Raw genomic sequence first — 72,089 nt, forward strand, 5'->3', positions numbered from 1 at the left:
TGCTACCCTATATATATATAGGGGAAGGTTCAAATGAAAACCACTAGTTATTGTGAAAACTCGAACACTAATTAAAGAAGCCAAAAAAACATACCAATTTTTTTTTTTTTTTTGCATACCAATTTTCGCAGGTTTTTTTATATAAAAAAAAATTTGTAGTGCACATGTGTAACACTACACATTTGTATAATTTTTTTTTGAAATTTTTTTTATATATAAAAACCTGCGATTTTTATAAAATTGGTGTGTTTTTTAGGTTTTTTTTTAGTTAGTTTTCGAGTTTTCACAATAAAAGTGGTTTTCATTTGAACCAATCCCCTATATATATATATATATATGGTAAGGTTCATGCGAGAACCACCTTTATTGCGAGAACCAATGTGAACACAACCTAAAATAGCTAAAAAAACCTACCCCCCCCCCCTAAAAAAATCTAACCCCCCCCCCCCACAAAAAAAAAATTAAAAATAACCTAACCCCCTCCCCCCTACCAAAGCTAAAATGCTAAAAACTAAACCCCCAAAAACCTAAACAAAATCTAAAAAAATCAAAAAAACACACAAAAATTTTTTAATATTTTTTACATTAAAATCGCTACTTTTAGTAGCCAATTTTTTTAAGATTTCTTTTTTTTGCTACTAAAAGTAGCGATTTTTTATAGAAATGTTCAAAAAAATTGTTTGTTTTTTTAGGTATTTTTGGTTGTGTTCACATTGGTTCTCGCGGTTCTCCCAATAAAGGGTGGTTCCTAACGGATCCTTCTCCTATATATATAGGATTAGGTTCAAGAGTGAACACTAGTGTAGTTTGCGAACTGAGTGAACTAATCCTGGCCATACACGTGTGTAGATCAATGGCCAAGAGTTGTTCACTCAGTTCGCAAATACACTAGTGTTCACTCTAGAACCCCACCCTAAATATATATATATATAAATATATATATATATATATATATATATATATATATATATATATATATATATATATATATATATATATATGGGACCGCTAAATGAAAACCACCCTCAGTTGTAAGAACAGAGAGAACCACTTTTCAACCATTAGATTTTCAAAATGGATGGATGAGATTAAAAGTAATTAAAACTAATATTAAATATTTTTTGTCTTATTATGTCTTTAATATTTTAATCCAAAAGGTTAGTTTAGTAATATACTCATTTTTGTCTTTTTGTTTTTATTGTTTTTTATTACTTTTTTGGCATTATTATATTACTTGTTTTTTTAAATAGAATTTTTAATTAAAAATCATTTTAAATTTAGATTTTTTAACCAAACAAATTTTTTTTTTGCGCGTCGGTTTTTGCACACCGTTTTTACGCCCGACTTTTTATGCCCGTTTTTTACGTCCCGTTTTTTTACGCGGCGTTTTTATGCCCTGTATTCACGCCCCTTGTTTAGGCACCGTTTTTTAAGATTCATTTTTATGCAACGTTTTTTTACACTCCGTTTTTGCGTGCCGTTTTTACACTCAGTTTTTTACGCGCCGATTTTTCACGCCCGGTGTTACGCGCCGTTTTTTACACCCCATTTTAATGCGCCGTTTTTACGCCCCCTATTTACCACCGTTTTATCACCCGGTTTTTTACGAGCCGTTTTTTACGCCGAGTTTTTACGAGCTTTTTTTTTATGCGCCGTTTTTTACGCCCTGTTTTTTTCCGCGCCATATTTACGCGCCGTTTTTTTACACACACATTTTTAGAAAATTTTTACGGTTTTAAACTTTTTTTTTACAAAAAAAAAAACTCTTTTACAAATTTTTTTTTACAAAAACTTTTTAACAAAGAACAAAAATTTATAGGAAAACTTTTTTACGGTTTTAAACTTTTTTTTTTACAAAAAACTTTTTTTACACACACATTTTTTAACTTTTTTACGTTTTTTTACGAAAACATTTTTTACAGTTTTAAATTTTTTTACAAAAACTTTTTTACCAAAAATCTTTTACGAATATTTTTTTTATAAATTTTTTTTTAAAAAAGAGACTTTAAAGAGGAGAGAGATGAATTGATTGTTTTGATTAAAAATAGACTTTAAAGAGGAAAGAGGGATGATTTTATGGTTTTGAAGAGAGAGAAATTGAAATGACTTTAAAAAGTGACTTTAAAGAGGAGAGAGAGATGATTTGATGATTTTGATTAAATGACTATATTACCCTTTTGGTTGTCATTATCTGATTGTTGGAGAGTGGTTCTCGCAACTGGGGGTGGTTTTCATTTTAGCGGCCCCATATATATATATATATATATATATATATATATATATATATATATATATATATATATATATATATATATATATATATATATATATATATATATATAGGGGATGGTTCAAATGAAAACCACTTTTATTGTGAAAACTCGAAAACTAACTAAAAAAACCTAAAAAACATACAAATTTTTTTTTATAATTTTTTTAGAAAAATCGCTACTTTTTATATATGGAAAAAAAATTCAAAAAAAAAAAAATTTGTTTGTACTGCACATGTGCACTAATACGGAAAGCCTAAACCACTTAACCCACCCCCCACCGACACCCCCCAAAAACCTGAACCCCCCACCCCCCCCCCCCAAAAAAAAAAAAAAAAAACCTAAATTCACCCTCCCACCAAAAGCCTAACCCCCCCCCCCAAACCTAAACCCCCCCCACCCTCCCGAAAACCTAAAACTAAACTCTAAACATAAACCCGAAAAAAACCTAACCCCCCACCCCCCAAAAACCTAAACCCCCTCCCCCCCACACCCAAAAACCTAATCCTAATCCTAAACCTCCAAAAAAACTAACCATAAAAGCTAAACTAGACTCAAAAAGCTAATTTTAAGCATGTAATGCACATCGTAGTACATGTTATATTGCACATGTGCACTACTATAATAATAGTATTGAAAACAAGACGACACCATGAATCTTTTTTTATGTTATAAAAAATATGCTCGAATATACTTGAATGAAAGATAAGAAAATCTGTGATCTTATGGTGCCATTTTGTTTTAAAATGATAACGTATGGAGAAATGGGAAATGTTTGAAAAGTTATATATTTTTTGTTCCAATTTTACCCTTCCTTCATTAAAAGTCTTCCCCCCTCCTTTTTAGTGGGTTTTAGTTAGTTTTTTAGTTTTCACAATAACTAGTGGTTTTCATTTGAACCTTCCCCTATATATATATACTAGGATTTTGACCCGCCGCGCGTTGCGGCGGCGTCGAAAGTTAAAGTAACTCGTATTTATACTGTATATTTGACCCGACTCTTTACTTAAAAAAATTACATCGCCATCGAATGAAAACGTATTATATTTGACCCGACTTGCTTTCAAATACAGTTTACGAACGTACACAAAATAAGTATATATATATGGCTTGCTCGTTGCAGTGTAAAGTTGTAACAATATTTTAGACAACCATGTAAAATCGTAAAAGTAATTTAGACATTAATATGGTTAGAAATAGATAAAAAAGTATACTAATGTGTGACGCTATGATCTAAAGTCGTAAAAACAATTCAAATAAAATGAGACGTTAAGTTATTAAGTAGAAAAAAGTTGGCAGATTAAAGCTATCAATTACCAAAAGTTAAAAGTGAATGCTTAAGTTACCTAGTTTGAAAGTGTGAATTGAAAGAACTAAAAGTATCGGGGTTAAAAAGTAAAAATTTAGGGATTAGAATTGTAATATATGAAAATGTAGGAACTAAAAGTAAGTGTGTATTTTTTGTAAAAGTTGAGGACTTAAAGACAAAGGCCCTCCACCGACCTTTGTCATTAACATTATACATAGATAAAAAAAAAGTATAATAATTTGTCCACCTTGCGGTGTAAAGTCGTAAAAGTAATTTAAACAAAAGGAGGTCTCAAGTTATTAAGTAGAAGAAAGTTAAGAAGGTTAAAGTTGTCAATTACTGAAAATTAAAAGTGAATATACAACTTACTTAAAGAAAATGATTAATAGTGTTTCATAATAAAAAAAATTAAGAGCGTAAAATGGAAAAAGTTAAAAGTGTAGAAGTCAAAACTTTAATATATATATCATGTGTTCTTTTTGAAGTAGACATATGTAGTAATTAATTGATAGTTGAATTCAAATAAAAGTCGTACAACTTTAAATTAAAGAAAATTAATGTAGAAGTCAAAAAGTCAAAAACTTGATGCTTAAAAGAGAAATGTCACCACCGACCTTTCTCTTTAATATATATATAATATATATATGGGGACCGCTAGAATGAGAACCACCTCGAGTTGTAAGAACCGTGAGAACCACACCGTACGGGGCGAGATGGACCAATTTTTTTTTTCAAAAACGTAGATGCATGTATTATAAACACATTCGTAAAAAAAATTTTAAAAAAATGCCGTGCGTGTAGTTTTTTACACCACAAGTTTGTGGTTTACGAGTTCCGTAAATTTACGAAACTCGTAAACCACAAACTTGTGGTGTAAAAAACTACACGCATGGCATTTTTTTTAAAATTTTTTTTTACGCATGTGTTTATAATACATGCATCTACGTTTTTGAAAAAAAAAATTGGTCCACCTTGCCCCGGATCAAGTAGTTCTCGCGGTTCTTACAACTCGAGGTGGTTCTCATTCTAGCAGCCCCATATATATATATATATATATATATATATATATATATATATATATATATATATATATATATATATATATATATATATATATATAGTGTTGGGCTATATAGAAAACCCTAAAAATTTAAGAAACCCGGGAAACTCAAAGCTCCCGACTTTTTTTTTTTTTTTTTGAAAAAAAATAACACATGTAATATACATGTTTTTAAGAGTTTTGTGCCAAAAAAATCAAAAAAGCACCGAAGGGTTTTTTTTTTAAAAAAAAAAACAAATTTCAGCAACTTTCAGCATTTTTTGTCTAACACATGTTAGTCACCGAAGTTTCTGGAACTTGTTTATATTTTTTTTTAAAAGTACTCGGCGCTTTTTTTTTGGCCCAAAACTCTTAAAAACATGTATATTACATGTGTTATTTTTTTCAAAAAAAAAAGTCGGGAGCTTTGAGTTTCCTAAAATTTTTAGGGTTTTTTTGTCTAGCATTAGTCTATATATATATAGGGTAAGGATAGTGTAAAAAGTGCTCAAAGTGTGAGAAGTGTATTATAACACTATATATAATACTATATAACACCATATAAACACTGTATAACAATATGTAACACCATATAATACCATATAACACTATGTAACATTATATATCATTATATAACACTATACATCTATCATAGACATGCTATTAGACAACCTATAGTGTTATATTTGTTATATAATGATATATAGTGTTACACAGTGTTATATGGTATTATACGGTGTTACATATTCTTATACGGTGTTTATATGGTGTTATATAGTATTATATATAGTGTTATAATACACTTCTCACACTTTGAGCACTTTTTACAGGATCCTCTACTTATATATATATTTTAAATTACATATCAATTAAAAGATAATAAAATTCTCTTTAATTTGGTGTAGTTTTTCTAAAAAAAATATTATAGTATAAAAAATTATATTTGTTTAAAAATCGTAAGTAAAAGGCTAGGCTCAGCCTCTACCACTTACCCTAGCCTCTACATCTACTCCCTAGTCGTTTTAGAGGTAACGTCTAGACTAAAACTCAACCCCAAACTTAACCTCAAGGCGTAAGGAGTGGGGGGCGGCAAACATATTTCACTGATCGGCAATGGGCGGCAAACCAATGCCAGCCCATTTGCCGCATGCATGTTTAACGAAATGGGAGTGAAATCGGTGAGGCAACACCGATGCGGGGAAGGGAGGAAGGGAGAGACAAGGGGGTGTGGGGTGGGGTCTATTCCAATCTCAACCAATCACATCTTTTTCCTTTTTTTTTATTTAAAAAGTTTACCACTTCACCAAATGTTTAAACTATTGCCAACACTTTTCAACAAAGTTTAAACACTTTTAACTGATTGACATGGCGCGCTCTGATTGGTCGATTTTTTGGTTTGCCACTTCAAAGTGTTTAACCACTCCTTACACCCTCAACCAGAGGACCAGAGCCTACCTAGCCACACATGTTGAATTTTTATTGTGTGCAACTGTGGGTCTCCCAAATAAGGAAATGGCTACACCTAGCCATTTCCTCCACTTATCAACTTTAAATCACTCTCATTTTTAGGTGCTACCATGTTTATTTTTGCTTTTTACATTGGTCAATGTTAATTCTATCATCTGTATAACTTAAATCCAATATATCTAAACCTAAAATAGGCCCAACCCCATCGGTTAATAAGCAGTAATTAATGTTTTATATTTTTAAAATTGGTTTTGATAATGACATTGAGGTTGAACGTAGTGGGGCGCGAAGTGGGGCTATAGCGCCCACATACCGCCGCCCACACCACCCCCCTGGGCGCTATGCTAAAAAAAAACAAATGGCGTGATATTTTTCGCGGCGCGAGAAGGTGTTTATTTCTTCTGCATTTTCCACTTTGGTCCCTGCATTTTACACTTTGGTCCCTGCATTAAAACACTTTGGTCCCTGCATTTTACACTTTGGTCCCTGCATTTTACACTTTGGTTATGAAGAGGTAGGGGCTTTATGACTACGGGCTCTAGTGACATAACGCCCCATAAAGCCCCTGTGTGATGTGGCACGACACGTGTCGCATAACGCCCACAAAAAGGCTTTATGACTACATATGGCCTGATGGGCGTATAATTTTTACAGACAAATGGTGAAGATGGCGTTGTGATGACGGTGGATGGTGGATTTGCAACCCACCTAGTAGCAAAGTTAATTTGCAAATTTTGAGCCTCACTAACTTCAATTTCAATTATTTTGAAACATGTTACTTTTAAATTGATTTTGTTTTCTTTGTCATCACGTTTTGTATTACTTTGTTATTTGCATGTTCTTGATGGTAATGTTGATTGTAGGGATGGTTGGTTAATAGAGGGGCGGATCTAGACTACTTTTGTGGGTTCTCAGGAACCCATTCAGTTTATAAAAACTAGAAAAAATTAGTGAGAATCTCGTATGATTTTGAAAAAAAATAGTGAGAATTATTGAGAATCTATCAAAAGAAACACAGTGAAAAAAATTCTTAGATCCGTCACTAGATTAATAAATGAAGATGGACTAGAAGAAGACAGTGAAAAAAATGAGTGAAACAAAATTATTATTATTTATATAATAATAAACAAACCCAATAAATAGTGTTTTTACTATTATTGTCTACATATTAATAAACATTACCTATATATTAATAAACAAAATCAATGAATGGTGTTTTTATTGTTATAATAACTAAAAAAACCGAAAGAAAAACAATCAAAAAAGTTGTATGGTAATGATGTTGTTCGTATGAAACTCATGGTCAGAGATGAGCAAATGGTACTGGGTACGGGTACCGAATTTTCCGAAACGAAAGATCTTAAGTACTAATTCGGTACCGACTTTTGGCGTTCCTGGTACCGGTTCGCTACCGGTTTTTATCTTCATATACCAGTACCGTAACCGGTATTTTCGGTACCAGTACCGATTCAGTATCGGTTGGCACCAAGCTCATCCGTACCACTGAAACTAAAAAAAAAAGAAATCATTAATAGTTGAAGAAAATAAAAAAAATTGTGCGATACCATTGTTGTTCATACGGTACCCGTGATCAGAGATGAGCAATTGGTACCGGATAGCATTTATCCCAACCCGTGATAAAAAATCATTAAAGTTAAGAAAAATAGTAAAGAAAATAATTGTATACTATTGTATACTATACTATTAATAGAGAAAGTGAATGAATAGTAATTGTATTTGTTTTAAAGGGTTTTTTATGTGTTATTTAGTGGTTTTTACATGTTATATATATATATATATATATATATATATATATATAGGGTAGGGTTCATGCAAGAACCACCCTTATTGCGAGAACCGCGAGAACCAATGTGAACAGGGGGCAATTTTGTAAATACATAACAAAAATTAAATTAGCTATCACTTCTCCTCTTACTGGACTTCAAACAACAATTAAATCCTCTTTTTTATTCAGTTCACGTCCGACACTCCAAAAATCTACCAACTTCATCATCCCAGTTCATATCCAACACACCAGAATCTCCAAAATTCGCCATATCAATCTTACCATTCATCGTGTAATCGGAATTAGGGCATTAAGAACATAATAATCGATCATATATTCGTCATCTGCTCAAAATTAGGGAAATAAGAGCATAATCATCGAAGACTCTGTCACAATTAGGAAGAATCTGAAGAACAAACGTCCAATTGACAGATTATTCAGCGTCGCTACACCGTTTCGTAAATTTGTAAGTTTATACTCTTTGTTTTGCAGTTTTTATATGATAACATGACGCTTAATCGTCGATATAGATTTTTATATGTTAATATGACGCTTAAATCATCGTTTCATATCCGCACTAGTGAAAATTGGTGATATATATGATTGTTGAGGGATTAGGGGTGACTGTTGTAATAGAACTATATGTAATGTGGTTTTTATGTGTTTTTTCGCATGTAGTTTTGTTACTGATTAATGTTAGATATGATTGGTGGTAATACGAAATTTGATTTGGTAAGGGTTAGGGTTTTTTTATTGAAGCAAACTTGTGGGTCATCCGTGTTAATGCACATGTGCATAGTTATGCACATATGTATATTTTGCCAGATTAGGTTAATAAGGTCAATCATGTTGATGCAAATGATTATAATTATGCATATGTGCATAATCTGTCAGGATAGGTTAATAAGGTCATTCATGTTGATGCACGTGTGCATAGTTATGCCATGCACATGTACATAGTTTGCGAGAATTTGTCAACTTGCATGTTTATATGTTAACATGACGCTTAATGGTCGATTCAGATCTTTTATATGTGAATATGAGGCTTAAATCTTAGTTTCATATATGCATTAGTGAAAATGGTGTTATGTATATAATTTTTGAGGGATTAGGGGCGACTGTTGTGATATCACGATCTGTAATGTGGTATTTATGTGTTTTTTTGTATATAGTTTTGTTATTGATTAATGTTAAATATGATTGGTGGTAATACGGAATTCAATTTGTTAAGGGTTAGGGTTTTTTATTGAATCAAACCTGTAGATAAGGTCAGTCATGTTAATGCACATGTGCATAGTTGTTCACATATGCATATTTTGCCATATTAGTTTAACAAGGTCAGACATATTGATGAAAATGCGTATAATTATGCACATGTGCATAATTTGATAGAATAGGTTAATAAGGTCAATTATGCACAAAACTCGTGTCCCATATATATTTAGAATGGAACAAGATAAATGATGCCTGGTGGCGAACTGGTACAATCAAGATAATAGAAACTTAATGGGGGTTTGGAATTGGTCGAGAAGCCCAAGCTCGGCTGAAGAATTACTGGAATGGCACGAGTTGATCGGGCTCCTCGATAATGTCACTTTTTCCGATGGCAAAGATGGTTGGGAATGGTTAGGAGGTAATGACTCTGATTTTTCGATCAAGACTGTCAAGAACTTCCTGTATAGCGGCTCCGATTTCAGCAACAGGCATGTTGTGAAATAGTCAAAATGGGTCCCCAAAAATGAAATATTTTTTGTTTGGAGGGCGGTTTTAGATCGTATTCCCACGCTGACTGCACTCCGGGATTGAAATTGTTGGGGCAGAGATGTGAAATGTTGTCTGTGTGAAGATGGCGATGAAACAGCTGAACACCTTCTTTGTTCGTGCAGGGTAGCGTCGACTGTCTGTTATCACATCAGTCAGTGGTGCAAGGTGAGTCCTTGTATTCTGTTTTCGGCTAAAGATATCGTAATTGCCTATGAGTTTTGCAATCTGGATAGAGAAGTGAAAGAAGATTTACATGGCATTATGTTCATGACAAGTTGGTTTATATGGTTAGCCAGGAACAATAAAAGGTTCTCGGAGACTCAAGTTAAACCCATAGAGATTATCCGTAATATTAAGTCCGTCGGTTTTTTATGGTATAAGAATCGGTCTAAAAATAGGTCCGTGAGTTGGGAAAAATGGTGTAGTTTCGATATAAGGTAGCTGCTAGTTTTCGGTCTTTAGGTTCTTGTGTTGAGTTGTTGTTTTTCGTTTTGCTGTAGTGGTTGGTTCGGCTGCCTCTGTTTTGGAGGTTGGCTTCTGTGAATAACATTTACATTAAAAAAAACTTATGCACATGTGCGTAGTTTGTCATAATAGTTTTGTTACTAATTAATGTTAAATATGATTGGTAGTATTACGAAATTTGATTTGGTATGGGTTAAGTTTTTTTTATTGAAACAAACCTGTTGATAAGGTCAGTCATGTTAATGCACATGTGCATAATTATGCACATATGCATATTTTGTCAGATTAAGTTAATATGAATGTATTACGACTTATGCACATGTGCATTATTACCTTAAAACATAAACATTGTACATATTGTATGCAATATGTTTACTTCACATGTGCATACATGAAATAATTGATGTAATATATGTAATGTATGCAAGAAAAAATTATTCGAAACTGCTCATGGATTGACAACAAGGACGTATTTGATTAATAGGTTGACGGATGAAAAATCCTAGGGAAAATGATGGACGAAGAGGCATTGAAACAGGAGGAGTGTTGGAAGATAGTTATGAAATGCAAAGAAGATCAGAAGGTGTGAGGTTGTGAAATATTGCGAATGTTATGTAGGTAGTTTGTGGATATGCAATTTATAAAGACAATTTCTTTTTTGTTTTCTTGATGTCTTTTGATTGTAATATGTGGGTAGTTTTTACGATAACAGTTGATATAAGAAGTTTGACGTATATGATGTTTTATATGGTGGTTGATGGGTTAAAACTCTATTTGATTGTTCAGGTATATTGGTATGTTTGTTAATATTTGATGTATTATGTTGTTTGGTATGGAAAATGTTGGTATTGCACATGTGCAAAGTTTGATATAGCGTATCATATTACGTATGTGGTACCCTATTACGTATGGGGTACCACATTGCATATGATGATGTATATGTAAAGGAAAACGGATTACATGTAGTTAAGATTATGTATTCACAATGTATGCACATGTGCATTGGTCAAAACAATAACAATATGTAGTGAAACATTAAACATGTATGCACATGTGCATTGTTTGAAACAATTACCATGTGGGGTGAAACAGTAAACATGTATACACATGTGCATTTTTTAAAACAGTAACTATGTTGGTAATATATGTTAGGTGGTCAATAATGAAATTACATACGCTTATGTATAATAAGTAATTGATATCAAAGTATCATGATCACAAAACTATGAATACGTATACAGACAGTGCAAAATGATTATAAACAAAATGAATAATGCTTAGAAACTGTTTGTAATTATATATAGGATAATCAAGAATCGTTGACTGTTTTATGACGTCTGGATGAATGTCTACACGTCTAGATGAATGTCTACGAGGTTGCTCAGGTTCATATATATATATATATATATATATATATATATATATATGTAGGGTCTTTAGCATCATCATCAACATCTTCATCAGTATCATTGGAATCAACGTCATCCTAACTGTTAATTGTACTTTTTATAATAGGGATGTATTCAGCATCAACAACGGGTATCCAATATGGTGTGCCATTAGGTGTAGAAGTCGTAATTGTTCCTGTATAAATAAAAAGAAAAACATATAAGATTGTGATTAATATGGTATATGGTATATGGTGTGATTAATATGGTATATGGTATATGGTGTGTATACGCACAATGTATAAATGTTTAACAATTGTTTTTGGTGATGAGTATGGGGTGTTGGTAATGTGATGCACATGTGCATAATTATGTACTGATGGTTAACAATTTATTTGTGATGATTATGGATTGTTGGCACATGTGCATGTTCATGTTAATGATGGTTAACAGTTTACGGATGACGAGTATGGGTGTTATCAACATGATGCACATGTGCATGATCGTGACGAGTATGGGTGTTATCAACATAATGCACATGTGCATGATCGTTATATTGATCAAGCAGATAAACAAAAAAAAAGAACAATTTATATAAACAATGATACAGGAATATAGAGTAACCAAGCAAATGTTAAATAAACAATGATATAGTAACATAGAGTAGTAAAGCATGTAAAAACTAGAAAAACAAACAATGAACAATGATAAATAAACACTGTTATAGGAACATAAAGTTATCAAGCATGTAAAAACTATTTAGGTATACCACCTTTAGTCTCGGATCGTATAAATTGTAATTGTTGGTATAAATTGCAATTGTTGTTGGTCCAGATTTGTGGGTGATGTAGCAGTCGATGTTGAAGTATTGTCATCGGAAATTGAATATTTAACGGAAATTGAGTATTCAACGGAAATTGAGTGTTCGGCTACAACGACATTTTTTGATGTAGACATTACAACGACATTTTTCGATGTAGACATAGATTCAATAGTATGGATATCAAAAATAGGTATTTTTATAAGCTGAAGTTGACCTAACTTTGTTAATGTCATTATCAAATTGACGAGGAGGGTATATATGTGATGAATCAGAGGATGCCATCTGTATTACAAAGGGGTTACAAGTGAATTTATGTTTATTTGTATATGGATGACAAAAAACAATATAATCGGACAAAAAAAGGATGTAATTTGTTGTGATTACCAGATAAATGATGTATTCAACTGAGTAATCGTATAAGTCAAAACACGTAATGAGGATGTGTTCAACAGGTTCTTGCTCGTATCCGCAACCCGGGCACAAGGTGTTGCTGATCTGAATTCCCCTTTTTTCCAGATCCGTCTTTGTCGGTAACCTGCCTTCGACGCCTTTCCATGCTAACATATTGGCTTTAGGTGTAGCCCAGTCGTTCCAGGTCATTACAAAGCCACTTGACGGGTCCCCGCTTGTGACACACAAATACTCTCTAACGGTTTTAACATTGAAAGTCGGCTTATTTTTCCGAGTGCCAACCCCACCCATATTGACCCGTCTTCATTCTGGTGTCTCTCAGCAACGCTAAAAGCTACATAAACTCCACCAATGCCTCCCTGGTTGTCGGATTGTTCTTCTATTGCCAATCCCATACAGTCACCTCCCCTATTTTTTTTAGTTGTCCGCCACACAGGCCCCTTTGTTTGCTGCCATCCTGTACATAATTGGATAGTCATCCATAAGGCACTTGTTCAGAATCCATACACCAACGACATAATCTAATTTTCAACATAATGCACATGTGCATATATTTTAATACAATATCATTTACAATCAACATAATGCACATGTGCATATAATTTAATACATCATTTACAGTAGTAAATATAGTGCACATGTGCATATAATTTAATACAACATCATTTACAGTAAATATAATACACATGTGCATATCATTTAATATAATATTATTTACAAAGTATATACATCATTTACAATCAACATAATACCTTTGGTCACAAATCGAATGAACTGCAACTCTTGATGTTTTGTATTTGTAGATGTATTGTTACGGTTAACTGTATTATCAGCAGATGGACCAACAATGTCACCAACAATGTCAGCATCAGATGTATGAGGGATGTATGAGGAGGATTATCAGAGAATGTATGAGGAGGAACATCAGATGTGTGAGAATCGACACTTGATGAATCAGAGGATGCCGTGTAGATATGAGGAGGATTATCAGAGAATGTATGAGGAGGAACATCAGATGTGTGAGAATCGACACTTGATGAATCAGAGGATGCCATGTAGAGGGTGTAAATGGTGGGTTGTTGTTGTGAATGCCGCTGGAAACACTGTGACCGGATGCCGCCGCCGTGAACTCCGGTGAGTTACGTGAACGCCGTCGGCCACCGTCGTCGATGTATACAAAGTTCTGATCTGATATGAAACCCTAACTGTGGATCTGATGAATGAAACCCAAACTGTGGATCAGAACTGAGTTGTGAAACAGAGGGGGCGTGTTTTTATAATAAATATCACATAATTACAATTTTGCCATGTGTTCACACTGGTTCTCACGGTTCTCGCAATAAAGGGTGGTTCTTAACGGATCTTTCTCCTATATATATATATATATATATATATATATATATATATCTTATATATATATATCTTATATGACTTGCGTTGGTTTTTTATCGATGTAAATCACGTGTCAGTATTACAGTAAAGAGTGTAGGTGGTGTAACAAAACAAGCTGACACCGACCAAATTCTCGATGTGTTGGTCTATTTTTGATCATATCATGATTTTTTTTCTATTAGTTGCTATAACAAGTGTCAGTATCGTAGTTAAACAAACTGATACCCACTCACCGCGCAACACGAGAATTTCCGACGCAACGCGCGGATTTCATAGTACTAGTTTTTATTAAAAAATATGGTTGATTGTAAATTTTGACCATTATTGTAGTTTGTAATTTGTTATTAAAAAATTGGCTGATTGTGAACTTTGACCACCGTCGTATAAATATGTCACAAACCCACGGGTCTAAACAGTAGTTAGATATAAATAATACGAGTAAATTACGTTTTTGGCCCCTGTGGTTATATCACTTTTACTATATTAGCCCAAAATAAGAATTTTTAACATATCTACCCTCATGGTCTCTATAACTAACCATTTTGGCCCCTAAGTCTAGAGATAAAGGGGGCCAAAATGGTTAGTTATAGAGACCATGTGGGCCAAAATGGTTAGACTTAGGGACTAAAATGGTTAGTTATAGAGACCATGAAGGCAAATATGCTAAAGATTCTTATTTTGGGCTAATATAGTAAAAGTGATATAACCACAGGGGCTAAAAACGTAATTTACTCTAAATAATACACTATAGGTTTTAATTTTATATTTTCAAAGTCATAAGTTATACTTTCAAACCATAGAATAATATTTTTCAAAATCATGAATTATAGAAATACTGTGATTTTATAACAAATCAGTTTTTTTTTTTCAAAAACGTCAACTCAATTTGTTTTGAGTGATGGAGCCTTTTAGAGCACCCCAACAAACCTGATAAAGCGGACGAGGACCCGATGGAGGGCTGGTGACTAGGCGGTCCGGAGGAGAGGAGGCCCGCTCAAGCGGACTGTTGTTTTGTGGGTCTTGGCCTGATTTTTTGAACGGTAACTTTATAAAAAAAATTCAAAACTTTTTTAAATTTCAAAGTTTAAAGCGTTGTTTTTATATAAAAAATAGGGTAAATCACACTTTTTGTCCTTTATGTTTATACCAGATTGCAATTGATGACATTTAACTTTAATAATTACAGTATAGTCCTTTATTTGGAAAACTCGTTACACATTTCATCCTTTAACACTAACCAGGTTAAATTTATCAATTAACTATATTCACTTAAGAGTATTCTGGTCATTTCACGCTTTTATTTAAAATGTAAACTGTTTTTAATAAATAAAACCAATAATAATTACATATATACATCATCTTACTCAATTCCCTAACTCTCCGCCACCACCATATGAAAATATCAAAATTCAAACATTCAAAACCTACACCAAATTAACAAAATCCACTTCAACTTTAAAAACCTACACCAAATTAACACCAACCTCAAATATTCAAACATTCAAACTTTCACTCTTAACTATTCACTCCCGGTCCATCTTCTATTTTACACCAAAATTATATACTCAACCTTTTATTCTCATCTCAAACTCTCAAATGGATGACAAAAGAAGCTTTCAGGGTTCGGTTTAAACCTGAACCAATCAACCAACACCCCACTCAACCAAGGCTTCGAGTCACGAAATCAACCCGAATCTATGCCATCCCAAAACCAACAATTCGGGGTCATGAATTAAACCGGTTTCTTTCATCCACAACTCCAAAACTTCGAGTTCAGTGCCTCCACCCGGTGCCATGCCGATACCTAGAACTGGTTACCCGATCTATGGGTTTAGTCCACAAATGGAGACGGGTGTCAACCATAACGTTCAACCGGCGCCCGTGTTCAACTCTCCGGACACTCGTCCGATACATCTACACCAACTCCATCTTCAACCCAAAAAAATAAAGGGAAAAAATTAGTCGGTGAACATTGATTATATGCATAGGTTTCCTAGGATGTTGTGCACCATTGATTATATGCAGTGACAGTTGTATCCCATGATTTTTGGATTTAGCATATGTCTTTTCTGGAGTTGCCGGTTCAAACAATAACATCTCAGTCAGTCATCTGTATTCAATGAAATAATAACGTAATTCTCCAATCAATCCAATTTTTTCCTTCAACCCGCTCTCAAATGTCAACAGCGAAAATTCTATGTATCCAACTCTTTAAATTATAACACATCTCCTTCCTCGTCCAACACGACAAAACATGTTCATACTCTTCAGAAAACATCTCTTCTCCTTCTCTCTTATTATCATATGCTTAACCAATATTACCACCTTAGCTCAACCACCACCTTTCTTCCACCACATATGTGAGAACAAAGCTAACTACACCATAAACAGCCCATACCAAAGAAATCTCGACACCGCACTCTCCGCCCTCCCCACCACCAACTCCGGCTTCGGCTACTTCAACTTCACTACCGGCCAACTCAACGACAGAGTCATCTCGTTCGCTCTGTGTCGTGGTGATCTCGAACCCGCTTTGTGCACAAACTGTGTTAATGACTCCATCATTAAGTTACGAGAACTATGCCCAAACCAAACAGAAGCCATAGGATATTACAACAAATGCTTTTTGAAATATTCCAATGAGACTAGAAATACTAATGAGGTGGCTTTGCCTAACCTGCAAAATACGAGTAATGTGGATCGGTTCAATGCGGCTCTTAGGGAGTTGATGGACAGGTTGAGAGGTGAGGCGGCTGCTGGCGGTCCGCTACTGAAGTTTGCCACGGGGAACATAACCGGGCCAAATTTTTCAACGATCTATGGCCTTATGCAGTGTACTCCTGACTTACCGGAGCAAGCGTGTAGTGATTGTTTGGAGGCTGCAGTTAATCGGATCCCAAATACTAATCTTTATGGGAAAGATGGTGGGAGAATTCTCCAATCTACGTGCAATTTTAGGTATGAGATATATCAATTTTTCAATCAGACTACTCAGAGCATCTCCCCACCATCTAGGTCAATACCACAATCACCACCAGATTATGTATGGTGATTTCAATTCGAAGATGATATTGCGTTAGATATTGGTAGTTGTTTTAAGGCTATGATAGTGTTTAATAATAGGTAACTAAATTATTGTCAATCAGGTTTATTAACATCCAAAACGAGTATAAAAGTATGATTTAAAAAACTAAATTGAACTTTTTAATTAATTTCTAGAAGACATAGGACCATTAGCTATTAAAAAATAATCTATCATGGTACGGTACTAAGATGTCTTCTCTTTTATTTTAGATCAGGTGTAGTGTTCAAATCAAGTATACACTAGTTAGTGGATGTTTGTTTGTCGTTAAAAATATAATCATTGTAGGTCCGTTTGCGGATCGCCAGACAACTACGAGATCTTGTTTATAATACCGTAACGAGTGCGGAATCCACGTTACGATACAAACCGAGCGAGAGAGTGAACAAGATGTAAAGATATCAACGATTAACAATTACGTGTATTGATTTCGACAAAGTTTCGGTACAATATTCGACAAATACAAGGCTCACCGGAACTTTCTCTCTCTACACTCTCTCTCTATCTTATCCGGGCTAACTCTTTCTGTCTCAGCTTGCAGTATATATAGTATCAGTAACACAGCAATCGACGAAACAAGTTGGTCGACGAAACGTAAATGCAGTCGACGAGACAAGATCATGGTCGACGAAACAGGTTTGTTTCGTCGACTCTAGTTCTGTTTCGTTGATATGGGCTTTGGCCCAAAATTGTTGAAGCCCATGCTGCGTTCTGATTGGCCCAAGTGAAGATTCTGACCCATGAAGGAAGCTGATTGGCCCAAAGTTTCATGCATGAATACGTACAGAGTTCAACAAAAAACCAATTCCTAAGGTTAGTCCAACTTGTGACATCATCATGATGATGTGTAAACGGGATTGGTTCGCGGCGCTTCGTGCTTCGCATGTCGAACTCTGGGGCGCACGACGGAGGAATGTCGTGACGTCGGGCTTGAGCCGAACCTAAACGAGTCGAACCGAACCGAGTTGAAGCGAACCGAGTCGCGACCACATAATATGTATCAACAAACTCCCCCTTGGACGCTACTCGTGAGGTTCATCTTCCATGTCTTCCATGTTGGAGGATCTTCAAAGTCTTCACGTGCCGTAAGTAGAAAGTGTATCAACAAACTCCCCTTTTCATATAGGAAGTGTGTTAACAAACTCCCCCTTAAGATAAGCTCTTCTTTGAGTTATGCTCGTGAATCTGTTGATCTTCAACTCTTTAGATCCGTGTGGTGTTGATGATGGTCAGCGGCAACTCGATCATCTTTATCTTTTGAGTGCCTTCACGTCGTGTCTTTATTCCGAAGCTTGTCATCAACTATGTTCTCCTTGCCTTTAGCATCTGCACATGCAAGAAATCTAAACGCGTAATGAGAACAACTGCTTGGAATATAGTTAACATAACAAACGACACACGTATGACCATATTTCAATCAACTACCGTCCGATAGTTTGAAAGTTTAATAAATTTATCAATTTCAGTTTCTAACTTTCAAAAACTTGCAAATTTCAACCGTTTATGAAGATTTAGTCACTTTGGTTTTCGTTCAGGTTTCAGGTAACGAAGACTCGAGCTCCAACATCGTACGATCGAAAATAAGATAGAAATAAAATCTTTTGGCTTTTAGAAAGTTTATATTAAAACACACCTAAAATCTTTTTGGAATTTTTGAATATTTCGAATATAAATACTGAAAGCAGTAAATAAATATATACAAAGATTCTTTTTGTGAGTTTCGAGGGTAAGAGAATCATATCAGTGTATGGTCACGCCAAAACGCTCCTGTTGTTCAATTAGTTAATATTAAGATAAGCATCCTATAATGATTATCGGTATAGTTGTCCACATAAGCTCAACTTATCAGATGTAATCATGGCGAGGGGATACGTTAAGGTATGATTTATACTTACCGACCGGTGTTCATCCACATCACGACACATTCCTGTATCAAGGTATGCACGAGGGTTCATCTTACCGGTGAGTATACCGATTATCATCTGTTTGACCGTATATGATGTGAGATTCTCACTTATTTTGATTTGAAAACAAGCCCTATATGATAGAATCACTTATTGATGAGGAACTTGATTTTCGATGCATGAGGGCACAGGAGCAAGTCGGTGAACAGGTCAGTACTTTCGTACAGCAGAGAGACGAACTTGACTCCCGGATAAATGTGATATATTATCACTTATTTGTTTGGACATGTGATTGTTGATCACTTATTGAGGTCGAATGCAATATGTACACGTATGTATGATATCATGGAAGATCTAGACTTGCGTCCCCGTTATTTTTCGGTAAAAGATACAACCATGATACCCAGATGATAAGCAGCATAAAGACCGAATATCTCAGAACCTCGGCAATCTCTCAAACGAAATTTCGGTACTAAGACCATATGCCAATGAATGGTTCCCACCTGGTCTTCAGTCGATTTAGGATTTATATCACCCTGCACACTTTAAAATGATTGTGAGCCTACCGATACATCTTATATAGAGCTGCTTATCGTTTTTCAGTTTAGGTTTAAAGAGGTTTGGATAGACCACTGATGTACTATCATTTTCTCTTTTGCTCATCAGGAAACTCATTTTTGTTTTTCTATTGTTTTTGTGTTTTTATATTTTTCGATGTTTTTGGATTTTCAAATTTGGATTTACTCCCCCTAAAATCAACAAACTATGACAAATTAAGAAAACACAAACAAATATTTACAAAAATGATTTTCCGATGTCGGATTAACTCATGTTTTACCTCAATGCCGTTTACCAAAATTAAGTTAATCAGAAATGATTTATCGAATTTTGGAAAAATCAGTTGGCACGTCGGTAAGCGGTGCGGACCATGACAACATTGACGAGTTTCATAGTGAACCAATCACGTGTGAGGTGATATTTAAGTTCAACGTGTCAGGCCAAAGAGTGCTGTACGAGATGATATAATTCATAAAGCAGCTTAAATATCGACAAGCATAGGAGAGATTAGAAATTCAAAACCGTATCCTGCAACTGTTTCATGCATTGCAAGGAATCTGAGCGCTCTCCCAACTGGATATCCATCCGGTGTGGATTTCAAGGTCGATTTTTGTAGCTACTGAGAAATCTCTTCACAGCAACAAGATAAAAAACCTCCAGGTCCGGCTGGTCTTCCATATTGCACCAGCGAAGATCTTTGTCTTTCTCTTTCAGAAGTAGTGTGCGGTTGTTCAATCCACGCCAAGGCATCCGCACACTGGTTGGTTTGTTCAACAAACACATTTTCTTCAATCACACCGCGAAGAAATGTACACTGCACGTTCATCTTGTTGATTTTGAACTTCAGACGTGCTGCAGGTGCGTACATTTCATTGGAATCTTTCCTGAGGACCCGATCAAAAACCATAACAACCAAATTTTTGGCACATTTTTCATCTGGTCTAATTTTGCAACTTCATTCAACCACATTCTTTCACCAACATATTCTTCTTCTTTTTCTTTTTCCCTTCCTCTCCATCAAAGGCAACAATATTCTCCTAGACGTAACAATATTTTGGAGCCTTATGTCGCCAATCTTGTGCATGGACGCTCCACTATCAACAATCCTAAGACTATCAATAGTTTCTCCTGGAACATCCTGCACACTCATTCAGAGATTAGTTGGAGAGAGGGACGCAAGCCTTCACAGACTTGGGTCGTCCGTCATCATCGAGAATTGTGACATCTATTTCCCGATGATTCGGAATTGCTGTAGCTCCCCCTGAAACAGTTACCGATTTTGGTTTCCAAATCTGTTTTTGTTTTTCATGTTTAACTTCTAACTTAACAGACTGTGTTTGGATAACCTCTGGTTTCAAAGCCTTTTCAACTTCTTTTCTTTGTTTCTTTTTCTGTTTCTTTTCTCGTTGTTTAACAAGACGAGGGTCCTGTTTTGGTGAAACAAATCTTTTATGGTAATTGTTACCATGGGGGGCATCAACCTTTGCCTTTCCTTTCGTGAGATATGGACAATTTCTAACAATGTGCCCATACTCACCACATTCAAAGCATGATCTCCGCTCAACAAGCCTCGGAGTATCATAATTGTAAGAGCTTGATGATGAACTTCGTGATCTTGAGGTACTTGGTCCTACATCACAACCGTTTGTTTGTTGTGTATAGTTGTTTTGACTGTTTCTTTTCAAAATTTTACTTTGTTTAACAAAATCCGTGTTGGATTTGTTTTCGAAAGTTTCAATTTTATCAGTCCCTCTGGATTTCACGAAGTTTATCTTCCGAACCTTTTTCTTGTTTTGGCTCTCTTTGCCTTTTCCATTTCCTTGGGCAGCATGATTTTGCTTTCGTTGATTGTTTTGTTTTTGCAATTTTTGATTTCCATATTTCTTTCTAACTTCGGATTTTGGGATAGGAGCACACTGAGTTACTACAACTCCTGGGCTCGACTTTCCCAAAAACTTACTGGTAGAATCTTCGAAAACTTTATCAATCAAAGATTGATTGACATTGTTGATTGGAAAATCATTGTCTGAGTATATTTTATCAGATCCAATCAACGTGTAAAGCAAGTTCACGCTTTCACAGCTTCCAGATGAGGATTCAACAGACTTTGCTGTAGCAGTCACAAACGGTTTTGCAGGTGGATCACAAAGAATGTAATTTTCGAGAGGTATGTCTTCTTCTTCGAGGGCTGAGTTAGTATCATCGGATTCGTCATCTGAAGAATCAACATCCTCTACAATGACTGGAGGATCCTGACTCTGTTCAGCAGAAGACACACTTGTATCTGCTGATACATCCGAGTCTGATGATACTTCCGGTTTGTATCCAAGTCCGGTCGCAAATTCCTTAATTGTAACACCTCGAATTTTTGCGTCCAATAATGTGTTAACACGTGTCATTTGATTACACGTGGCATTTATATTAAATAAAGGACAAATTTTGACAAACCTTGAAAGTATATAAATTCGAGGGTTATAAATGTCAAACAAGGGTAAATATACTGTATTGTAACCCTAAATAATGCTTGAACCTTCAAACGAATAAATTATAGATCGTACAGAAGCGAAACGTGAAAGAAAGTGAGAGATCACAAGCTACAGGGGTTAACTGTGTCAACATGTTTAATTATACCTCTGAGTGACCCTTTAACGTTCCCAAGGCTTTGTAACGGTATTATACACTCACTAAAATATAATATATAAATTTCGCGAAGTTTCGTTATGAAACGAGGAAGTTACGATCGAATTCGTAGGAGAAGGGTTAAAAGCGTCAATAATGAAAGTGAAGGCTTTCTGAATAAATTAATAAACTAACCGGGGACTTAACAACGCGGGTAAATAACACGAGGTCCTTAGTTGTAATTAACCAAGGGCCAAACCGCAAAGTTACCCCTTCAAACCCGAAAGGACAGGTAAATCATTACGAAAGATTTCGTTATTAATTACCAGGATTTCGTAATCATTACAAAAGATTTTAAAAACCTGAAAAACAGACCTCTCGCGACCCGCGTGAAGGTTAGGCTTAAGTTGAGGCGGGCCGCGAGCCCCCTAAGATACGCGTCTGATAGTTGAAACTCAGGCGACCCGCATTAAACATGCATGGAACTTCCATGCGGGCCGCGTGGGACGCCCAGATGCAGAATACTTGTAACTACATGCCTTTTGGAGCTTTTGAACGACCAACACCCAATCAATGAAGCATGGGCGCCCCCTACTCGACCCATATCACTTAGGGGCACCTGCCCATCATCCATACTCAGTGTAGCATGTGTTGTAATGATCCTAGAGCCCAAATTTCACTATAAATAGCCACATTATGCTCATAACATTCACACAACACAAAACACACTCATCTGATCATTTCCAAGAGCTCTCAAACATTCCTCTGGGTTCTAAGTCTTCCCTCAAGCTTCTGTAAGTGATCTAACCCTTTGTGGTTTCACATTTCCATAGTTATAGCTTATAAACTCAACCGTCGTAACTAACGGTTGTTATAACGATAACTCACAAATGATTCAGTCTTATGACGAATCAAAAGTGGTTTTGAGTTGGTATTTATGTGGGTAATAAACCTCTAAAAGGGTTCCCCCTGATCACCACTCTAACTATGTCAAATATCGAGTCAAACGCGCACTTAAAAAGTCAACAGAAAGCTATTTTAGCGATTTATGCATAATCTGTAATGTATATACTAAGAAACCTGTTTTGACACTCATAAAATATGATATTAAGTATATAAACTTGTTTGCGCTCGTTTGAATCGATCATTTGCTATATTGAACCGGTTCGGAGCCGAATGTCGCAAAAGTTTGACTTTTGCATTGACTTCAGTTCTGACCTGTTTTAGTGAGGTATAGACATACCTTAGGACTCTCTTAGGACCAGGTTACATAATGGTATAAACCTCTGTGATCGGTTCATGAGTTATCCGAGTCTTTTACGCATTTCCGTTAATCGCCTAAAAGTTGACCGTAACGCCATTTTGAAAATAAAACGAGTATTTCGGACACGTGAACGGACCAGAACCTTGCTTATTAAATTATAAGCATGTCCTTAAAGTTTCACGTCAATCCGAGGTCTAGAATGAGAGGTATGCTAAATGGCGCATTTAAAGTAAACTTTAGTAATTAACGGCGCAATTAGCATAACGACCATCTAAACCAAGATTTCGTCACCAAAACTTTTACCCACTGTATTAAAATAATATTTTGGGAATTTTAAAGATTTTTAATAATTTTTACCTCGCTCATAACCTGCGGTTATGGCTACGGTTCGGTAAATACCGAATATGCCCTTTTCGGCCAAAACATGAGTTCTACAAGGTCTTTTGACCCGATTCCAGTTGCTACTGATTTTAAATAATAAATAAAGTATTTTAAGCTTTATAAACTATTCGGGAAACCCAGATTTCCTGTAGAACTCGAAAAGCCCTTTAAAAGCCTTTAAAATGACCGAAAAGCCCCTACGGGGCATAATATTAACTTAAACTCGTTACGGGCATCACGGAAGGTATCCTACTGATACCACAACCTCTTTAAGGCATATTGACTTAGGAAATAAGCGTACGACTCTCATGGTTAACCGTTTCGCCTATTGCGCGCACGGTTCGGCTTATGAAACTAGTTTTCATAAATTAGCCGATACGGGTCAAATTATATTATTTGGACCCCAAAATCCAGAGTGTGAACCATAAACCCATATAAAACAAGTCTCTGAACTTGTTGGGTCAGAATCGCACTCCATTCTCGGTTTTCGCCTTTTCACGCGATTAAACCATATTCACATATCGGAACCAACCGGTCTAGGCTACGGCCATTATAACGACTCGTTAGGATTCTAAGAGGTTAATTAAAACCTTCGTTCCAGATTAGGAGCCCCAGTAAAAGCTATCGGTGATTTAATCCAAATTAAGGAAATATACTTGCAAAGGTAAATACTTTAACTTATTTCCCCTATATGGGCTTGGGTTACGGTATATTAATACCGCTTGATTGAGCATTATATTCTTCCATCGCTTAGGTGGTTAATTAAATAATATGATCGGCTCATTTAAACAGTTTTGTTTCTTAAAAGCCTTTGGGGGGTTTAATGACCGTTGTCCCGGATATCCTTGGCATCATTTTACGAAATGGCCACGACCATCGACATCCCGGTGTAGGCGTACACCCGGTATATATTGTCGACATTAAATTTAAAAGACGTAGCCGTTGGTTTTTATACTACGGTTTTACGCAATGTGGTGTGTCTATAAATCTTTAACCCGGCACGACCCGGGCTACTGAACGCATAAAAGAACATGTAAAACGTTCACAAGATTTTAATAATTTTCCCAAGTTATAAAAGAGTTTGTGCCTTGTGCATTCAAATCAATTTTAATAAACATTTTCAAATGTGTCAGTTGAATGTATTTACCAGTGTAAACTGACGTATTTTCCCCAAAAAGATTAAGTGCAGGTACTATACGAAATGGGCTGGTATAGGCGTCCTAAGCATCGTACATAGTCTCGCAAACTCGATGCTGCATCTGAATGAACAATATTTATTACTTTTTGATCCGCTGTGGATATATTCAACTTCTGTAATACATTTGATATTACAACCAGAGGTTGAAGTTTATATATTTATCTTATGCTTCCGCTGTTCATTATATAATTGTGTGGTTTGACTATATTGTTGCCAACATCGTCACGGTAATCCCCCACCGGGCCCACCGGTGAGACACGTGGAAACCGGGGTGTGACATTAATGTCTAAAGGAACAGATGGCTCAAAGTGAGTTCTATTCTTCTCATCAGGCAGTGCATCGTAATTGTGTCTAACAGGTGGTTGACATTTCTTATATCCAATACATGTGACATCCTTTTTCTCTTTCTGAACATCAATGATGTGATCCAACACATAGCTAGAGCTTAAATAGCTATCTAACTTGAGTCGGATCGCCTCACTTTCAGTTTTAACACATGCCATTTCTTTTTGCATTAACTCGAGCCTACCGATGTAAAGGTTTATTTCAGTTTGTTTTCTTGAAACCATTTTCGTTAGCTCGGTCTTATCCTTTTTTAATGTTTCGATTACTGATTTAAACTCCTTTTCATGGTTTTCATAAAACATGTTGGCTTCTGTGCACTTAGAAAGATCCACGGTCAACTTTTGGTTGTGGATGAATGTCACATCGTACTTGTTTTGCAAAGCCTCATGTTTGCTTTGCAAGTCACACCACTTAGCATCTAAATCAACATGTTTGTTTTGCAAGTCAAACAAATTAGCTTTTAAAGCATCATGTTTGCCTTGCAACTCAGACATATTTGCATCCAAATCAGCACATTTAATGCTTAGTCTAGCACAATTATCACAATTAACAGTAGTGGGTTCATCGACACATACCTGACTGGAATCACTCTCAGATGTTGGCCTTTCTGCATCAGAATCAATAACCTCCCTTGATGATTCACATTTAGATCCATCCTCGCTTGAACTTGAAGTTGTATCATCCTCAGCTGAAGTTGAAACATCTTCATCTGAATTATTGTCATGTTCAGAACTGTCATTATTTCCCGAGGATTCACCATTGCTGGCATCTTTGACAATTTCAGCATACAACGCCGTTTTTGTCTGACTACAGTTCCTTGGATCAAGAGATGATGGTGCTACAGTGGAACGATGGCGTTGTGAAGCAACTGGTGGTAATGGATTTCCATACAAGTCTGTTGTTCTTTCTGGTTTGGGAACTGATTGTATTGGATTTCCGTATATGTCTGTTGTCATTTTCGGTTCACTTTGCTTTTGATTGGTAACCGATGCCCATTGTTCTGCCGTAATTCGAGATCGTGTGGGAGATTCGGCCCATGATGGCGACAAACCCGTACTTCTATACTTTCCTTCATCCGGAGACGGATTACCCCACCAACTCGGATTCATGTTATATATGCAAAGGAGAATTTCACTTTAAATCACACGAAACAGACACTTAAAACAATTTTGCAACCCTTCTGTTAAGTCTGAACAACACACTCGACGAAACAGGCTGAGTTATTGGACGACGAAACTGAAATCTTCTTTTGGGCTCCCAGATCGACGAAAGCGGCCCAAGTCTCACTCGACGAAACAGGCCCAAATTTGAGCGACGAAACAGCCTTAATATATTTGCGACGAAATAGGATTCCAAACAGAAGCCCAATTCTTGAGAGAAGCCCAAATCTTATGCGAGCCCAATTCTTGTGCGACGAAACAGGCCCATTTGTTGTTCGACGAAATGGCTTTTGGCCCAAAGTATGACGAAACAAATTTGGTTGATGTGTGCGACGAAACAGATAGTGCTATTGATATGCGACGAAACAGAACGTATGATGATGTCGACGAAACTGAAATGGATAATGGTCTCGACGAAACAGATGTTGTGTGCGACGAAACAGATAATGACGAATCAAAGCGTTTCGTCGAGGATGCTTTTTGCGAATCAAACTTGCTTCGTCGAGATCTAATTCAGAAAAGTAGGTAAACTTTTTCAAACTTTTATCTCTTTACTGACACAATCAGTATGCTTTCGGCTACACCATTCCCACCTTACCAATCTAGGTATGGGGATACATTATTTTAATCAATTCACAATTTTCAACAACAAACAACTTTGACAAATATTTGACCAAGATCAAAAAGGTTGTAAATTTGAAGAACACTTTGAAGTTTTGATGAAGATATGAAGAACAAACCCAGAATTCTGAATTTTCCGGTGAACCGAGAAGTTTCCGAACACAAGTTTTTGCTAAGAAACACGACACAACTTGTACCTATAAAGATCTTCCAATTTTTTTAACAAGTTTTAAACAAATACGACACCAAAACAACAAAGATTTTCGAGTTTTGATTCAGACTTTATGAACTGGAACTGGGTTTGTGAAAATTTTACACAAAACACACTCAAAACCCACTCGAAAATCACACCGGTAACTCGGTTTTCAACAAGAAATCGAGCCTTAAGCTCTGATACCAATTGTAGGTCCGGCTAGGAGGATCTAGTCGCCTAATCCTTGTATACAAACTACCCCGGTTGTGCGGAATCCAACCGAGATAGAACACGCAAATAAACGACACACAAGATTCACCGATTAACACCTCTGTATTAATACGTATGAAAAGATCAGTTACAAGCTCAATGTTTACAAATCTATTCTGTAAACTCTCTCTCAGTTTGTGTGTGTTCTGTGTTCCCCCTTCTTGTGTCTAACATTTTCAGTCTAACTACAGACTATATATAGCAACAGACACGACGAAACAGAACAGTTCTTGGCGAAACAAAACATAGACGACGAAAGGGAAGCAGATGTCGACGAAAGAGAATCAATGTTGACGAAACAGTATATTTCGTCGACTTCCAGCCTGTTTCGCCGAACTGGGCTTAGGCCCAAACAGTGAGGCCCAGAAGCTTGTTTCGCCGACTTTGGTTTAGGCCCATGTCTTGTTTTCTTGTCTTGTTTCAGCCAAAGGACTAAATCTAAGTCCTTTATCCATCTTGGCCCATGTTTGATCTTGTACACGACGGAGGAAAGTCGCGTCCTTGATCGAATCACGTCGCGTCGAGTCGCGTCCACAAATCGTGTATCAACAATCATTTCATAAGTGTTCCTCCTCAAGTGGTTGAGGGTTCTAGTCCTAATTAAGGGTGAAGGGAGTGGTTACCTAATGGTATTAGGTAAACTCCCAATTCACCCAATCACATACACTACTAGAAAACATGGTTTTTGTCATGTAATTTTTTGTTACAGAATGGTAGCAATTTCCTTGTTGTCACCAGTTTGCCACCGAAAATACGGTGACAAAAAACACCCGTGTCAATTGCCCTAATGCCACCAAATAGCCACCATTTTTATATTTTGCTACCTTATTTTTACCACCACAAAATTGGTCAAAATTATTTGCCACCGTTTCATGTTTTCTACGCTCCGCCTTATTTGCCACCGAGTTGTGACGCATTTTCATACCATTTAGCCACTGAAATTGCCATCATTTAGCCATCGGCTTTGTATGTTTTGATATCATTTAGCCACTGATATTGCCACCATTTAGCCACCGATATTGCCACCATTTGCAACCATTTATTTGCTACCATTTACTAATTACTGGAATATTGGTTTGGTTTGGAATATTGGTTTTTAATTCAGATTTTTTCTCCCTGCTATTTTCATCAAGTTTACATATCAATAAATCTACAAATAATATAAAAAAAGTTTGATAAAATCCCAAAATTATATAAACATCTTGTTTTCAAAAGCATATAAAAAAAATACCAACTAAAACATAAAATAACTAAAATTATCCTAATAAGATAAACATTTAAACATTCAAAACCAAGTGTTTATCTTCGAACTGTAGCTGTTAACATAGCTTCAATTTGTGACATCCTATCAAGCATAGCATCTTTATCCACCTTATGTTTTTTCTTTTTCAGCCAAAACCCCGCAATAATTCCATTGAACCTTTCTTTTTCTTCATCTTTTTCCTTAAGGAGCTACTTGATAACAAAGTTCAACTTTTCAATCTACAAAACAACCAATGAATAGAATCAAGAAATCAGAATTAACAAAAAATAATAATGGGTCAACTTCGTTGCAAAGAAAACAAAATACAATTGTAAGCTACAGTTCAAGTGCTAGAAGCTAAATAGCATGTCCTAGTTTGTTTACATATTAAGAAGGAAATTATACCTAATTTAAACACATTTTTTTGTATGAAATCAATATGAAATTCCTTAACATTCTCACTTATTTCTAGAACAATCTGTATAGAAGGGTGGCGTGCTTATGCCAAAGTTAACCTTGTTAAACATTTTCAAAGGTTATTTACCTTTGTTAAAAATTTAGAAGACATTTACCCTTAATAGGGCAAAAGTTAGCAATTTTCCTTCAAGAAATTCCAATCTTAGAACAAAATTGTTAAGAATCCGTATAACCTGTTATATACCAATTGGACCCATCCACCCGATTTGAGATAAAACACAACCCAAATAATTACGATGCATTGACTCACCTCAACGCTGCCTCTTTTAATCTGTCAGAATTTCAAAAGAAAAAAACAAAAAACAAACGGTAAGTCTAAGATTGATCAGATAAAACAATTGTGGTTCCCAAGAAGCAGGGCTTACATTCAATACAAGATGGAATTTCAATTGACCCGTTGTGACCCGTTTAGTTAAAATATCTTACCCAAACTAACCCATATAATTTTAAAAACAACCCAAACTAACCCACTCAAGCAGCAGTTTGATATTAGTTGACAAAAACAGTGTTTTACATTGTGGATATCAAAGAGGAAGCATGCCTGATTCTCCTACTTGGATGAATATAGTGAATTAATATTACACAGGTCAAAATTGGCAATTTGAAATGAAACGGGTCACAGGCTGGTTGAGGTGTTGAGCTAAATAGTTTTTGATGCAAGTCGGTGCTCTGATATAGTGATATATATTCAGCCATCAGTACACACCTACATGAAAATACCCTGCTAATGTATTTAACCATTAAGCTAAAAATATCATTGCTGCAGTTTGCTATAGTTGACTTTTATTTTGTTTACCAACTTTTGGTAGGTGAAATTTACAATTATTTCATGTAAAAAAGTTTCTATTAGATAACCATAAAGTATTACAAACAATCACAAGAACACTGAGCTACACAAAATAATATCATGAAAATTGAATGGTCATACTGCTGAAATTTTTCTAGAATTTTGGGCTTTGACTTTTGAAGTTAACCATGTTACCTTCTGAGTTCATGAAGGTCTTCTTTTAATCAATAGTATACATTAAACTTGGTAGTCATTAGGGGTGTAAACGAGTCGGGCCGAGCTCAAGCTCGACTGGGCTCGAGCTCGGCTCGGTTCAAGCCTACTTATTTGAGCTCGAGCTCGGCTCGCGAGTAAAACCCAAAGCTCGAGCTCGGCTCAAGCTATTTTAAGAACAACCTCAGACGAACTAAAAACTCGGCTCGAGCTCGCTTCAGCATCGCTTAAACGAGTCAAAGCACGGCTCGAGCTCGGCTCGCCAATGTTATCATCATTATTATTATATTATATATAAAATAAATAAATTTTTGTTTGTGCTCGCTTAGGCTCACGAGCCTAAACGAGCTTTGTATTTCAGGCTCGAGCTCGGGCTCGATAACTAAACGAGCTCTATTTCAGGCTCGAGCTCAGGCTCGTTAAAGCTCGGCTTGTTCGAGCTTTTAACCGAGCCGATAACGAGTAGCTCTCGAGCCTTTGGAGTTGTTTACACCCCTAGTAGTCATACAATGACATCTCTTGTTGCTTTAACTGCTTCATATTAATGTTGGGCTTAGAAGTTAGACAGTTTGACTAAAAAAGTCAAATCTGACACTTTCCTTATGTCACGAATAGAAGTTGTTATGGTATTTAGTGAATATTAATCAATATTACTTTTAATCTAAAGATTTCACGGCAATATTGGATTTCAAAATAATCTACTTCACCTTAAAGTCAAACTCATCAAGGATGCTGTTTTTAGACCTAATACTTACCAGACCCACAGTTAACTTGAATTTTATGACAAAACTTAACCCCATATTGTAAATTTCATGATATATTATCAACTTTGGGTGCGGGTCCATAATATGTTTGACCTAAAAAAAAGTCAACCCTAGCTGTATGTGTTGGTATCCCCCTGCTTAATTTGGGGCAAAAGGGAGAGCAAAGTTCAGAACCCTTGATATCCCCGCTTAATTTTGGGTAAAAATGATTGGGCGATGAAATAAATTCAAAGTCCCGCTTAAATTTTCCCCTGGTGACTGCTGAGACCGTCAGAAATTTCAGTCAGAAAGTGGTGGCAACTCTTACCAATTTTTTTTCTTTTATACATATTTGCCACCATTTTACAACCGTACTTTGTAAATTAACTTTTTCTTATTATCATTTAGGATTTTTCCATTGTATTTGCTACCAATAAAATTTTGGTTGTAAAATGGTAGCTAATCTTGTTACCAATTTTTTTGGTCACAAATTTTGGTGACAATTGCCCAATTTTCTAGTAGTGATAGTGTCATGTCAATTCACCTAAAATATTTACCTAATGCTCAAAAACGTTAACGGCGGTTTACCTAATGGGGTTTAGGTAAACTATTTTTTTAAAAAAGGAAAAATGTGTTATTGGTTGAGAAGGAATGGACCCCACCATGCACCCTTCCCTCCCTCTCTTTCCCATCGGTAAACCTTCACCAAAATGCCCATCTAATCGGTAACATCATGATCGGTAAAGTGGTTGGCGATGGTCTTGACTATCGGTAAAGGTGTTTACCAACACTTTACTGCTCCCCACTCCCTTCACCCTAATGTCTTATGGTGGACGTTCTTATAGTTTTAGGATTAGCTGTAGGTTAGTGTGCGTGTGAGTTAGCGATTAAGGAAATCTAGAAAATGATTTTAGTTTTGAAAAACATTCAAATTTTATGCACTTGCTATTTGCAGGTAAAAAGAAAAACACAACAGGAATTGCGATAATAGTAAGTGTTACTGTGACAATAGTTGCGGTAGTTATTACTTCGTGTATCTATATGAGATTCAAGAATACGAAAAGGCAAACTTCCTCATCGTCCCCTTACGAAAGTATTAGTAAGTTCCTGTTTAACCTTAAAAGTTAATGGTTTCAACTTGAACGAATGGATAATGATGTATATTTACGCAATAGCCATATATTGTTACTAAAAGTTTAATTAGCATTTGGTTATCATATAACATAACACATCATTAAACAAGTCTAGCTATAGAATTAAGAACAACACATTGTTGCCAAAAGAAACTTCTAACTCATCTTTCCGTCTACTAGCTGAAACTATGAAAATCGGCTCTAGTGAATCATTGCAATACAACTTTAGTACAATCAAAGCAGCAACTAATGACTTTTCTGAAAACAATAAGCTTGGACGTGGTGGATTTGGAGTTGTTTACAAGGTATGGATAAACAAGGATCGCTCAATGTGTTCTTAAATTCAGAATCTTGATCTTAGTTAAACATAAATATATCATATATGCTAGCTATCATATGATATTTAGGGTAAGCTTATAGACGGGACGGAAATAGCAGTAAAGAGGCTAGTAGGAAATTCCCAACAAGGTGACATAGAATTCAAGAATGAGGTCTTGCTAGTTTTGAAGCTTCGACATCGTAATTTGGTTAGGTTGCTTGGTTTCAGCATAGAAGGGAAGGAACGACTTCTCATTTATGAGTTTTTGCCAAATGCAAGTCTTGATCGGTTCGTATTCGGTAAGTTCTTAAAGAGGATACCTTTTTTGAGTCCCATATAGATTGCACTGCAAGAAAAAACATTTCACATATATTTGTGGGATGGAAATAATATTTAAGCAAGAATTTTTGCCAATTTAACAACCAATGATTGTTTCACATTTCATAAGTTGTTAGACTATCCACATTCACAACTCAACCCAACCTAACTTTTCAGTAAAAAAACTTTTTTCTCTCTATTCCACTTCCACCTACACAACCCAACCCAACTAAAATTTCACACCCATTAACAACCCAACCCTAAACCATTTTTCTATTAATAAAATTTGATCTATAGTTTTAGTTTATTCTATAAAATCTCACGAACCAATAGAATATGGACACATGGAAAATATATTTTTTTTAATTTTAGAGTTAATTGCTCGGATGGTCCCTGTGGTTTCAACTTTTTTCACGTTTAGTCCTCACCTTTTGAAAATAGCAGGTATGCTCCCTATGGTTTGTCATTTTGTTACTCGGATAGTCCCTGAGTAGATTTCAGTTAGTTTGAAAATAGCAGGTATGCTCCCTATGGTTTGTCATTTTGTTACTCGGATAGTCCCCAGAGTAAATATTGGGGGACTATCCGAGTAACAAAATGACAAACCATAGGGAGCATACATGCTATTTTCAAAATGTGGGGACTAAACGTGAAAAAACGTGAAACCACAGGGACCATCCAAACAATTAACTCTTTTTAATACAAATAAAAGTTGTTTATCTTAAATAAAAAATAAAAGTTAAAACGCCAATATTTATTTTATACTAAAAAATAATAATTTTGAACAAACTCTGTTTTTTTAAATATTTATACCCGGATGTTAAAAAAATACAGTGTATTTTGTTCTTTCTTTAAATTTATGTATTAAAAGTTATTTGAGTAATTAAATTATTGAGGAAACTAGTGACTAAGAAAAAAAACGAAAAACAAAACTAAATACTACACAAATCAAAAGTGGACAAGTGTAGTGTTGACCAGTTGCAACCTTGGGTCGCCATGGAGGTCAGGTTGTGAGCCAAAGATAATAAAATTGATTATCATATTATTTTTTGTTGCCACATGGCGACCAACCCAAATCGGAGGTCACCACAGTGGATGGTCTTAAAGAAAAACTTTGTTGCAAGTGTCATAGAAGTTCTTAACACTTTCATAGGAACATAAAAGTTATTTTTTGTTTAAACAATTTAACATTGTTAGCAAAAAAACAAAAAAAATGTTGTTTCTTTTGTAGTGAATCTTGTCACTAATTCCCAGTTAATGATGTTAATGATTGTGTTTGCAGACCAAACTAAACGTACACTTCTTGATTGGGAGACACGATACATATAATATTGGGTATAGCGAAGGGATTGCTATACCTTCATGAAGATTCTCGTCTAACAATAATTCATCGTGATATGAAGGCAAGCAATGTTCTTCTAGATGCAGAAATGAACCCTAAAATTGCTGACTTTGGCTTGGCAAGATTATTTAAACCTGATGAAACCCAAGCAGACACGAGTCGGGTTGTTGGAACGTAGTAAGTCTTCCATTAGTTTATTTTCATAGCAGGACCATATATAATTTTACATATACTTCTAGAAGGGCGTGTAACTCCCTTTTTTTAATTAGTGTTTTTGAAATAAGATCTACTTTTTGCTGAAAATGATGACCTTTTTGTGATCGTATGCTGTAGCAAGTGATAACTTTTTTCCCGATCTATGCACTCTTATAGTGGTTATATGGCACCTGAATATGTCCGACATGGTCATTTCTCAATCAAGTTAGATGCCTTTAGCTTCGGAGTGTTGGTACTAGAGATAGTAACGGGTCAAGAAAACAAATGTTTTCAGCACGGAGGGAGTTCGGAATATCTTCTTAGCTTTGTAAGTATCATATCATTTCATCAAACCTAAATTGAAACAACATATGTAATTTTTGTGGATATATTCCCCTGCAAAAGTTATTTTTTATTATATGTATAAAGTTCTTATCATTTAGTTAAGAGTTCAGAAGATCTTCTAAGCTTTATAAGTATCCTATCATTTCTCCAAGCCTGAATTAAAACAACATATATTATTTGTGTGGAAATATTCCCTTACAAAAGTAATTTTTTATATTATATGTTTGATATCTCTATAACAAAGTTAATATATATCATTTAATTAGGTGTAACATTTGTGCTCAAAATCATTATGAACAGTTCAATTATCAATAAAACAATGTTATTTGATCCTAATGTTTGTTTGGTTGTGTTTTACATTTTTCATGTTTTGACTTTTGTTCGATTTTAAACTCTACATCGCTTTCTGGAGAATTATACGCAAACTGGTGCGTAAACGTACTCAGTTTAATGCGACAAATACTCCGGAACATCAACATATACTCAACATACCTTAAATAACCTTTACATAACTTAGAAATAAGTTTTGAAGGCTTTGGTATGGCAAAAACAAGTTAATTCGCTTACAGGGACTAAACTTGACAAACTGCGAAAGTATGCCAATTTGAACTGTAACAAACATTCCGGAAGATGTCTATAAGTTAAACATACCATAAATATCCTTTACATAGCTTAGAAATAGGCTTGAGGGGTTTGGTATGCTAAAACAAACTTTTGAATCATTCAGGGGCTAAAAGTGTCAAAAAGTGCACAAGTTTGCACATTCGCGCATAACTTACGTTCTGAATACATCCGGACATCCAAAAATTTATGTAAGCATCCTAATATTATGCCTTAGTGTTTGGCATAAGAAAAATCCATTCGTCGCGTCATTTGGATCGTTTTTCGTGCTTATGCGCATTCCATCGTAATTAACCGAACATCGCGATCGTACGGCCAAACAAACCAACATCCGACATATTTTTGAGCATGTTTCATGTCCACAATGTTTAGGCATCATTTTAGGGCCTTAAAGTTGGCTTTACGGGCCTTAGAAGTGTCGGAAATGGCTTAAACATGCAAACAGGGACCAAAACTGCCATTTCTGAAAGTTTGTGCAGATCAGACATGCCCAGGCGGCCCGCCTGAGTTTTGTCTATATGCTGACGCGGGCCGCGTGGCCCCTGCAGATGCAGAAACTTGTTTTTGGCTGAAGATTGGCCTTTCAAACACTCCAAAGGGCAATGCCCTTTCACAATCTCAGGAGTTAAGGGTCATTATGAGCCACCACAACATCTTGACAAGTGTACGCATAAGATCGTGGCACGATATTCAAGAAACGATCCTAACGGTTTTGCTTTTCCTATAAATACCCCCCCATTTGTGTTAAAACCCACAAAACTAATCAAAGAGCTCTAAGTTGATGCCATTGCTTCATACCTGAGCTCCTGGATTAAGTTTAGCTTTCGGGGACCCTTCGTAAGTGTTCTTTCGTTCTTTTAATCGCTTTCTAGTGCTAAAGTCAAACTTTGTTTGACTTTCTGCGTTGCCCAGCCTATGGTCAACACGAAGTTCGTTGGAACTTCATAACGTGAGCGTGATCACGATGGTTATAGTCCGTAGTGACTATACCTACTGATTACCACGTTATCTACGCTCAGTGACGAGTCGTAGTTTCGGCCAAAATGCGCATTCTTGCGTATTTTGTAACCAAACTACTCGTGAGCATCAAAGCCGTTTGTTTTGATGCCAAACCTGTTTTCTAAACTTAGTTAAGCATGTTCTAACATGCTTAGCTCGTCACTTTTAGTATAGTGCTTATATAGGGTCGTAAGGTAAGCGATTTAAACCATCGCTTATACTTTCGAACCCGACCCATTTGGTCGATCTTTAGGATCCGACCAAACACACTAGGTGACCATAGTTGTAACCTTCCGAGGTTATACCTTGTGGTCACGATGTTAGGCGTTCCAAACGCGTTCTACGCAAACGACGCGTTAAGGTAGCATAAGCTACCTAAACGGGTCGTAATGGGTCGCAAGCACTTAAGTTAGGTTTCATTTTAGTATGTAGGTTTTGTTAAACCATATTTCACGAGTCTCCATACTCGTTTGGTTTACGAACCCGCATACTATCCGATCCTTCCGATTTTGGTCCGGTATATTAACATAGCTACCTATTAGGTGTCGTTTGATATTCCGTGATCTCTAGCATTGTGTGATTATTACACAAGAACTTCAAAGCAATCTCAGGTGAGTACATAGAACCCCATCTTTTACTGTTTTCCAAACTGTTTTGGGGTGAAACACATGTGCCTACTTGTTACTTTCATGCTTTCCCTGTTTTCACATCATATACCTGCTATGTTTGTTAGTACATTACAGTACATGTTTTCATTACATATCATGCTATGTATGCCCATTGTGTGCGTACTTAGTACATTGTTTCACATTGCATTTCATGCTATGTATGCCCATCGTGTGCGTACTTAGTACATTGTTTCACATTGCATTTCATGCTATTTAAGCCCATTGTGTGCATACTTAGTACAATTGTTTACATCACATGCCTTCATTTTGGTATAACATTTGGTTTGTTTAACATGGAACAATACATTCATTAACATTAGCTACGTCGTTCGTTAGTAGGTAGTGGTACCATAGGAATTGACAACTCCCGTTCCGGACATCCTAGGTTGGTTTGGATGAAAGGAATGACCGAATTCGATATACATAACTTAGAAAACCTTTAATTTGTTTAAGGGTTTATCGTCACAGTCTCAAGGCTTGGATGTATGCATTTTCACAATACCGCATAAATGTTTGTATCAGTATAGCATGCATCATTCCACAAAACATAACGTTGATTTAAACCATGTTTTACTTCAATACCTTGTTTTGTGCATTTTACATATGGTTTAGTTGATACATCTCACTTACCATACAAGATCTATTTTAGGTACACATTACATGATCTACATTAAAACAGAAACATTTTGACATTGATATACATACTTGGTGGTTTACATTGAACATAGACATTTTGATATGGTTTACATAATAACACTTGACAATTGGTTTATACATGAACAATTTACATGGCGGTTGGTTTAGGTAAATGGTTTGAGTAACGTGGCGTATGTAATATGATACAAACATGGTGGATACGCCGCTGGTACTTCCTATATATAAATGCTTGTATAATATTACATATCGTAGCGTTATCTAAATCATCTCAGTTTAGACATATTACGTTTTACACAAATAACATATTCGGCACAAGACATTATTTTTACAAACAACTTATCTTATACAAACTCACCTTACTAGGTTATTCATTTAACCTTACACTTTATTTATACATATCATCTGATCTTATCGTTTTTCATACGATTTACAAAACAAAAACAAAGTACAAGGTTCATGACTGACTGTTATTAAATGTTTTCTTTAAACTCAAGTCATGAATCCTATTTTCACAAAACCTATGTATCTCACAGGCATTTTTATGCTGACGTACCTACTTTCACATGTGTTTCCAGGAGTTTTTCCATAGGATGATGAACGTGACACTAGGGCGGACCTGTGCCTTAGAGAATAAAAATGAAGATAGACTAGTTTAATTATGTCACGAACTCTTTGTTTTCCTGTTTAAGACAATGTATTACGCTTGTTTAATAAATAAAATGTAACTTTGATTTCCATGGTTATGAAACAATTAATTCTGTCCCAACACTCCCCGGCGTTTCCGCCGCGGTTGCATGTTATACGCGGCCGGGGTGTGACAGAAGAGTTGGTATCAGAGCCAATGGTTATAGGGAATTAGGTTATTAGTAATGCTTTGACCTAGACTATAACTTTCTAGGACCCTAACACAAGGTACCTTGTGTTTAGATTTTAAAACATGCACTTCACCTATCCTTAGGTGATGACCACAACGAGAATTTCGATTCCGAATCCGCTTTGAAAATTTATCATCTATTCTAGGATGATTGATTACTAGGTTTTGAACCCTCTATTATAAGGTTTTGAACCCCTTTGAATTTTCAAAAATCTCGTCAAGGTTTTCGGGTTTTAATAGTGTGAACACGTGCGAACTGGAAGAGTGAATGCCTGTACCCTGAGTTTTCTGTCTAAGGCTAGAGTGTTCGTACAAATCCACATAATCGGACCAGTCACTCTTACCTGGGAACTCTTGGGGTGAGTGTTCACTTATAGGCGAACATGTCTTCGCGATACATTATTTTTGACCCGTTTACTTTGATTAGACATTGTGTGTCGCTTGTTTGCTTAGCGATGCATAACCACCATCTCTGTTTTTGTTGATTTTGCTTCATCTCATTCTCTTCATCCAATCATCTCACTCGTTTCCTTTCATGTTTTTCCTCTTTTAGAATGCCTCCTCGACGCGAACACCAGATAGCAACTGCCGAGCTGGCAGAAATTATTGCGCAGCAGATGGCTGCTCAATTCCCAAATCTCTTTGCTCAATGGAACCAGGCCAACAACAACAACAATGGTACATGCAATTTCAAGAATTTTAACTCGGCTAAACCACTCAAGTTTAGTGGTTCTGAGGGAGCAACTGGGCTCCTTCAATGGTTCGAGAGCATTGAGAATACTTTTCGCCACGTGCAGTGTCCGGATAATCGCAAGGTCGAGTTTTCTTCGAGCGTGTTTCAAAAGAGGGCTCTCACATGGTGGAACGGGGTAATGAGAGACCGTGGTGCAGAAGTTGCTCTAGCACAGACATGGGCTGAACTAAGAGCTCTTATGATGAGGGAGTTTTGTCCTCGTCATGAGCAACGAGCGTTGGAGAAAGAGTTTGATGATTTGAAGCAAGATAGTGGCGAGCACAGGGCATATACTGATAGGTTTGAGGAGTTGAGTCTGCTTTGCCCGACTATGGTTGCCCCACTCGATAAGGCTATCGAAAGGTACATCGACGGCCTGCCTGACTCGGTACAAGACATTATTACTAGTAGCAACCCTACCACACTCCGTCAGGCAATCGAGTTATCAGCGACACTGACTGAGTCGCAGATTCGAAAGAATAAATTACACAGGAAGGGTGACAAGGGCAAGAAACAGTCGTCTGACAAGGAAGATAGCAAGAAAGGTCAAAACAAGAATAGAAAGGATTCTGGTTCATCAAAAAGGGCAAAGAAGCGTAAGGCTTCCCAAAACTATGCTGTCACTGCCCAAGCTAACCAGGCAGCTCCCAACCAACCCACACAGCCTCCAGCAAAGAAGCCCTATTCAGGAAGTGCACCTTTGTGCAATAGATGCAACAGTCACCATCAGCCGCAACATCAGTGTCGTTTCTGTACTAACTGTGGGAAGTCAGGTCATCTTGCCGATGTTTGTCGGTTTGCTCAAAATCGCGCAGTTCAGAACCCGGCTCAACAAGTTGCTCAGCCTCCTGCTCAGCAACAGGGTCAAGCTGCACGACCACAATACCCACCAGGTGCTTGTTATAACTGTGGGGATCTGACCCATTACAGAAACCGGTGCCCAAGACTAGCCAACCAGAATCAGAATGCAAACCAGAATCAGGCTCAGGCTCGAGGACGAGTCTTCAACATGAATGCTCAAGAGGCACAAGTAGACAATGAAGTGGTGAACGGTACGTTCTCTATTAATAATCAGCCTGCATCTGTTCTTTTTGATTCGGGGGCCGACAAGAGTTTTGTGTCATTATCTTTTGAGCCAATGCTTCGTGTGTCTAGAACGAAACTAGGTAAACCTTTGACAGTAGAGGTTGCCAGTGGTGAACCCATTGTTCTTAATTCTGTTCTACGCAACTGCCAGTTGAACCTTAACGACCGTATTTTTCCTATTGACCTCACGCCAATGCAACTTGGAAGCTTCGACGTTATAGTGGGTATGGATTGGTTATCTAAGCATCGCGCAGAGATAGTTTGTTCTGAGAAGATTGTTCGTGTGCCGCTGTCGACAGGCGAGATCCTACAGGTTCGTGGTGAGAAGCCTGCCGGTGGTCTCAAACTCATGTCTTGTTTTAAAGCACGGAAGTATCTACGGAAGAACTATGTGGCTTTCTTAGCACATGTTATAGCAGATAAAGGCAAGGGTAAGTCTATTTCAGATATTCCTGTCGTTCGGGATTATTCTGAAGTTTTTCCTGAAGAGTTACCTGGTCTACCCCCAGCACGCCAAGTCGAGTTCCGTATTGATCTCGTACCTGGTGCAAATCCCATTGCCAGAGCTCCATATCGTCTTGCACCGTCCGAGATGCAAGAGTTGTCTAAACAGCTGCAGGAACTTTCTGACAAAGGTTTCATCCGTCCTAGCTTTTCACCTTGGGGTGCTCCCGTTCTCTTTGTCAAGAAAAAGGATGGATCTTTTAGGATGTGTATCGATTATCGTGAGCTTAACACGCTTACCATCAAGAATCGATATCCCCTACCTCGCATTGATGATCTCTTTGATCAATTGCAAGGCGCTTCTTATTTTTCAAAGATTGATCTACGATCTGGATATCATCAGCTTCGTGTGCATGAAGAAGACATTCCCAAGACAGCGTTCCGCACTCGTTATGGACATTATGAGTTCACAGTCATGCCTTTCGGTTTGACTAATGCTCCTGCTGTTTTCATGGACTTGATGAATAGGGTCTGCAAACCTTATTTGGATAAGTTCATCATCGTTTTCATCGATGACATTTTGATATATTCTAAGACGCGAGCTGATCATGAGCAACACCTTCATCTTACGTTGGAACTCCTAAAGAAAGAGCAGCTTTTCGCCAAATTCTCCAAGTGTGAATTCTGGCTTAAAGAGGTTCAATTCTTAGGACACATTGTCAACGAACAAGGTATTCATGTGGATCCCTCCAAGATCAGTGCGATCAAGGATTGGGATACGCCTACTACTCCTACTGAAGTTCGTTCTTTTCTTGGTCTGGCGGGTTATTACCGCCGCTTCATTGAAAACTTCTCAAAGATTGCAGTTCCGCTAACTGCTCTAACTCAGAAGAACAAACCCTTTGATTGGGGATTCAAGCAAGAGGAAGTTTTTCAACACTTGAAGCAGAAACTTTGTGACGCGCCTGTTCTAACTTTGCCCGAGGGAAATGATGATTTCGTTGTTTATTGCGATGCATCTAAATTGGGTCTTGACTGCGTCCTGATGCAAAGGAACAAAGTCATAGCATACGCATCGAGACAGTTGAAGATACATGAGAAAAACTACACCATTCATGATCTTGAATTGGGTGCAGTTGTCTTCGCTCTTAAGATCTGGAGACACTATTTGTACGGTACAAAATGTGTGGTTTTCACGGACCACAAAAGTCTTCAGCATATCTTCAATCAGAAAGAGCTCAACATGAGGCAGCAACATTGGGTTGAACTTCTAAACGACTATGACTGCGAAATTCGCTACCCTCCTGGTAAGGCGAATGTCGTAGCCGATGCATTGAGTCGCAAGGAACGTACTAAGCTTCATTGTATTCGTGTCCAATCTGTTATTCAAGCTCAATCCGATATCCAAGCCCGTATTTCTCAGGCTCAACAATCTTGTGCTTCACAAGGTTTAATGGATAAGGAAATTCCTTATCACATAACTCCTGCTCTAGAACTGAAGGACAATGGATCATATTACTTCATGGACCGTTTGTGGGTCCCAAGCCAAGATAATCTTCGTACCTTGCTTATGGATGAAGCCCATAAGTCTCATTATTCTATTCATCTTGGCTCAGATAAGATGTATAAGGATCTTCGTATTCGGTATTGGTGGCCTGGTATGAAGAAAGACATTGCCTTATATGTATCAAAATGCCTTACTTGTCTTAAGGTTAAGGTTGAACATCAGCGTCCTTCTGGTTTATTGGAGCAACCAGAGATCCCAGTTTGGAAATGGGAAAACATTACTATGGATCTCATTACCAAACTCCCACGCACAAAGAAAGGTCACGATGCCATCTGGGTAGTTATTGATCGTCTTACTAAATCAGCGCATTTCTTGCCAATCCGTGAGGATTTTTCGGCTGACAAACTTGCTCAAATCTACGTGGATGAAATTGTAGCTAGACATGGTGTTCCTTTGAACATCATTTCTGACAGAGATGCTCGTTTCACTTCTCATTTTTGGAGAACCATGCAATCTGCTATGGGGTCCCAACTTAATCTGAGCACAGCTTATCATCCACAAACGGATGGTCAATCTGAAAGAACAATCCAGACACTGGAGGATATGCTTAGAGCTTGTGTGATCAATTTTGGTGGTAGTTGGGATTCACATCTTCCGTTGATTGAATTCTCCTACAACAACAGTTATCACTCCAGCATCAACATGGCTCCTTTCGAGGCTCTCTATGGTCGAAAATGTCGTTCACCAGTCTGCTGGAATGAGATTGGCGAGGCTCAACTTACTGGGCCTGCCCTCATTTTAGAGACAACTGATAAGGTTAAGAAAGTTCGTGATAACCTTCAGATAGCTAGAAGCCGTCAAAAGAGTTACGCGGACCTAAAACGCAAGCCCTTGGATTTTCAAGTTGGTGATCGTGTATTACTTAAGATCTCACCTTGGAAAGGTGTGATCAAATTCGGAAAGAAAGGAAAACTTGCACCTAGATACGTTGGACCATTCAAGATCGTCGAAAGAATCGGTAAGGTAGCCTACAGACTTGAGTTACCTCCTGAACTTGGAAATGTTCATCCAACCTTTCACGTGTCCAATCTCAAGAGGTGTTTAGCTGATGAGAACCTCCACATACCGCTTGACGAAATTTGTGTTGATAAAACACTGAAATTTGTTGAGAAACCGGTAGAAATCATGGAACGTGAAGTCAAGTGGCTTAAACGCAAGCGCATTCCTTTGGTCAAGGTTCGCTGGCAATCTAAACGTGGACCCGAGTTTACTTGGGAACGTGAAGATCAAATGAAGGCAAAATATCCGCATCTTTTTCCACGAGTTTCCTCTAAATAAATTCCGGGACGAAATTTCCATAAGTAGGGGAGACTGTAACATTTGTACTCGAAATCATTATGAACAGTTCAATTATCAATAAAACAATGTTATTTGATCCCAATGTTTGTTTGGTTGTGTTTTACATTTTTCATGTTTTGACTTTTGTTCGATTTTAAACTCTACATCGCTTTCTGGAGAATTATACGCAAACTGGTGCGTAAACGTACTCAGTTTAATGCGACAAATACTCCGGAACATCAACATATACTCAACATACCTTAAATAACCTTTACATAACTTAGAAATAAGTTTTGAAGGCTTTGTTATGGCAAAAACAAGTTAATTCGCTTACAGGGACTAAACTTGACAAACTGCGAAAGTATGCCAATTTGAACTGTAACAAACATTCTGGAACATGTCCATAAGTTAAACATACCATAAATATCCTTTACATAGCTTAGAAATAGGCTTGAGGGGTTTGGTATGCTAAAACAAACTTTTGAATCATTCAGGGGCTAAAAGTGTCAAGAAGTGCACAAGTTTGCACTTTCGCGCATAACTTACGTTCTGAATACATCCGGACATCCAAAAATTTATGTAAGCATCCTAATATTATGCCTTAGTGTTTGGCATAAGAAAAATCCATTCGTCGCGTCATTTGGATCGTTTTTCGCGCTTATGCGCATTCCGTCGTAATTAACCGAACATCGCGATCGTACGGCCAAACGAACCAACATCCAACATATTTTTGAGCATGTTTCATGTCCACAATGTTTAGGCATCATTTTAGGGCCTTAAAGTTGGCTTTACGGGCCTTAGAAGTGTCGGAAATGGCTTAAACATGCAACAGGGACCAAAACTGACATTTCTGAAAGTTTGTGCAGATCAGACATGCCCAGGTGGCCCGCCTGAGTTTTGTCTATATGCTGATGCGGGCCGCGTGGCCCCTGCAGATGCAGAAACTTGTTTTTGGCTGAAGATTGGCCTTTCAAACAATCCAAAGGGCAATGCCCTTTCACAATCTCAGGAGTTAAGGGTCATTATGAGCCACCACAACATCTTGACAAGTGTACGCATAAGATCGTGGCACGATATTCAAGAAACGATCCTAACGGTTTTGCTTTTCCTATAAATACCCCCCCCATTTGTGTTAAAACCCGCAAAACTGATCAATGAGCTCTAAGTTGATGCCATTGTTTCATACCTGAGCTCCTGGATCAAGTTTAGCTTTCGAGGACCCTTCGTAAGTGTTCTTTCGTTCTTTTAATCGCTTTCTAGTGCTAAAGTCAAACTTTGTTTGTCTTTCTGCGTTGACCAGCCTATGGTCAACACGAAGTTCGTTGGAACTTCATAACGTGAGCGTGATCACGATGGTTATAGTCCGTAGTGACTATACCTACTGATTACCACGTTATCTAGGCTCAGTGACGAGTCGTAGTTTCGGCCAAAATGCGCATTCTTGCGTATTTTGTAACCAAACTACTCGTGAGCATCAAAGGCGTTTGTTTTTATGCCAAACCTGTTTTTTAAACTTAGTTAAGCATGTTCTAACATGCTTAGCTCGTCACTTTTAGTATAGTGCTTATATAGGGTCGTAAGGTAAGCGATCTAAACCATCGCTTATACTTTCGAACTCGACCCATTTGGTCGATCTTTAGGATCCGACCAAACACATTAGGTGACCATAGCTGTAACCTTCCAAGGTTATACCTTGTGGTCACGATGTTAGGCGTTCCAAACGCGTTCTACGCAAACGACGCGTTAAGGTAGCATAAGCTACTTAAACGGGTCGTAATGGGTCGCAAGCACTTAAGTTAGGTTTCATTTTAGTATGTAGGTTCTGTTAAACCATATTTCACGAGTCTCCATACTCGTTTGGTTTACGAACCCGCATACTATCCGATCCTTCCGATTTTGGTCCGGTATATTAACATAGCTACCTATTAGGTGCCGTTTGATATTCCGTGATCTCTAGCATTGTGTGATTATTACACAAGAACTTCAAAGCAATCTCAGGTGAGTACATAGAACCCCATCTTTTACTGTTTTCCAAACTATTTTGGGGTGAAACACATGTGCCTACTTGTTACTTTCATGCTTTCCCTGTTTTCACATTATATACCTGCTATGTTCGTTAGTACATTATAGTACATGTTTTCATTACATATCATGCTATGTATGCCCATTGTGTGCGTACTTAGTACATTGTTTCACATTGCATTTCATGCTATGTATGCCCATCGTGTGCGTACTTAGTACATTGTTTCACATTGCATTTCATGCTATTTATGCCCATTGTGTGCATACTTAGTACAATTGTTCACATCACATGCCTTCATTTTGGTATAACATTTGGTTTGTTTAACATGGAACAATACATTCATTAACATTAGCTACGCCATTCGTTAGTAGGTAGTGGTACCATAGGAATTGACAACTCCCGTTCCGGACATCCTAGGTTGGTTTGGATGAAAGGAATGACCGAATTCGATATACATAACTTAGATAACCTTTAATTTGTTTAAGGGTTTATCGCCACAGTCTCAAGGCTTGGATGTATGCATTTTCACAATACCGCATAAATGTTTGTATCAGTATAGCATGCATCGTTCCACAAAACATAACGTTGATTTAAACCATGTTTTACTTCAATACCTTGTTTTGTGCATTTTACATATGGTTTAGTTGATACATCTCACTTACCATACAAGATATATTTTGGGTATACATTACATGATCTACATTAAAACAGAAACATTTTGACATTGATATACATACTTGGTGGTTTACATTGAACATAGACATTTCGATATGGTTTACACAATAACACTTGACAATTGGTTTATACATGAACAATTTACATGGCGGTTGGTTTGGGTAAATGGTTTGAGTAACGTGGCGTATGTAATATGATACAAACATGGTGGATACGCCGCTGGTACTTCCTATATACAAATGCTTGTATAATATTACATATCGTAGCGTTATCTAAATCATCTCAGTTTAGACATATTACGTTTTACACAAATAACATATTCGGCACAAGACATTATTTTTACAAACAACTTATCTTATACAAACTAACCTTACTAGGTTATTCATTTAACCTTACACTTTATTTATACATATCATCTGATCTTATCGTTTTTCATACGATTTACAAAACAAAAACAAAGTACAAGGCTCATGACTCACTGTTATTAAATGTTTTCTTTAAACTCAAGTCATGAATCCCATTTTCACAAAACCTATGTATCTCACAGGCATTTTTATGCTGACGTACCTACTTTCACATGTGTTTCCAGGAGTTTTTCCATAGGATGATGAACGTGACACTAGGGCGGACCTGTGCCTTAGAGAATAAAAATGAAGATAGACTAGTTTAATTATGTCACGAACTCTTTGTTTTCCTGTTTAAGACAATGTATTACGCTTGTTTAATAAATAAATTGTAACTTTGATTTCCATGGTTATGAAACAATTAATTCTGTCCCAACACTCCCCGGCGTTTCCGCCGCGGTTGCATGTTATACGCGGCCGGGGTGTGACATTAGGCATGGAAAAGTTGGCAAAATGGAACAACATCAAATATCATAGATCCTACATTGAAGATGGGACCAAGTTCACGTGACGTCATTAGAACTATCCACGTTGGATTATTATGTGTTCAAGAAAATGTCATCAGTAGGCCAACCATGGATTCCGTTGTTCATATGTTGCATAACTTCTCTGTCACACTTCATGTACCATCAGAGCTTGCATTTTTTTATTCTTCCAAGAAAACAAGTGGTCTAAAGGATCCTAAAATATCAGAATCTACAAATGAAGTTTCAATATCTGATTTTATTCCTAGATAGGTATTTAGAATGAATATAATGTAATTTCTTGGTTTTCCTTTTTAAAAAAACATTATCTAATTTCGTTCAAAGTTGTATTTTTCTTCTAATGTTAACCAATGGTAATCATAACCATGCATTCATAATAATTACTTTGCATCCGCATTCATAAGTTATAACATGACATATGGATACTAAGTTATAACAAATAGAACATCTTGTTGCAAAAGGTCATTTGTGATGGTTTTGATCATCGCAAAAAGCTTATTTTGAAGTAGTGTATAAAATTGATACAAGATTACTTGAAGAAATTTACATACTTATCTCTATAAACTGAAAGCTTATAGATTTACGGGTAAATAACCGTTTGTAATAACACAAAAGTACCACATTAAACATACACAAGATAAATAGCATCCTGTAGAAGATTAATTATTTAAACTAGCTAGTAGGGTACCCACGCGATACGGCGGGGGTGACACTTTGCATTGCGGCACTCGTTTCTGTAGTTTTCTTATTCGTATAATCTTTATGGTAACATTATTATTGTGGATATATGTCATAAGTATCACACATGTCTAGTAATTATTACATTTAGAATTGAAATTATCAAGTACTTAGGCCATGGGGTATACTTTCACGCCCCTTAACTACACATAGGCGCTAAATCATCCACTTGACCCTCTTTCACTTCACCTCATACCAAGGAATTGGTTTAACCCCCATTAACGCCCTTAAATTAATTAAAATACATACGAACATATATATATATATATATATAGGGGGCCGCTAAAATAAGAACCACCCCCAGTTGTAAGAACCGCGAGAACCACTATCAACCAATTAGATGCTGCCATTCAAAAGGGTAATTTGGTCATTTACCATTAAATGTCATTTCCATCTCTCTCTCCTCAATCAAATTGTCAGATCACTTTAAATGCCATCTTTCTCTCTCTCTCACTTCATTTGAAACTCATCTCAGTCATCTTTGTCTCTCTCTCTCTTCCTTTGAAACTCATCTCTACAACTAATGAAGCTTCTGAAGATTTTGATGAAGCTTCATCCACCATGAAATCTTGTTGTTGTTTCTTGAAGATCTGTACACCCGTCATTCCGCCGCCCACAACCACCCTTCTCCGCCGCCCACAACTTCCCTTCTCCGCGACCCACAACCTACCGCACCACCCTGCCACCGCCCCCAGATGTTCGACGGTCACCACGGTCGATGAATGGAGATGATCGAAAGTCACCACGATCGATGACGGCCGATGCCGGTGAGATGATTGGGTGTTTCTAACTAAAAATGATGGGTGTTCTTTACTAAATTGGTAAGAATTTAAGCCTTTGATTCCCCCTGTTGTGTTCAAAACGGAGATGTCTACGATGAAGGTCTCTGTTTTTGTTGTTTGAATCTTTGTTTTGAGTGGTGGGTAGAGGTGGTTCCGCTGATTGGGTAGAGGTAGTGGCGGTTTTGGGGGTGGCGCGACGGTGTTAGCGGCAGTGGTGTTGGAGGTGGTGGCTGTGTGACTGGTTTGGTCGGCGGCAGTTGAATCTGGGTTTTTAATGTGGGTTTTGAATGTTTGATCTGTGGGTTTTGAATGTTTGATATGTGGGTTTTGAATGTTTGAATCGGTTGAATCTGGGTTTTGAATGTTTGATTTGTGGGTTTTGATCTGTTGAATCTTGGCCTGTGTTCTTGATCTGTTGAATTTTTGGTATGTGTTCTTGATTTTTCTGGGTTTTGAATGTTTGAATCGGTTGAATCTTGGCCTGTGTTCTTGATATATGTTCTTGATCTGTGGGTTTTTTGTTGCTGTTGAATCTGGGTTTTTTGTTGCTGTTGAATCTCTGTTGAATCTGGGTTTTTGTTGCTGTTGAATCTCTGTTTTTGTTGTTGTTGATTCTGTTGAATCTCTGTTTTTGTTGCTGTTGAATCGGCTGTGATGATGCAAAAAAAAAAAAACTGACGATGGCGAGGCAAGGACAGTGGAGGGTAGGTTTTTGAACCCGCAACCCCACTTTGCAGCCTCTGATTATCGGGAAATCTGAGCCAAAACTTCATTTTTTTAACCCGATTTTTTTTTCGAGATACACTTTGTTTTGATGTTGTTGTTTTTTTATTTTTCCCCCTAATCGATGATGATAATGATATATCTGAGACACCTCCCGAGTTTGCGATTTCTGAGTGCGTTCATTTTTGCGTAAAAAAGTTTTTGTAAAAAAAAGTTAAACTTTTTACGTAGAACGTAAACTTTTTAGGTAAAACGTAAAACGTAAAATGTAAAAATTTTAACGTAAAACGTAAAACCGTAAACTTTTTAAACCGTACAACGTAAAATGTAAAAAATTTTAACGTAAAACGTAAAATGTAAAAAAGTTTTTGTAAAAAAAAAAAAATTAAACCGTACACTTTTTGACGTAAACCGTAAACTTTTTAACGTAAAAAGTAAAAAGTTTAGGTAAAACGTAAAAAACGTAAATTTTTTTTTACCAAAACGTAAAAAACGTTAACGTAAAAAACCTGAATTTAAAAATGTTAACCTAAAAAACGTTAACGTAAAAAACCGGCGTGTAAAACGTAAAAAAACGTTAACTTAAAAAACCGGCGCATAAAACGTAAAAAACCGGCGCGTAAAACGTAAATAACGTTAACGTAAAAATGGGGCGTAAGACGTAAAAAAACGTTAACGTAAAAAACCGACGGGTAAAACGTAAAAACCGGGGCGTAAAACGTAAAAAACCGACGCGTAAAACGTAAAATAACGTTAACGTAAATGACCGGAGCGTAAAAAAATAAAAATCTAAAATGGCGCATCAAAAAACGAGGCGTGAATACGCCGGGGCATGAAAACGGGAAGCTAAAACGGCGTGTTAAAAAAACGGCGTTAAAAAACGGCGCGTAAAAAACGGCGTTAAAAAACGGCGCGTAAAAAATGGCGTTAAAAAAACGGCGCGTTAAAAAACGGCGTTAAAAAACGGCGCGTTAAAAAAACGGCGCGTTAAAAAAACGGCGTAAAAAAACGGCGCGTAAAAACGGCGCGTAAAAACGACGGTTGAAAAAACCCGGCGTGCAAAAACCGGCTCGCAAAAAAAATTGTCTTTTGTTAAAAAAAATTGAATTTAAAAATGTTTTTACTAAAAAAATCTTTTAAAATAATAAAAAGTAATATAATAAAACTAAAAAGTAATATAATAAAACAAAAAAGTAATAAAAAAATAATAAAGGCAAAAAGACAAAAAAGAGTTATTTTACTTAAATACCCTTTTGGATTAAAATAATAAAGACATAATAAGACAAAATCTTTTTAATATTAATTTTTGTTACTTTTAATCTCATCCATTTATCTTGTTGATCCAAAGGCTAGAAAGTGGTTCACATGGTTTTTACAACTAGAGGTGGTTTTCATTTTAGCGATCCCCTATATATATATATATATATATATATATATATATATATATATATAGGGGATGGTTCAAATGAAAACCACTTTTATTATGAAAACTCGAAAACTAACTAAAAAAAGCCTAAAAAACACACAACAAAAAAAAATTCAATTTTTTTATAAAAATCGCTGGTTTTTATATATAAAAACAACTTTTTTTCAAAAAAAAAAAATTTGTGTAGTGCACATGTGTAATAATACACATGTGTAGTATACATACACATGTGTAGTATTACACATGTGCGCACTACACAATTTTTTTTTTTTTTTTGAAATTTTTTTTTATATAAAAAAACCTGCGAAATTTGGTTTGCAAAAAAAAAATTTGTATGTTTTTATGGCTTTTTTTAATTAGTTTTCGAGTTTTCACAATAATTAGTGTTTTTCATTTGAACCTTCCCATATATATATATTTAATTGAGAAGAAAAAGAACAAAGGGTAATTTTGTAAATCATTAAATAGTTTTTTCACTTATCTCATTTATTATCATTTTTGACTAATTAATTAGTCATAAAGACTACTATCCTCCACACTATTTTTTTTTTTGCCTACAGACATAAAAAGTTATCCTACATATTTCGAAATTCATCCTACACGTTGAAATTTATCCTACACAACTCGTAATTTATCTTACACTATAAATTATTTTATTTTATTTTTTTGAAAAATATATATTTTGAAGATAAGTTTCAAAAAATTTAATGTAATTAGCTATTAAAGAGTAAGACTACTCATTAATGACCTATAAGCTTATAGTAACATTAAATACTTATATTAAATGAATTAAAATAAATCATTCTTATTGGTTGAAATTTCTTCTTTTTTCTTCTTACAAAAAATTTCTTCTCATTTGAACTCTCCACTATATATATATATATATATATAGCATGTTGTGTGTGTGCAAATGTTCCTATGCTTGATTCCCTCACTCGCTCTCCTATTTAACATCTTAACACGTGAAACTTTTAATGCCCCTTAACATTCTTCAGGAGCGGCATGACAAGTGTTAACGGATGCCAAGTAGGATTAACACCTATAGGTGTTAGAGTATACCAGACGGCCTTAAAGAAACCTTTGATGCAATAAAGTAACACACGAATAAGAAAAAATAAGTCGTAAACATAAATAATAGTTATATAAAGTAGCACACGAATAAAGAAATATAAGTCTTAAATATAAAAGATGAAAACTAAAAGCTCAAGTGTCAAGTGCTTTGCATCATGATAAGTTCATACGACTTAAACATTTCAAGGATGTCATCTATTTTTGTTACACCACCATTTGTCATCATCGAGATCGGTGTCCTTCAGAATTTCTTGTATCTCTTCCTGTTTGATTTTTACATCCTTTGGAGAATGAGTTTCTTCTCTGTTCTCCTCTTTAACTGATACATACGTAGTAGCTAGTAGTAGCCAGAGCAGTTTGGGAACTGGAAAAAATGTTAAGTATTTTAGTTACATATTTTTATCATGTTACCGCTATATATAATATAGGATAAAAAACGACGTTCACGGTTAAACATAATATAAAAAAATAAACAATATATCATGTTTTAGAAACATTCATACCTGTGTAAAGATCTAAAAGGATGAATATTGAAGCTCCAAAACCACTAAATAATAAATAAGATGAATGTTAAGTGTGAGTATAGAAGAATAAATCAAAGTTATACACAACAGAAAATTGAAGTACCAGTAAACCAAGAATTCTAAAGAATAAGAAATTTCTTGATGCGAAAAAAAAAACTAATAAAATATACTATATCTAAAGAACAAGAATTTCTTGAAGTGAAAAAAACTAATGAATTATACTATATATAGAACCTATAAACCAACGCATTAAATAACCTTATCTTTTTCAACTAACTAATATTATCAATAAGAGTATTTTTAAACTCCCTAAAAATGCAACACAATCTGGTATTCAGTTTTTGAATATGTATTATGTTTAGATTATGGAGTTTTTTCCTAAAAGTTTTGTAACAACCCGCACGTTCGTGCGTTGTTACTACTCGCTATACTCGTTACGCCTAGCACTAAAGATTCGGATCATAATGTAACTATATCGCTAACATCGCTACTTCGAATTATATTCGCATATTTCGCATACTTTATCGCTATAACACATCACATCGCACATACTAACACTCACTATGACATTGAGTGAGGACCTATTCTACCCTCCTCGATAGCCGTGATGTGTCGCACCGCAACGCATATTCGAAACGGGCAACTCGATTATTGCAACGCAGACTTTGAACTATGGATATTTATACGACCCTTTGTGAATAATTATAATAAATATATAAATATGTGTATGAGAATATGTAATCAAACCATCGCAACGCTCAGTACACGAAACAAAACGAAACGAAACGCCAAAATGCAACTCGTCGGAGCCACTCAATCGAATGGCCAATCGATCGAATGTCCATCCGATCGGATTGCCATCCGATCGAGGCGCTATCCTATCTGACACTTGCCCTCTTTCCTTCCTTTTGGCAACCTATAAATACCCCCTGTCACATCATTGTGATGTGACAGCTCTCTCATTCGACCAGCAACACTCAAGCCCTCATTTCTCTCGATTTCTCGCGATTCTTGTAAGTTTTCAACCTAAAGCTTGTACTTCTATGATCTACACGCACTCCTTCATCTTTTCAAACATCAAATCTCACTTTTTCATCGTAAAATCCTCTGATTTGGGGCGTTCTAAGGTGACTTCATCATGGAGTTCTTAGGAACAAGGAAGTGTGACCTCATCTCATCAAGAACAGTTCAGATCTAATGGATTCCACGGCATGTAAGCACTAATCTCACAAGATCTAAGCCAAATCTCAGTATTTCAAGCTTTCATCAAACTTTCTAAAGTTTTTACTTAAAAACCGATAGAATCGGAGCTCGTTCAGGCCTTCTACTCATTCTCTAGTGAAGTGTCGGTTTGAGAACTGATTTCTATCGACGAGATGACTGGTTAACGGGTTGAACATGAACAACCGTCAAGGACAGTTAACTGATCGAACGGGGTGATTCCCATCCAATCTGATGACTTAGCCTTGGTGGAGTTCCATTGTTTAATACGTTGTCACACCGTCTCGATCAAACCGCAAACTTTCCAAAATAATCAAGTTCAAGACAATCAGATTCGTTAGGATGGATTGCCATCCGATCGAACTGCTATCCGATTGGATTGCATTGCATTGGGTTCCACACTTAAACATTTTTCAAACTTTTTAAAAGTATCCGAACGTCGAACGGATTGCCGTCCGATCGGATAGCCATCCGATCGAATGACCATCCGACCCATTGACATTTAAATTTCAACACTTAATCATTTTCTTAATTTCCAAAGAACATCAGCTTCTAACGGATTGCCATCCGATCGGATTGTTATCCGAACGAGTGACAATCCTGCTGTGAACTTGTTCTCACTAAGTGTCCTGCCAATCGGATCGCTATCCGATCGAACGACCATTCGATCGACGACCTGAAAGGTAGAGATACTTCTCTGTTTTCAAAATGCTACAAAGAAAACTTCAAAGCCATCACACATAAACACATCAATCTCAGAAGAATGTCAATCTAATCGAATGGCCATCCGATCGGATGTCCATCCGAACGGATTGACATCCGATCGAATGACCATCCGATCGGATCGCCATCCGATCAGATTACCATTCGACACTTGGTTAACGCACTGTTCAACGCTTACGCCATCGTTCTATAATCAGGCTAATCGCAGACATGCTCCCTTCAATCCAACCAAGTTGTGTTGAGCACTGACTGTGAGTATACTCGAACCCTTTTTGTCGCATTTTGGGTGTAACATATGTTCCTATCAGATCGAATTTATCAAAACAAATTATTTAATCAAACTGTTTATCACTTGCGAATAACTGTTATGCATATTTATATGTGATGCTAGTTACATATGTGTTAGGACTTTTACTCGTGAGGTCCCGCCTTAACTAGTATAGTACTATAGTACCCGACGGGGTCTAGTTAGGATGAATAGTAATCGCAATCGCAGCTCGAGAGACTTAGCTGGTAGTATTTGTCTAATATATGTGTTGAGGTATCTCGTTTATGTATGTGGTAATTCGCAACACTTTTTATCTACTATGTTTCGCTATCAAAACTTGTATACTCGCTAATACTTTTGTATTGATGTTGTTTTAACGTATGTTGCAGGTTTAGTCGCAGTCTACATCAAATCAAGTTAGGAAGTCTAGAAACTCACCTAAAATCTAGGTTGTTGAATTTGCATTGTTCGAGAGTACAAGAAATCTGTGATAACTTATGTGATTGTATTGTTTGTTAGTATGGGATAACAATCTGATTCGCCTAGTGCCGCGAATTAGGCCATCGGTTGGGGTGTGACAGATTGGTATCAGAGCCATAACTATAGGGAATTATGAAGACATGACCTAGTCCAGGTTTGTTGTCTTTGAAACGACCTAGTCGATAGTCTAAGTACCAACAGGCCGACTCGTACGAACCCGGTAGGATTTGTACGAGCCTACTTGATACTCTCGTTTGAATCCGCTAAAACTACAACTTTGCGTGAACACCGCATACTATAACTTCACACGAAGAGGCTTTCCTAAGGCTGGAATGTTACTTAGCCTTTCCTAAGGCCAACACAATACACACGTTTTTGAAAATATTCGCATAACATAATCGAGTGGTCCAGTCAAGATCAGGCGTGAAAACCAAGAACTCTCGATAAGATCGCTCACTAAGCGCATTTTTCTAGCACGAGAACTTTCCGTTGAGCTAGGAGTGACATCCACATCTCAGCGAAAGTCTCCATTTCGAAATCTAGTGGAACTCTCGAATTTATTCGATGAGCACAACCACAGCCAGGAACGAAGTTATTAAGTCAGGGGTGAAACCCGTATCTTAATAAACCGTTCCACTCTCTATAAAATTGGTTTTCAAAAGCTCTCACCAAGGACTCGGCTATAACAATAACTCGAGCCACGCGATGATAGGAAGACGAATGCCATGAGTTGCATCCCAGTGGAAGCATAAGACTTCTAGGGCAACGCGCGTGCACGAACTTGCTGAGTATAGTTGGGTTACCTTGGGTAGTCGACGCCTAAACACCCGAGGCACTCTATCTAAATTCTAGCATATGACTTGCCGATTTTACGCTTTACTGAACTTATTTACGCTTATGTGGCTACGATTTAAAACTTTACGCTTTATCGATTTCTCGATTTATCGATTTTCGCTCCCGGATTTATAAACACACAACATGCACGGTCATCGCAATCTAAAACGAAAACTGAATGTTCGCAATAAAACTAATGTCTAATTACTCGCTTTCTATCACACCCCGATCTCCACGTGTCACCGGTGGGCCCGGTGTGGGGTACAGTGACGTGGTTGGCATCGTCATAGACAAACAACACAATATAATAATGCACAGCGGAAGCAGAAATAGATTCGTTTCAACTTTAATTAAAATGTAATAATAAACATCATAAGTAGTTGAAACGGATCCACAGGCGGATCGAATAAAATAAGATATATTGTTCAACAGTTTATTTGTCGTCCGAGCTTGCGAGACTATAGTGGACACTCTTAGGAAACAGCCAGCCTAGTTCGTTTAGTACCTGCACTTAACCTTTTGGGAAAATACGTCAGTTTACACTGGTAAATACAAATCAACTGACTCATTTTGAAAATGATTGAAAATTGATTTAAATGCACAAGGCATAAATATTTTTATTAACTTGGGATAATTATGCAATATAAACTTGTGAACGAATTACATGCTACTCGTACATTTGGTGGCCCGGGATCTGCTGTCCGGGCTAAAGATTAAATGACACACCACATTAAAGAGTTATACACGTCGGGTGTACGCCTACACCCCGTGCTCTGGTCGTGGCCATCTCGTAAGATAATGCCAAGGATATCCGGGACACGGTCAATAACCCCCCAAACCCTTAAAGTAAAACAAGACTGTTTAAACGAGTCGCACAAACTATTCAAGACTGGACACCCAAGGGCTCAGGATTTGTGCGCTCGATCAAGCGGTATTCTATATACCGTACCCCAAGCCCGTATAGGGAAAATAAGTCAAAATGTATTTACCTGAGCAAGTATGAATCACAATTGGTAAGTGTAGGTAGCTTTTACTGGGCCTCCTAATCTGGAACAAAGGTTTATAATAACCTATTAGATTCCTAACGGGTCTTTTATTTAAGCTTTAGCTTAGACCGGTTATTTTTAAGGACGATACGGTACAAGCGCACGATTAAGCGAAAGACCGGATAGAATGTGATTTAGACCCGACAAGTTTGAATACTTGTATAATATGGGTATACTAAATACATTCTGGATTTTGAGATAAAAATGATAACGTTTGACCCGTTTCGGTCAATTTACGCAAACTAGTTACGTAAACCGAACCGAACGCTAAAAGGGCGTTACGGGTAGCCAAAAGAGTCAAATGCAAGTTCCCTGAGATAATATGCTTTAAATATGATATAATATCAGTAAGTTATGTTCTATTATGCCCCGAATGATTTTAAACTCAATTTACACCTCCTAAGGGCATTTTGGTCATTTAAAAGATTATAAAAGAGTCAAATTGGAAATCTGAGTTACGGGTCTGATTTATATAGTAAATATACTTCATTTGATATATTATAACAGTAGAGTATGACCCGTATACAAAACTTATCATTTAAAATCAAACTATGCACCGTAGGGGTATTTTAGTAATTTCACAAGGGCTAAAACTGCCAAAAATGGAAATCTGAGTTCAAACATTTATACTTACCGTTATTATATGGAAATATACTAAATACACCAGTAGGTATGAGTCTTATATGTTTAAAATGAGTATAACGCTTACTATGCGCTAAAAACGCTAAAAATGCGATTTAGAGCCGTTTCCGGGTTTTTAAAGGAAAGCTGAGATTTTTATATTTCCAGAATGCTCAAAATAATTTATTTAACATATAAAATCAGTAGAAAAAGGTTTCGGGTCAAAAGGATGTATAAAACTCATTTTATGGCTTAAACGGTCAAAACCGTCATTAACCGAATCGACTTAGCGATGTATGATCCGATCAGCCAAAAATTAAATAAAAATCATCAAAAATCCCAAAATATTATATAGCATCAGTGGGTAAAAAGTTTTATATCAAAACATGGCCTGAAATAGGTTATACGCTAAATGCGCCGTTTATGTAACTTTAAGATATAGTTTTACGATATCGGCCATAACTCAAAATCTGAACCACCAACTGATCTCAAATTTTCGGTGCAAGTTTATATATTAGAAATAAAGATTTCTACTCTTTCACTTTTCCAAAAATCACGTTTTATATCAAAAGGGCAAAATAGTCAACTTTAAGCATAAATCGGAAACATGCAAATGAATCGGCTAAGTATAGACTCGAGATGTAAAAATTCCAGAGAGTTATACTAAAATAAAAATGGTTCAAAATATGCTCTAATACAGATCTCAAACATGCATGCACGGATCCGAATCGATAGTCTACGAAAAAGTCGTTTTACAAGACTTTCGGTTCCGATTCGTATTTATACTAAAGATTGTCGAGTTGATTATGATGAAACATATTCTTACACTTTTTATAAAGTTATTTTGATGATCAAACTGATTGCATGTCATCTACATTACCATTTAAGCTATATTTCGCAAAAACGATTTCTGTTGACTTTTTAGAAACAACTTTGACTCGACAAATAGCATGCATAAAGTGGGAATCAGAGAATACCCTTTTGAGGGTTTGTTTCCCACATAAATACCAACATATCAGTGGTTTAAATTTGAGAAATGACAGAGCTAAACTCGTTTAATCGAAAAGTCAAACTATATGAACAACGGTTTGACTTTTAACTAATAATCAAAGCAAGAACGAATTATAGAATGATATGGAAGGTTACAAAGGTCCTAATGAAGCTTAGTTAACACTAGGAGGCTGCCTTGTCGTTCAGAATTGCTCCAGAAGTTGTCTTGAGAGTTCTTGAAGTTGCTTTGCTCTTGATCACAATGCAAGTGCCTCAAAAATGTGAACTTTTGATCTAATTTAAGTGAATTCAGATGTCTCCAGAGCTTCACAGGTGTCCCAACATGCAAGCATTCTCATTGGTGAGTTTAGGAGGTGTTGCAAGCTGTTTCCCATTCAAATTTCGGACCCAAAATGCCCATTTCACGAATTTCTGCATCTGATAGGTTCACGCGGCCCGCTTGGGTCTGTCCAGGCGGGTCGCCTGAGGTCTGCTGCTGTCAAACTTCTTTCAAACTTGGCAGCTTTGGTCCCTGTCCTTGCACGCGATGTTTCGGCTACTTATTTTGACTCGTAAACCCCCAAACTTGGTTTTTAAGAACCTTGGGACATTTACCAACATGGTAATGTCCTCGGATAACTTTGCGCTCAACCGAAAAGATATGAAATTCGACGTTGACGCTTTTAACCCCTCAAGTACGGTTTTGGCCATAACTTTCTCATACGTTAACGAAACTTCACGAAATTTTTACCACATATTCTAGTGAGTATATTTTTGCATTACAAAGCTTCGGGTCTGCCAAAAGTTCACTCAGAGGTATAAATTCAACATGTTGACACTTTTGGCCCCTATAGTTTGTAATCCTCACTTTTGTGCATTTTCCGCTTCGTATGATCCATGATCCATCCGTTTAAGGTTATAAACATTATGTAGGGTCATCATAGAGTCTATTTATCCATTGTTGACACTTTGGACCCTTACGTTCCATAGTTTTCACTGTTTGTCAACTTTAGTCCCTCTAAAGTATATTTTCACATACCGGAACCTTATGACACGTGTCAATACATTATTGGACGGAAATTTTCGAGGTGTTACATCCTCACCCCCTTAAAAGAAATCTCATCCTCGAGATTTACTGAAACAAATGAGGATATTTCTCTTTCATCGTGGATTCCACTTCCCACGTGTATTCGGGACCTCTACGGGCATCCCATTTGACCTTAACAATAGGCACGTGCTTCCTTCGAATCTTTTTCACCTGTCGATCCTCAATCGACAAAGGTTTTTCCACGAACTTCAAACTCTCATCTATGTGTATATCTGTATGCGGTATAACCAGTGATTCGTCAGCGAAACACTTCTTCAAATTACAGATGTGGAACACATTATGAATAGCGCTAAGTTCTTCAGGCAAGTTTAACTTGTAAGCGACCGTCCCGACACGTTCGATAATCTCGAAAGGTCCTATGTATCTCGGGCTTAGCTTGCCTTTCTTTCCAAATCGCATCACACCCTTCCAGGGCGATACTTTAAGCAATACTTTATCACCTACATCGAAGTGAAAATCTTTGCGCTTAGGATCCGCATAACTCTTCTGCCTATCCCTGGCAGCTTTCAAACGTTTGCGAATCTGAACGATCTTGTCCGTCGTCTCAAAAACGATATCTGGTCCTGATAGTTGGACATCTCCCACTTCTGCCCAACAGATGGGCGATCTACACTTTCTACCATATAAGGCCTCGAAAGGCGCAGCTTTTATGCTGGAATGGTAGCTATTGTTGTAGGAGAATTCAATCAGTGGTAGGTTCTTATCCCAACTACCACCCAAATCGATCGCACATGCACGAAGCATGTCTTCCAAAGTTTGAATAGTACGCTCACTCTGACCATCAGTCTGAGGATGATAAGCCGTACTAAAATTCAAACGAGTGCCCAACGATTGCTGGAAACTCTTCCAAAAATGCGACGTATATCTAGTATCTCTATCGGAGATAATAGATACAGGTATACCATGCAACGCTACAATCTTATCGACGTATAATTGAGCTAACATATCGGAGCTATACGTCTCCTTGATGGGTAGAAAATGAGCTGACTTAGTCAGTCTATCTACTATGACCCATATGGTATCATTTTCCTTTTTCGTCTTCGGCAACTTGGTGATGAAATCCATTGTCACCATTTCCCATTTCCACTTGGGAATTTCAGGTTGTTGAAGCAAACCTGACGGCTTCTGATGCTCAGCCTTGACTTGCGCACAAGTCAAACATTTAGCTACATGCTCAGCTACAATCTTATCGACGTATAATTGAGCTAACATATCGGAGCTATACGTCTCCTTGATGGGTAGAAAATGAGCTGACTTAGTCAGTCTATCTACTATGACCCATATGGTATCATTTCCCTTTTTCTTCTTCGGCAACTTGGTGATGAAATCCATTGTCACCATTTCCCATTTCCACTTGGGAATTTCAGGTTGTTGAAGCAAACCTGACGGCTTTTGATGCTCAGCCTTGACTTGCGCACAAGTCAAACATTTAGCTACATGCTCAGCTACTGACTTTTTCAAACCAATCCACCAGTAGTTTGCTTTCAAATCCTGGTACATCTTATCAGCTCCAAGATGAACGGAATATTTAGAGCTGTGGGCTTCCTGGAGGATAACATCCCGAAGTCCTCCATAAACTGGAACCCATATGCGTCCGTTTAGTCGTAGCATTCCATCTTTGTCGTAGGATAACTGCTCCTCAGTTACTCCTAGCTTTTCTTCAGGATAGTTAGCTTCCAGCACAGCTTCCTTCTGTGCAGCTAACACCCTTTCATTCAAATTGTTCCTTATCTCAATGCGCTTGGCATTGATTCTGATCGGTTTCACCCTTTCCTTTCTGCTTAAGGCGTCGACAACCACATTTGCCTTGCCTGGATGGTATCTTATCTCACAGTCATAATCATTTAGAGTTTCCATCCATCGCCTTTGACGCATGTTCAATTCCTTCTGATTGAACAAATGCTGAAGACTCTTGTGATCCGAATAAATTATACACTTGGTTCCATACAAGTAATGTCTCCATAGCTTCAAAGCAAATACAACTGCACCCAATTCCAAATCGTGGGTGGTGTAGTTCTTCTCATGCACCTTTAATTGTCGAGAAGCGTAGGCAATGCCTTTGCCTTTCTGCATCAGTACACAGCCCATGTCAGTGTGTGACGCATCACAGTACACCACAAATTCTTCTACGCCATCGGGCAATGTCAACACTGGAGCATTGCTCAACTTCTTCTTCAAAATATCGAAGGATTCCTGCTGCTTAGGGCCCCAATCGAACTTAATCTTCTTACGAGTCAACGAAGTTAGGGGCGCAGCAATTCTTGAAAAGTTCTCGATAAATCGCCTGTAGTATCCTGCCAATCCAAGGAAACTGCGAATCTCGGTAGGAGTCTTCGGCTCCTGCCAGTTCATGACTGCTTCTACTTTAGCGGGATCTACTTGGATACCACGCTCGCTTACTACATGTCCAAGGAATTGGACTTCTCGAAGCCAAAATTCACACTTCGAAAATTTGGCATAAAGCTTCTCTTGATGCAGAAGTTTGAGAATACAACGAAGGTGTTTCTCATGGTCAGCTTGGCTCTTCGAGTAGATAAGGATGTCGTCAATAAAGACGATAACGAATTTATCTAGATAGGGCTTGCAGACACGTTTCATGAGATCCATGAATGCGGCTGGTGCGTTAGTGAGCCCAAACGGCATCACTAGGAACTCGTAATGTCCATAACGAGTCCTAAACGCTGTCTTGTGCACATCTTCGTCTTTGACCTTTAGCTGATGATAACCTGACCTCAGGTCGATCTTGGAGAAATAGCTTGCTCCTTGCAACTGATCGAACAGATCGTCGATCCTGGGTAACGGGTACCTATTCTTGATAGTGACCTTGTTAAGCTCACGGTAATCGATGCACAGACGCATCGATCCATCCTTCTTTTTAACGAACAAGATTGGTGCTCCCCAAGGAGACGAGCTAGGTCTAATAAAACCTTTAGCTAACAAATCATCCAACTGTGTCCTCAACTCCTTCATCTCCGTTGGTGCCAATCTGTATGGTGCTCTTGCTACAGGCGCAGCGCCTGGAATGATGTCTATCCGAAATGACTTATCAGCTCCTGAATCAAACAAGACTCTAGCAAAAACATCATTTACAAGAAACGTACCTGTAATGACGTTGTCATCAAGGACTGCTTCCTTGGCGTCCATTCTGAAGACTCTCGCATTAGTCTTCTTTCCGTCGTCAGCTTTCTTCGCATTCTTTGGGCAATTTGGCCGGATGTGCCCTTTCTCATTGCAACCAAAACAAGTTGCGTCCTTAATCTTCTTGCAATCCAAGGCTTTATGGTCTGTGGACTTGCAGATTCCACATCGTTTTTCGTGAGACTGGGATTTCGCTTCCAAACGACATTTCCCAAAATGGTGTCTCTTGCAGGTCTTGCATCTGGGTTTTTCACCCGATTGATGATCTCCCTTCTTAAATCCCGACCCTTTCTTATGGTCGTTGTTCCCTCTGTGTCGTTTCTCCGATCTTCGTGAGGTGTCATCCTCACGTTTCCTCTTGTTTTCCTCTGAGCTCTTCATAGCTCTCAATCTGACTACATCTTGAGTGAGGGAGAGGGATAGATCAGCTACGAATCTGAATGTCGTAGGCCTTGATGACTTAACGCTCGCTTTGATCTCAGGTGCCAGACCCCCAATAAATCGAGCAATCCTTCGCGGCTCCGGGGTCACCAAATACGGCACTAATCGAGATAAGGTGTTGAACGTGGTGAGATATGCCTGACAATCGAGGTTCTTCATTACCAGGGATACGAAATCCGACTCAATCCTTTCGACCTCGTGCTGCGGGCAGAAATTCTCTTTGATTAGGGCTACAAACTGATCCCATGTCAAGCTGTACAGAGCGGCCTTACCGGCAGCTTGTAGAAGAGACTTCCACCATGCTAGAGCATCTCCCTTGAATGACTGGGACATGTACTTCACAACGTCCCTATCAGCACACCCGCTGATGTCAACAACTGTATCCATCTCATCAATCCATGTCATGCAGTCAACTGCTCCTTTTTCCCCAGTAAAATCCCTGGGTTTGCATCAAACGAAATACTTGTACGTACAGGACTTGCTGTGCGTATCATGCTTCAGCTTGACTTCTTGCTTTGGGATGCTGCTGTGGTTGGAGGAGTGATTATCCTCCTCATCCTTCTTCGGCTCATTCTTTTTAGAAGGCGGCTTACTATGAGCCTCTGAATGAGTCTTGGGCTTGACGTGCAATACGGTTCGGGTTCTACTCCGAGTCCCGCTAGATTCCCTGAATTGCCTATCCATAGCTTTGGCAACAGCGTTTTCAACCAGTGCTTGCAGTTCCGCACCAGTGACGTGAATCTTTGTATCATCTGGGTGTTCTCCAGAATGACTGTTGGTCTCCTCCGATTTGGCCATGTAGCTTTAAGCTACATAAAAGGACAAGGTCTTATTTAGAAACCTAACAGTATTATCGTTCTAGACGATTTATTAACCATGATATTAAGAATCATAATAGTTAATTTATTTAATTTCATTCAGGGCTTTTATTAGCAACTATATTATGGAATGAAATATATATATTGGCACAATAGGCCTAGTCACTTCGGACAACTTGTAAATATAAATTTAGATTTTTATAGGATTAGCATTGTATAATTAAACAAATAATCCTTTACTTGGCAGGGAGTCATAAACCATAACTGCCTTTATGACATAGTCATAACCCGTAGGCATCAAGTCACAATCAGACTTGTATACAGATATAATCTGTAGATAATTTATTAAAAAGGGTGACATGTGTGATTTTACGAATCACGCTTAGTCAAGAATGTTAACATGTTTTCAGATGTTAACAGAGAGTTGAATCTTTTCAACCAGGTTTTACCATATTGGCCAGGCCTGTTAATAAGACATTCAAGCTAGGTTTACCTTACTAAGATTCTTATTAAATGGCAAATCAAATAAAATTTGATATTTTCTATTTATTTGAATATTATATTCATGCACATAGATAAAATGAAAAACTTAAATTAACCATTTTAAATAAAGTAAACTAGTACAACTTTTGCCCTAAACGGGACTTTTCTCAAATAGCATACCCACGCAGGGGCTAAACCAAATAACAGACAAAACAAACAAAACAAACCCACGCAGGGGTTAAACAGAAATAACATACCCACGCAGGGGTAGAATAAGAGAAATATACCCACGCAGGGGTAGAATATAGGAATAAATGTCCTCGCAGGGACATGAGTAAATGAGCTAACAACCAAAGGATTTAATAATCCTTCTTACTCTTACCCTTAATCAAGTCAACCATCTTCTTGAACATACCGCGGTTGTGTCGGCGATCTGCTCGCATCTCATGTTGCAACTCACGTCGCACGTTGTTTATTCCTTGCAGGATTTCTTGGACTTGCGGCGGCGACATCATAGGTGCCGGCGGTGGTGGCTGATACTGTTGTGGCTGAGATGGCTGCGGCTACTGATATCCCGGAGGGTATCCAAAAGTAGACTGCCCAGCGGCCCAAGCGCCTCCAAATGGACCATCAGGTGGGAGAGAGCTGTAGTTTGACGCTATCCAGTACGGGTCTCCTGTATAATCGTAACCCTGAGGGTATATCTGCTCAAATGGGTTAAACGGCGCTGAGCTAGCGTAAGCCGGAATCGGCTCTCCAAAGTTTTGCGGCGGCAGTGGCGGGATCGGTGCTGAAGTGACCTCTGAGATGGGATGCGGAGACTCTCCCATCTTGGACTCCTCGTGGAGCGGCGAGTAGCGGCTGCTACCTACATGCGGAGGGGTGCCAATGCGAATCCCTCCTCGCGTAGACATACGCGCGTTCCTCCTTGGCCTCTGAGGCGGAGGAGGCAAAACCGGTGGTGGTGGTGGCGACGGAGTGACCACGTCGCGCCAGAAGGCCTCAGATGGGTCCTGCTGCTGGGGCTGCTGCTGATGCTGCTGCTGCTGGGAGTGGTGCTGAGAGTGCACGGGAGAACCGTGGTAAGACTGGTGCATGGGGGAGTTATGGTAGCTGGGGGTATAGACCCAGTCGTGCTGCTTAAACCTCTCCTCGTAGCTGTCAACACCATTGAAAGGTGATCCCCTGTATGGTGACCCATCCGATATCTCAATGGGATGGTTGGGAGTGCCGGACGGTGGCATGGAGGGATCGGTGTCCTCGTCGACCTCCATCTCGTTGCCACCAGAGAAGTGGTCTTTAGGTCCTAGTGGGTTATAACCCACTGGTTCATCCAAGTAGGCATCAGGGTTGTACAGGCCCTGATAACCGGGTGCTGGGTAGTTGTGAGGTGACTGGTGAAGAGGTATGAAAGATCCATGGGAGTCGTGGGGCCCATTTTCAGAATGGGGCCCAAATGAGTGGGGTAGGGATGGCGAGGTTCTCAATGATACCGAGTGCCTGGCTGGCTCGGCGAATGATCTCCAAAGATCATGGGCTGCAGTGTTGTGCGATGCTGATGGGGCTCGCTTGTGCGAAGACCCTGCCTCGTGGTCATGTGATGTGGCGAATCCTCCTCGTCCTCGCATACGTGGCGGCATGATGAACCTGTCAAAAATCAAACAAGTTGCACAACAAAATATATAAGACAAAGCTAATAATAAATAAAAATAAAACAAACGAAATTTTGAACATTTCCTAAGTTCTTTGTCTAGACTCGAAAATCGAGGAATGTGCAATTGTGTAACTGAGATTAAACACAAAAGACTAGTGTTTAATTCACTCAGCGTTGGCTCTGATACCAACCTGTCACACCCCGATCTCCACGTGTCACCGGTGGGCCCCGTGTGGGGTACAGTGACGTGGTTGGCATCGTCATAGACAAACAACACAATATAATAATGCACAACGGAAGCAGAAATAGATTCATTTCAACTTTAATTAAAATGTAATAATAAACATCATAAGTAGTTGAAACGGATCCACAAGCGGATCGAATAAAATAAGATATATTGTTCAACAGTTTATTTGTCGTCCGAGCTTGCGAGACTATAGTGGACGCTCTTAGGAAACAGCCAGCCTAGTTCGTTTAGTACCTGCACTTAACCTTTTGGGAAAATACGTCAGTTTACACTGGTAAATACAAATCAACTGACTCATTTTGAAAATGATTGAAAATTGATTTAAATGCACAAGGCATAAATATTTTTATTAACTTGGGATAATTATGCAATATAAACTTGTGAACGAATTACATGCTACTCGTACATTTGGTGGCCCGGGATCTGCTGTCCGGGCTAAAGATTAAATGACACACCACATTATAGAGTTATACACGTCGGGTGTACGCCTACACCCCGTGCTCTGGTCGTGGCCATCTCGTAAGATAATGCCAAGGATATCCGGGACACGGTCAATAACCCCCCAAACCCTTAAAGTAAAACAAGACTGTTTAAACGAGTCGCACAAACTATTCAAGACTGGACACCCAAGGGCGCAGGATTTGTGCGCTCGATCAAGCGGTATTCTATATACCGTACCCCAAGCCCGTATAGGGAAAATAAGTCAAAATGTATTTACCTGAGCAAGTATGAATCACAATTGGTAAGTGTAGGTAGCTTTTACTGGGCCTCCTAATCTGGAACAAAGGTTTATAATAACCTATTAGATTCCTAACGGGTCTTTTATTTAAGCTTTAGCTTAGACCGGTTAGTTTTAAGGACGATACGGACAAGCGCACGATTAAGCGAAAGACCGGATAGAATGTGATTTAGACCCGACAAGTTTGAATACTTGTATAATATGGGTATACTAAATACATTCTGGATTTTGAGATAAAAATGATAACGTTTGACCCGTTTCGGTCAATTTACGCAAACTAGTTACGTAACCGAACCGAACGCTAAAAGGCGTTACGGGTAGCCAAAAGAGTCAAATGCAAGTTCCCTGAGATAATATGCTTTAAATATGATATAATATCAGTAAGTTATGTTCTATTATGCCCCGAATGATTTTAAACTCAATTTACACCTCCTAAGGGCATTTTGGTCATTTAAAAGATTATAAAAGAGTCAAATTGGAAATCTGAGTTACGGGTCTGATTTATACAGTAAATATACTTCATTTGATATATTATAACAGTAGAGTATGACCCGTATACAAAACTTATCATTTAAAATCAAACTATGCACCGTAGGGGTATTTTAGTAATTTCACAAGGGCTAAAACTGCCAAAACTGGAAATCTGAGTTCAAACATTTATACTTACTGTTATTATATGGAAATATACTAAATACATCAGTAGGTATGAGTCTTATATGTTTAAAATGAGTATAACGGTTACTATGCGCTAAAAACGCTAAAAATGCGATTTAGAGCCGTTTCCGGGTTTTTAAAGGAAAGCTGAGATTTTTATATTTCCAGAATGCTCAAAATAATTTATTTAACATATAAAATCAGTAGAAAAAGGTTTCGGGTCAAAATGATGTATAAAACTCATTTTATGGCTTAAACGGTCAAAACCGTCATTAACCGAATCGACTTAGCGACGTATGATCCGATCAGCCAAAAATTAAATAAAAATCATCAAAAATCCCAAAATATTATATAGCATCAGTGGGTAAAAAGTTTTATATCAAAACGTGGCCTGAAATAGGTTATACGCTAAATGCGCCGTTTATGTAACTTTAAGATATAGTTTTACGATATCGGCCATAACTCAAAATCTGGACCACCAACTGATCTCAAATTTTCGGTGCAAGTTTATATATTAGAAATAAAGATTTCTACTCTTTCACTTTTCCAAAAATCACGTTTTATATCAAAAAGGGCAAAATAGTCAACTTTAAGCATAAATCGGAAACATGCAAATGAATCGGCTAAGTATAGACTCGAGATGTAAAAATTCCAGAGAGTTATACTAAAATAAAAATGGTTCAAAATATGCTCTAATACAGATCTCAAACATGCATGCACGGATCCGAATCGATAGTCTACGAAAAAGTCGTTTTACAAGACTTTCGGTTCCGATTCGTATTTATACTAAAGATTGTCGAGTTGATTATGATGAAACATATTCTTACACTTTTTATAAAGTTATTTTGATGATCAAACTGATTGCATGTCATCTACATTACCATTTAAGCTATATTTCGCAAAAACGATTTCTGTTGACTTTTTAGAAACAACTTTGACTCGACAAATAGCATGCATAAAGTGGGAATCAGAGAATACCCTTTTGAGGGTTTGTTTCCCACATAAATACCAACATATCAGTGGTTTAAATTTGAGAAATGACAGAGCTAAACTCGTTTAATCGAAAAGTCAAACTATATGAACAACGGTTTGACTTTTAACTAATAATCAAAGCAAGAACGAATTATAGAATGATATGGAAGCTTACAAAGGTCCTAATGAAGCTTAGTTAACACTAGGAGGCTGCCTTGTCGTTCAGAATTGCTCCAGAAGTTGTCTTGAGAGTTCTTGAAGTTGCTTTGCTCTTGATCACAATGCAAGTGCCTCAAAAATGTGAACTTTTGATCTAATTTAAGTGAATTCAGATGTCTCCAGAGCTTCACAGGTGTCCCAACATGCAAGCATTCTCATTGGTGAGTTTAGGAGGTGTTGCAAGCTGTTTCCCATTCAAATTTCGGACCCAAAATGCCCATTTCGCGAATTTCTGCATCTGATAGGTTCACGCGGCCCGCTTGGGTCTGTCCAGGTGGGTCGCCTGAGGTCTGCTGCTGTCAAACTGTCACACCCTGGCTTTGCGGAAGCGTGGTTAATTTGGTGTGACTTCTTAATACCATAGCTTAATCATAACAAGCTATATGAATTAAAAATATGCAAGATCATCCATTGATAATAAAAAAAAAATATTAAAACATTGTCTTAAGGGGTTAACACCCAACAACCATAATTTGTCTAAACATTACAAATGCAAACTTAACACAAACATGATCCAAGGACTGTGACTTGTCCAGGAAAGAGTCACAAGCCTCGAACCCTGGATGACCTCGGGCCTAATGCAGCGGAAAACAAGCCATACCGCGCCAGATCGTTAATTTCCTGAAATACATGTAAGTTGAAAAATCAACAATAATGTTGAGCGAGTTCATGCGAAAGTGCGTAAACAAACCTTTATCTTTATCAAAAACCTGGTATGTAGCAAATAAGGAAAAAGAGATCACCAATGGTTTGCAAGGCCATTGATATGTGTGAAGTGCAAGTAGGGATGACTCAAACCTAGCGGATTTATGCGTCGGGCACTAAGTCACCCCGAGGTCCGTTATGCTGGACCTGGGGCTGGGCTCGCTACACCAAGATAGATCTACCGCTCCTGTCCCTCGGTCCTACTACGAGGATTAATGGCCTCAAGTTGTGCCTACCCACTCACATGATCTGAGTAACAAACCTCCTTACGCTAACCATACCATGTATAAACATATTCATAATCATTGTAACATGTATTTCACCCCCGCAGTTTATAAAACTGAAAACAGTTAAGAGAAAAGGGGGACATGAACTCACAGTGAGTGCGTCACAATACCAAGTAATCCAAATATCCAACTGCTGCGCAACGACCTACATGTGCTAATTCTATTAGACGGATGGCCGTGCCTTAGCTTTATAGTTTACATTTTCGGGAAACGGTTAGACAACCGCTCCGTGTATATACTTGGTAATTTAGTCTCCTTCCCAAGGATGGGGGATTTAATACATGCGCGTTTATAATATTAAGTCTCACTTAATATATTTTAATTCTCATTCCAAAATATAATTATTTTTCTCAAAAATAATATATTTTCTCTTTATATAATACTTTCCAAAATAATACGTCGACAAGATACGCATTCGTGAATATTTCCGTATAAAGCGTAAGTTACATTTTGGCGATTAAGTGGTAATAGTAATTACCGTTGTAACTTATATGTTTGTCGTGTAGGCGTTGATATTATTTTGGGTTCGACAAAGTTAGTAAATATTATTTTTACTCTAAAAATAATATTTATACATTTTCACAAAATAATCATAAACAGTGTTGTGAAAAATATATTTATCAAATAAATATTTATCACGTTTATTTTTGTGAAAACCCCACCTCCGAATATTTGTGATAAAGTCATGGCGAAATATACTTTGTAAATATTTCAAAAATAACTCTAACACTTGTAAATAATTCTAAGTGTTAGATTTTAGAAAAAATTCGCCAGAGTTTCCCCTGTAACTGGAGGTGGCCACGCTTCCAAGCGTATCATTTTCTTTTACAAGATCATTCCGATACTTCTTTTAAATCAACCAATCAATTTCCAACACATTAAACAAGTTTCAACACTTCAAACTTGTAGACTAGTATGTAAAATCGCATTATTACATGAACTTGTAGTTTTTCTAAAAACTATTGTGTAGATCTCGTTATATTTAGTGGATCTATGTAATAAATAATTTAGTCTTGTAAAAACCCCGTTTTTAAAACAAATCTTCCTTTACAACTTCCCGACAACTTTCTATAAAAATTGTTATTTTGTCGGATCTTTCGTATCACAATTGTTTATACACTTGTAGTTTATAAAAATCATATTTTGTTAGCATGTTATCCAACTTATATAAAAACATGATTTTCTCGACACTTGGTTCTACGAATGTACCACTTGTACATACGTAGATCGGCTCGTTTTAAATACTATTTTTCATGTCAAAACACTTTTACACAAGTTCATGCTTCTCGTGTGGTGGAGTTTCACCTTTTAACCCTTGTACAAAAGAAACAAGTGTATGTCAAGATTCGGGATCTTAACAAAGTCGGGTTAAACGATGATAAGAGCCACCACATCGTAGATCGGGTCTCTACAACCAACATATTCGATTACTACAACTTTTACACGCGTTATATGCTTTTAACCAACAATATTCGAGTTTTAGTAGACTTTTTAGATTCAAAAGATGGGTTACCGACTTTTAACCGTTAAAAATCCTTTTAACCACTTTAGATACGATCAAGAACAAGTTTTAAATGTTATACCTCTAGCTCGGGGCTAGGGAAGATCTTTGGCGAAAATGGCGTGGATAAAAGCAAATGAACGTGGTCCTTCAACTTCCGCTTGCTTCAAAGCTCCTAATGCGTGATCCCCGACACTTGTGTGAGCTTGGAATGGCAAGACAAGAACCGAAAATATGATGGATGGTTGTGGGGAGTTCGGCCGAGAGGGAGAGGAGAGCAAGAGAGAGAGTGAAGTTGGTGGATGGTGATGTCTCTTATGTGTGGGTGAGTGTATTTA

At 37.3% G+C, this 72,089-nt stretch overlaps 1 pseudogene; it reads left to right on the forward strand.

Moving 5' to 3' along the window:
* The first annotated feature begins 15,556 nt into the window (after positions 1 to 15,556).
* Positions 15,557 to 47,590, forward strand: LOC110919996 (annotated as a pseudogene).
* The last annotated feature ends 24,499 nt before the right edge of the window (positions 47,591 to 72,089 follow it).

Source organism: Helianthus annuus, chromosome 16, assembly GCF_002127325.2.
Source record: "Helianthus annuus cultivar XRQ/B chromosome 16, HanXRQr2.0-SUNRISE, whole genome shotgun sequence".
In the NCBI taxonomy this organism is placed as follows: Eukaryota; Viridiplantae; Streptophyta; class Magnoliopsida; order Asterales; family Asteraceae; genus Helianthus; species Helianthus annuus.